This window comes from Diceros bicornis, chromosome X (genome assembly GCF_020826845.1).
Source record: "Diceros bicornis minor isolate mBicDic1 chromosome X, mDicBic1.mat.cur, whole genome shotgun sequence".
NCBI lineage: Eukaryota > Metazoa > Chordata > Mammalia > Perissodactyla > Rhinocerotidae > Diceros > Diceros bicornis.
In genome coordinates, this window is record NC_080781.1 from 68,313,474 (window position 1) to 68,378,260 (window position 64,787).

At 37.8% G+C, this 64,787-nt stretch overlaps 1 protein-coding gene across 2 annotated transcripts; it reads left to right on the forward strand.

Annotated features, from left to right (window-relative positions):
* Positions 1–2,035: 2,035 nt before the first annotated feature.
* UPRT (uracil phosphoribosyltransferase homolog) lies at positions 2,036–28,824 on the forward strand. 2 transcript variants are annotated; one of them, XM_058536209.1, is made up of 7 exons: positions 2,036–2,517; positions 18,949–18,991; positions 21,959–22,028; positions 23,097–23,159; positions 25,028–25,189; positions 25,882–25,980; positions 27,950–28,824. In XM_058536209.1, exons 1-7 carry the CDS (start codon positions 2,141–2,143, stop codon positions 28,054–28,056), a joined length of 921 nt encoding a protein of 306 aa, XP_058392192.1. In that variant the 5' UTR covers positions 2,036–2,140; the 3' UTR covers positions 28,057–28,824. The 2 variants fall into 2 exon arrangements, with proteins under 2 accessions (XP_058392192.1, XP_058392193.1); XM_058536210.1 differs by lacking the exon at positions 2,036–2,517 and adding an exon at positions 2,697–2,793.
* Positions 28,825–64,787: the final 35,963 nt, after the last annotated feature.

Consider the following 64,787-nt stretch of genomic DNA (forward strand, 5'->3'; position numbering starts at 1 on the left):
TGGGGTTCCTGCCTTGGCTCCACTCCTTTTTGGATGTGTGACCTTGGACAAGTCAGTTTAGGAAAAAGAATTACACAGATATCAGCTATAAACGGGGATTGGTAATCCTGAAGATTTTTTTGGAGAATTAAATGAGAGAAGGTATAGAAGCTCTTTGTAAATTATAAACCACCAAATTTAAGGTGCTATTACAATTAATCATTAGTGAATTTTGCTTTAATAGCATCTTAAATAATTAAACTGACTAGATAAATAGATTTGCTAATGATTATTGGTTAATATAGGTAAGTGTATGCATGGGTGTTTCCTATAAGAGTGGAAAATACAAGACACACTGACAGTTGTACTGTTCTAATTCATATTCTGTGGCTTTGAGAACAAGGCCATTTGCCTGATGAGACACTAGACAAAAATAACTACATTACAGTTTTGGTCCTGGGATGTCTCACAATACCATTTTAAATTCATTACTGCATTTAAATTACTGATAATGAAACAATACTGTATTTCAGTGTTTTCCTTAAGTATTAGCCACTTAATTGCTCCTGCCCACTTCAAGTTAGCAGAGTCAGCTTTTAAACCCAGAGACCCTTTGAATCACATTCTGTGCTAGGTGAAAAGATGCACAGGCATTCAAAAGTGAGTGGGATTACAATTCTAGGCTGCAATTCTTATCATCCAATCAAATTTAAACTCTCTATAATTATAGCTAATAGTGTACTGACCTAGAGGGTCAGGCACAAAGCAGAGAAAATGGGAGAGACAAAGGGGGAGAAAAATACCATTAATAGCAATACCAAAACAACAAACAAACAAAAAATGGAAAACAGAGAGCCAGATTAAGGCTCAAGTCCCACCAAAGGCCTGAATATTCCTAACTTTATCTGTTACTCATATTTCTCTGAATCTCTGCATGTGTTTGTTATGTTTCTGTGTGGAACAAGGAATTTTAAGAATTGGCTTTTTGGAAGGCAAAATAGAATTATAGAATGAAATTGGAAGAACATTTAGGGATCAAATAGTTAATGCATCTCACTTAATAGATGGGGAGAGTCAATCCCGGAGAGGGGAAGGGACTTAAGTGCTGTTCAACAATATTTTAGCAGAATTACCGGGTTTCTGACTTTCAGGTTGTAGCTCCTTAAAAAGGGAGCCTGTAAGCCACTGTTTCTCAAAGAGTACCATTTAAAAAAAATCAGAATTGCTGGGTTACCTGTCAAGAATAAAGATTCTTGGGTCGCATATCAGATCTACTGAATCAGAATCTCAAAGGTAGGCCATAAGAACTTGCATTTTAATAAGCTCTATAATTGTTCTAATACACACTGATGTTGAAAAATATTGCCCTAGACATTCTTACCTCAAGTCTTTATACTGAGTCCACACACTAAAAAAAGGTGTCTTTTCAAGTATTTAAAAGAAACAGAATGGTAGTGTATCTGAAATGCTGTCAGTGTCCCCATGGTAACTGTACAGTTAGAGCTCAATCAATAAAGATAAGGGAAGCTCTAGCGGTCAAGCACACTTTGGAAGCTGCAGCTTGTAGGAGAGTCTAGTAGAGAGAAGGCTTTTCAGCAGCCTGCTAGGCAGTTTTTACTTACTCTCTTGGCTATACAGACAAGCTAACTGAAGATGCAGCTACTGAAGTATAAGCTCTCTGCCAAGACACAAAGTCTGAAAACATGGGCCTTATGTGTGTAATAATTTTATCACTCTCCATCCCTAGTTCCCCTGGCTCTACCACTCACTCTAAGTTCTGCACGCAGAATCCCTAGGGGCTCCCGGAAGACCCCGCAATCAAGCATCCTTGGCCTCACCCCGTCTGCCTGGCTAGGTGTGGGAACCCACGAAACCGGATTGACTCAAAAGGGTTAACAAGCAGAGCGCTGCAGAGTGGCAGGGAGAGAAGCCAGTAGAGTGTCTAGGCAGGCGGTTCGTCTGGCGTGGGCGGGGCTAAGCGAGGAAAGAAAGCGGCGGAGGCCTAAAGGTGAGAGGGCGAACGGGGTTAGAGGTTCGGGAGAGGCGGAAGAGGCGGAAGAGGCGGGGGCGACCTGCCGAGCACGTGAGCATTGGCCCCTTCTCCCGGCTCTCGTTTATCCTTAGGGGTCGGTAGCTGCGGGGACAGCCCGGGGCCAGGTGTATGGCCACGGAGTTACGGTGTCCGGACTCTATGCCCTGTCACAACCAGCAAGTAAACTCTGCCTGTAGCCCAAGCCTCGGGCCGCCGCGACCTGGCGACCTGATCCCAGACCATGCCGGGGGAAACAGCGCCTCCATGGCCAAGCTGACTGTCCTCACCGGGCACGCCCATTCTAGCGTACCCGCCGAGAGGGACCCTCAGGCCTGCGGCGGCGCCAGCCTCAACTCAGAGAGCAACGGTGGCAGTGGCAACTATGACGCACCAGCCGGCGACTCCTTCCTAGGGGACTCCGAACTCGCCGGGCAGATCGGGGCACAGCTTAAGCTGCTGCCTATGAATGATCAGATCCGGGAGCTGCAGACCATCATCCGGGACAAGTGAGCCAAGAGCGGAAGGGGAAAGGGAGGTGGAGGGTCTTTCAGGAGGTGGGCGGGGATTGGAAGTAAAAGGGCTAAGGGGTAATGTTCTTGGCCTTGGCAAAGTGTTCTGTGGAGACAGGGGCAGGCTCTTTTCTTTGAGGGAGGGTGTCACGTGACTCACACCTCCCGCCTTCTAGTTCCTGTGCTGAGCATTGCTTTGTGTGGGGGAGGAAGTGTGTTTGGTAGCCTCTGGCTTGTCTCTTCTGAGCGATGACGAATCCTCAGCCGTTCCAGGTAGGTAAACGCGCCTGCGGTATCTGCCCGGTGCATGTCCACGTGGTAAATCTATAACCCAGAAGGGGTTACTCTCCAAGGTTGTGCTCTACCTCCAATCACCCCAGGGTCACAAATAGAAATAAAGCAATTTCAAGGAAATTCTGTTGTGCTCGACAGGACCTTTGACCCTTTAGTGTTTGCTACTGCAAATATGTCATTTTGTCTAAGGTCTTTTATAGTCTTGGAGTTTAGGTTTACTTGGTCACGTGAAAGCTTGTCATCCAACTTTTATCAGGATTGTTTTACTGTAAACTTTTTTTGTTGTTAGTGCTATGGAGTGGATTCTAACTCCTAGCGACCCTTTGTACATCAGAGCAGAACCCTTCCCAGTCTTTTTGCGCCTTGCAGCGCTATATGAGACAATGCTCTGCTGCTGTCATAGGGTTTTCATGGCCAGTTTTTTTTCCGGAAGTGGGTGGCCAGGTACTTAGTCTGGAAGCTCCGTTGAAACCTGTCCACCATGGGTGACCCTGCTGTTATTTGAAATACCGGTGGCATAGCTTTCAGCATCATAGCAACAGGCAGCCACCACAGTAGGACAACTGGGTGGTGTGGTTCCCTGACTGGGAAACAAACCTGGACCCTGGCAGTGAGAGCACCAAATCTTAACCGCTAGACCATCAGGGCTGAGTACTGTAAATCTATAGAACATCAAATGTTTGGTGTATAGTTAATGGAGCAGAGGGAGCCTAAAGGAGCCTTTGGCACCCTTCCTAATCCCACAAACTAAGATAGCCGAAATTTCATGTTAAAATGCTATTTTGAGGGGATCTCAAAACTCACGTTGTAGATGGGGGTTTTTCAAGGGAAATATGTCCCATGATGAACTACAGCTGGTTTCTAAATTGGCAGCACTTTAAATGAGTAGCTACTGTCTGTCAAAACACTCGTTTTTCAGTGGGTGCCTTGATCTTTTAAAATGGCTGCTGAGTCAGCTTGCCACTCCCTGAATCAGACTCTAATAACTTTTTCTTCATACTATTGTAGTAGGCTTCCAATTTGTTTCCGTGCACCAGTTTTTCTCTCTTCCACATGCACCTACGCATTACTGAACAATCAATAGTCTTAATATACCACTTTGATTAGGTAACTTCCCTACTCAGCAGCCTTCTTTGGCTTCTCAGAGCCTACCAAATAAAGTCCAGGATCCTTAACTTGACATTAAGGCTTCTCTTCATGGTTCCTAGAGACTGTTCTGAAACATCCCTGCTTCTGCTCTCATCTGGAATTCTCTTTACTCCTCTGAGTGTTCAAATCCTACCTATTCTTCAAGGTCAAACCCAGCATTAAATGTCTACGTCTGCCAAGAAGCTTTCCTTTAATCATTCTTCCTCGCTGATTTTCCCTGGCCTTTTTAAGGCAAGATTCACTTTCTATTTTGTATATTGTTCTTTGTGTGTTGATCTTATCTCACCCATTAGATTTTATGCTCCTTGAGAGCAGAAGTTAAATATTTTACATTTTTGAATTCTAGCCATGCCTTGCAAATAATAGATGCTTCGTTACTAAAGGTTTTTTCTAGCTCTTAAAATTATATTTATGAAACTATACTATTTGTTTTTAATGAATCAATATTGAAAACTACTGTGGTCATATGATCTAATAGATGAAGTAATGATATTAAAAAGTAGGAGGCGTAGGCTTGATAGTAGTGGGGGAAACTGAAATAAAACTTATCTGTAAAACAAAGAAAATAGAATGATTATTCTTGTTTCTATAGAGCAAGAGTTACTAACTTTGAGTCTTAGGCCCCACTGCACCTGTGCATGGGCTTCAGGGATTTAGCAAACCCTCAGAAATTATGTGGGAAATGTTATTTGTATATACATTTTTAATGGTTGTTTTTAAAATAACATCTTTATTGAGATATAGTTGACATACCATACAATACACTGTTTAAAGTGTACATTTCAATGGTTTTTAAGTATATTTGTGGCTGTGCAACCATCACCACAATCAATTTTAGAACATTTTCATCACCCAAACAAGAAACCCCATACCCATCAGCAGTTATTCCCCATTTCCTCCCAACCCACCCAAAGCCCTAGACAACCACTAATCTGTCCCTATTGATTTGCCTATTCTGGACATTCTATATAAATGGGATCATACAACATGTGGTCTTTTGTGACTGGTTCCTTTCATTTAGCATGATGTTTTCAAGCTTCATCCTTATTGTATCAGTACACCATTCATTTTTCACCTGAATGGTATTCCATTGTATGGATATGCCGCATTTTGTTTATCCATTCATCAGGCGGGACTTTTGGGTGGTTTCCACTCTTTGGCTATTATGAATAATGCTACTATGAACATTTGTGTATGTGCCTTTTTATGGGGTGATGAGTCTTTAACTTTCATTACATTTCACAAATAGGTCTTCATGACAATGTAAAGGTGAACCATTGCTGTAGAACTTGGAGAGGGCATGACGTTCAGCATTTGTATATGACAATGTCAGTGTCTGATTTTACTGCATTACTTAGAAAATCCTGGGTTGTATAGTAAACCTGGGTGTAAGTGAACATTTTTTTTCTGAGTTTGGAAAGAGACAGCAGGATCCGGAGTGATCTTAGGCAAGATGTTTGGCATCTCTGTACTTCAACTTTATCATTTTGAAAATAAGGATGTTGGTAATATCTCATGGAGGTCCTGAGGCTAAAACGAGATACTGTCTATGAACATTTGTTATAAACAGTGAGGAGCTGTGCACATTTAAGGCATTTCAAGCCTTTGTGTTTGGATTTGTGCATGGTTCTGATTGCTTCCATAAGTGCTGGTTTCTTGAGCTTTCAGGAAACAGTAAAAGGAATTTAACTGTACATAGAATTCACATTCTTGTTTTAAGAAGCAACACTGAGAGATCCTAGATAATTTTTATCTTGCTATGTTATAGTGTAGATAGACTCACTATAATTTTTGATAACTAACTGATGCTTAGTTATTTAGGCTGGAGACAGTGTTTTAAGTTTTGTTCTTGTTAATCAAATCTGTTAACAGAGGCCTCTGTTCCTTTATCTTCAAAAATTGGCATCTCCTCACATGAAGAAGACCTGTTTCATCTCCTCTAGGGGGCTGATGTAGGGTGCCTCTGGTAAGAGAAGCTGTATTTATGTAGGTCTAAGTTATGGAAGGTGCCATCAATTATCATATCCTGTCTTCCTTGGGGCTTATGCTCCTTTCTATTTTGATGTGACGTCATACGTGTGCACTATGGAGCTGTCTGATAATAGAGGCCATTGGAGTACTTGTTATTCCTTTTCTTATTCCTGGTCCTTAGTATCTGTCTAGTGAAGGGATTGCTTTTTGAATTGACTTTGGCATGGGGAAATGGGGGTTGAGCCAGCAGGACTGCATGTTAATGTAAATATATAAAGCAGGCAAGATTGAAGACATTGGACTGATTTGAAACGTCTTTTCATTTTTTTGAAATGTGCAGCATTTGCAATGTAATATATTGGTTGTATTATTGAATTTCAGGGGAATTGTTTTCTCTCTTTGAGAGTGCAGTAATCTAGACGTCAAATGATCAGATAATTTACTCAGTCACACATGGATCTCTTGTAAAGTTGGGAAGAGAAATGATTCATTCCTTTCCAGTTTTTGTTGTTGTTGCAATGGATTACACCACACTTCCTTCCTTTCCAGCTTCCTTTGTATACTAAACCCAGAAAAATCTGAGTGTAATGCACTTTTTCTTGAACATAGTTCATGACCTTATGTATAAGGCAATGCAGTATATTTAAAAGATCATCTCTCCTCCCCAGTTTTGTTTCCTTTTGTCTCCTGAGACATTAAAGGAAAGCTGTTTCATGAGCTACTGAATGTTTTCTGTATACTTGTCCTTGGAGGGGCTTTGCCATGGCCTCAGCAGGCAGCTTGGATGAAAATTGAGCAATCTTAGACGAATTTAGTCTGTGAAATTGCACTAAAGGAGCGCATTCAGCCTTGTGACTTTTTTTTTTAATCACCTGGAAGGGAGACAGTTAACCTCAGGATGGAGGAACATTCTGTGTAGCCCTAATGTGAGTGTAGCTTAATGTGATTTGAGTCTTCTGACTAGGTAATGTAATGATCTTTTTTTGTGTGTGTGAGGAAGATCAGCCCTGAACTAACATCCGATGCCAATCCTCCTCATTTTTGCTGAGGAAGATTGGCCCTGGGCTAACACCTGTGCCTATCTTCCTTTATATGGGACGCCGCCACAGCATGGCTTGACAAGTGGTACGTTGGTGCGCACCTGGGATCCGGGCCTGCGAACCCCGGGCCACCAAAGCAGAGCACACTCTCTTAACTGCTGTGCCACCGGGCCGGCCCCAGTAATGTAATGTTCTTAACCAAAGCTGTGCATCTGAATGGCCTGAGGAGTCTCTTTTTTTTTTTTTCAAATACAACTTTTTGGAACCCATCCTTAGAGTAGTCTTGGGTGGAACTTGAGCACCTGTAGCTTTACAGACACCTCGGGTGATTATGCTGTGCTTAGGCTGGGCCACTGCCCCTGGGAGAATGGCCATTCTTCCTTGCCTGGTGATTTGCCTAGCTTTGGATTCAGAGTATAAGCTGAACCAGGGATTCCACACACTAAACAGAACCAGCCTAGAGGGCCTGGCCCGGTATCATTCTGAGACTGGAGGAATCTCAAAACATTTGCTTGCAACTTGTACAAAACCAAAATGTCCACCACAGAAAAAACTGTGACCTACAAGTTGTTTAAATCATGGACATGTTTTTGGTTTTCCATGTGAATTTTCTAACTGGCTTTTAGGCCAGGAGGGAGGAAGTCACCTCTTTAAACTATACATACCCCTGTTATAATATTTATTGGGCATGTCCTAGGAATGTCTTCCCAACTAGTCTGGACTTCGGCGGGGGGTGGGGGCAGAAAGAAGGTCTGGCCTGACACAGTACCTGACACATAGGGGAATTAATGTTGCAATCATTATAAAAAAATAAACTTCTGAATGACTGAATCCTGGATTCTAAGGGAAAATGATAGTTTCTTTTCTTTTTCTACTTGATTTTGAATGTTTATGTTGAACTTTGAGGTGCAAGTAAATAACTAATGACACTCTATTTTATGAGCTTTTTAAGAAGGTGCTAAAGAGCTATGACCTTGATGACTTGCACCTGGCAGGTAGTAAAAGCTGTTCTTGGGTTCTTTTTTGTTGTTTTTTTAACTTTTCAGATCAGATTAGGTTTGCTCCAAGTATTTCACTGGGGGTTTGTTTTTATGAGGGTAAAGGAAGGAGGAGGAAAATCATTTATAAATCATCTACATAGCATGAGAAAACTTGGAGCTATTCTTTATTTTAGTGATCACATAACAAAGTAGCTATGGAGGTAGGGCTTATGTTTTCAGAGCTTTCACTATACTATACATTAACTCTAAATGAAACATTTCTTTGCTTTAAACCTGCCAGAAAAGCTTTTATGTTCCACTTCTCTTTAACCTATTGCTTAAAAAACAAAAACGAAGAAAAACATATTAGAGCTGAATTTGAGTCCATTTAGTTCTTCCTACTTAGGTTGCCAGTAAAAAAAAAAATACGGGACACCCAGTTAAATTTGAATTCAGATAAACAATGAATTCAGATAAACAAAAAAACTTTTTTTGTATAAGTGTATCCTAAACATTGCATGGGATATACTTTTGAAATACAAATTTAACTGAGTGTCCCGTATTTTTTTTTTAATATTTATTTATTTATTTTTCCCCCAAAGCCCCAGTAGATAGTTGTATGTCATAGCTGCACATCCTTCTAGTTGCTGTATGTGGGATGCGGCCTCAGCATGGCCGGAGAAGCAGTGCGTCGCTGCGCGCCTGGGATCCGAACCCGGGCCGCCAGTAGCGGAGTGAACGCACTTAACCGCTAAGCCATGGGGCTGGCCTGGGTGTCCTGTACTTTTATTTGCTAAATCTGGCAACCCTATGCCTTACCATAACTTCTCCCACCCCAAATGCTGAAAACAATCCTTGTGTTTAATCCTCACTTTTGAAATGACACCGAATTCAGTGCTACTGGGATTTGATTTAAATTAAATTGTTTTAGGGCCGGCACTGTGGCTTAGCAGTTAAGTGCGCGTGGGCCGCTGCTGGCGGCCCGGGTTCGTATCCCGGGCGCACACCGACGCACCGCTTCTCCGGCCATGCTGAGGCCGCGTCCCACATACAGCAACTAGAAGGATGTGCAGCTATGACATAGAACTATCTGCTGAGGCTTTGGGGGAAAAAATAAATATAAAAAAAAAAGAATTGACAGTAAATGTACAGCATTAAGACTTGAAAGTTTATTCCTACAAGACTCTGTATAAAAAAAATTAAAATGTTTTAAGTTATGAGTCAGAGGTTTTGATTTAATCATTTTTGGAAAGGGTGTATCCCTGTATGCATTAATCTTAGTACATACTCTTTACAAGCCATATTATAATAGCAGCTTCTCCCTCTTCAGGGGGAACATTTTTTTTATTGCTATTTTTTTATTGATGTTTTAATAGTTTTTAACATTGTGAAATTTTGGGTTGTGCATTTTTGTTTGTCCATCACCATATATATGGCTCCCTTCACCCCTTGTGCCCACCCCCCACCCCCATTGCCCCTGGTAACCACAATACAGTTTTCTCTGTCCGTGTGTTGGTTTATATACCACATATGAGTGAGATCATACAGTGTTTGTCTTTCTCCTTCTGGCTTACTTCACTTAACATAATACCCTCCAGGCCCATCCATGTTGTTGCAAATGGGACGATTTTGTCGTTTTTTATGGTTGAGTAGTATTCCATGGTATGTATATACCACATTTTCTTAATCCAGTCGTCAGTCGAGGGACACTTAGGTTGCTTCCACTTCTTGGCTATAGTGAATAATGCTGCAGTGAACATAGGGGTGCATAAGCCTCTTTGGATTGTTTTCAGGTTCGTTGGATAGATTCCCAGTAGTGGGATGGCTGGGTCATAGGGGATCTCTATTTTTAATTCTTGGAGGAATCTCCATACCATTTTCCATAGAGGCTGCACCAATTTACATTCCCACCAGCTGTGTATGAGGGTTCCTGTTTATCCACATCCTCTCCAACACTTGTTGTTTTTTGTCTTGGTGATTATAGCCATTCTAACGGGCGTGAGGTGATATCTTAGTGTTGTTTTGATTTGCATTTCCCTGATGATTAGTGATGTTGAACATCTTTTCATGTGCCTATTGGCCATCTGTATATCTTCTTTGGAGAAGTGTCTGTTCATTTCCTCTGCCCATTTTTTGATCAGGTTGTTTGTTTTTTTGTTGTTCAGTTGTGTGAGTTCTTTATATATTATGGAGATCAGCCCCTTGTCAGATGTATGTTTTGCAACTATTCTCTCCCAGCTGGTGGGTTGTCTGTTCATCTTGATTCTGGTTTCGTTTGTCTTATAGAAGCTCTTTTATCTGATAAAGTCCCACTTGTTTATTTTTTCTTTAGTTTCCCTAGTCTGGGTAGGCATGTCATCCAAAAAGATTCCTTTATGACCAATGTCAAATAGTGTGTTGCCTATATTTTCTTCTATGAGTTTTATAGTTTCAGGTCTCACCTTCAAGTCTTTGATCCATTTTGAGTTAATTTTTGTGAATGGCGATAGCACATGGTCCACTTTCATTCTTTTGCATGTGGCTGCCCAGTTTTCCCAACACCGTTTATTGAAGAGACTGTCCTTTCTCCATTGTATGTTCTTAGCTCCTTTGTCGAAAATTAGCTGTCCGTATATGTGTGGTTTTATTTCTGGGCTTTCAATTCTATTCCATTGATCTGTGTGTCTGTTTTTGTACCAGTACCACGCTGTTTTGATTACTATTGCTTTGTAGTATGTTTTGAAGTCAGGGATTGTGATGCCTCCTGCTTTGTTCTTTCTTCTTAGGATTGCTTTAGCTATTCGGGGTCTTTTGTTGCCCTATATAAGTTTTAGTATTCTTTTTTCTATTTCTGTGAAGAATGTCATTGGGATTCTGATTGGGATTGCATTGAATCTGTAGATTGCTTTAGGTAATATAGACATTTTAACTATGTTTATTCTTCCAATCCACGTGCATGGGATATCTTTCCATTTCTTTATGTCATCATGGATTTCTTTTAATAATGTCTTGTAGTTCTCATTGTATAGGTCCTTCACCTCCTTGGTAAGATTTATTCCTAGGTATTTTATTCTTTTTGATGCAATTGTAAATGGTATTATCTTTTTGAGCTCTCTTTCTGTTAGTTCATTATTAGCATACAGAAATGCAACTGATTTTTGTAGATTGATTTTGTACCCTGCAACTTTGCTGTAGTTGTTGATTGTTTCTAATAGTTTTCCAATGGATTCTTTAGGGTTTTCTATATATACAATCATGTCATCTGCAAATAGTGAGAGTTTCACTTCTTCGTTACCTATTTGGATTCCTTATATTCCTTTTTCTTGCCTAATTGCTCTGGCCAAAACCTCCTTTACTATGTTGAACAGGAGTGGTGAGAGTGGGCAGCCCTGCCTCATTCCTGTTAACAGAGGAATGGCTTTCAGTCTTTCCCCATTGAGTATGATGTTGGCTGTGGGTTTGTCATAAATAGCCTTTATTATGTTGAGGTACTTTCCTTCTATTCCCATTTTGTTGAGAGTTTTTGTCATAAATGGATGTTGTATCTTGTCAAATGCCTTCTCTGCGTCTATTGAGATGACCAGGTGGTTTTTATTCTTTGTTTTGTTGATGTGATATATCATGTTGATTAATTTGCGGATGTTGAACCATCCCTGAGTACCTGGTATAAATCCCACTTGATCATGGTGTATGATCTTTTTAATGTATTGCTGTGTTCGGTTTGCCAATATTTTGTTGAGGATTTTTGCATCTATGTTCATCAGCAATATTGGCTTGTAATTTTCTTTCTTTGTATTGTCTTTGTCTGGCTTTCGTATCAGGGTGATGTTGGCCTCGTAGAATGATTTAGGAAGTGTCCCATCTTCCTCTATTTTTTGGAATAGTTTGAGAAGGATGGGTATTAAATCTTCTTTGAATGTTTGGGAAAATTCACCGGAGAAGCCATCTGGTCCTGGACTTTTATTTTTTGGGAGGTTTTTTGATTGCTATTTCAATCTCTTTACTTGTGATTGGTCTATTCAGAGTCTCCATTTCTTCTTGGTTCAGTTTTGGGAGGTTGTATGAGTCTAAGAATTTATCCATTTCTTCTAGCTTCTCCAATTTGTTGGCATATAATTTCTCATAGTATTCTCTTGTAATCCTCTGTATTTCCGTGGTATCTGTTGTAATTTCTCCTCTTTCATTTCTAATTTTATTTGCTTGAGTCTTTTCTCTTTTTTTCTTAGTAAGCCTGGTTAAGGGTTTGTCGATTTTGTTTATCTTCTCAAAGAACCAACTCTTTGTGTCATTAATCCTTTCTACTGTTTTTTTGGTCTCCATTTCATTTATTTCTGCTCTGATTTTCATTATTTCTCTCCTTCTGCTGACTTTGGGCTTTGTTTTTCTTTTTCTAGTTCTGTTAGGTGTAATTTAAGGTTCCTTATTTGGGCTTTTTCTTGTTTGTTAAGGTGGGCTTGTATCGCTATGAGTTTCCGTCTCAGGACCGCTTTTGCCGCATCCCATATGAGTTGGTATGGCATATTTTCATTTTTGTTTGTTTCCAGATAGTTTTTGATTTCTCCTTTAATTTCATCAATGATCCATTGGTTGTTCAGTAGCATGTTGTTTAATCTCCACATTTTTGTCCCTTTCCCAGTTTTTTTTTCATGGTTCATTTCCAGTTTCATAGCATTATGGTCTGAAAAGATGCTTGTTATGATTTCAATCTTCTTATATTTATTGAGGCTTGCTTTGTTTCCCAACATATGGTCTATCCTTGAGAATGTTCCGTGCGTGCTTGAGAAGAATGTGTAGTCAGCTGCTTTTGTATGGAGTGCTCTGTATATGTCTACTAGGTCCATTTCTTTCAGTTTTTCATTTAAGTCTACTATTTCTTTATTGACTTTTTGTCTGGATGATCTATCCGTTGATGTAAGTGGGGTATTAAGATCCCCTACTATTATTGTGTTGTTGTTAATGTCTCCTTTTAGGTTTGTTAATAGTTGCTGTATGTACATTGGTGCTCCTATGTTGGGTGCATATATATTTATAAGCGATATGTCTTCTTGGTGGAGTGGCCCTTTTATCATTATATATTTCCCTTCTTTGTCTCTCTTAACCTGTTTTATCTTGAAGTCTACTTTGTCTGATATGAGTATGGCAACACCTGCTTTCTTTTCTTTGCCATTAGCTTGGAGTATTGTCTTCCATCCTTTCACTCTGAGCCTCTGCTTGTCTTTAGTGCTGAGATGTGTTTCCTGGAGTCCGCATATTGTTGGGTCTTGCTTTTTAATCCATCCTGCCACTCTGTATCTTTTGATTGGAGAGCTCTATCCATTTACATTTAGGGTAATTATTGATATATGAGGGCTCAATGTTGCTGTTTTGTCACTTATTTTCCGGTTCTTTTGCGTTTCCTTTGTTTCTTGTCCCATTGTTTCGGACTGCCAATTCAGTTTGGTTGTTCTGTCTTATGACTCTTTTAGTTTTCTCTTTGTTTATAATATGTGATTTTGTTTTGATTATTTGTTTATTGGTTACCTTGAGGTTAGTGTAAAAAATCTTGTGTATGAGATATTCCATTATCTAATGGCCTCCTATTTCCTTATACTAAGTCAATTCAATCACTTTGCTCTTCCCCTTCTAAGTCGTTCTTGTTATACGTTATTCTATCTTGTGTCGTGGCTGTGTGTTTACAGTGATGAGGTTAAATTTATTTTTGGTGAATTCCTTCCTTTGCTCTTTGATTTTAGTATGTAAGTGGTTACTAACCTATTCCGGTAAAGATCTACTATTTTTCTGAGTTTATCTACCTATTTTTCTCCTTGCTCCAAGCTTTGTATTCCCTTTCTCTTCTTTTTTTCATGCCTGAGGGTCTTCTTGAGTATTTCTTGTAGTGGGGGTCTCGTGGCCATGAACTCCCTTAGCTTTTGTTTACCTGGGAGAGTTACTACTTTTCCATCATATTTGAAGGATATTTTTGCTGGATAGAGTATTCTTGGCTGAAAGATTGTTTCTGTCAGTATTTTGAATATATCATTCCAGTCTCTCCTAGCCTGTAAAGTTTCTGTTCAGAAATCTGCTGAGAGCCTGATGGGAGTTCCTTTGTACATTATTTTTTGTTTTTGTCTAGCTGCCCTTAATATTGTTTCTTTGTCATTGACTCTGGCTAGCCTTACTACTAGGTGTCCTGGAGAGGGCCTTTGCCTGTTGATATATTTAGGTGACCTGTTGGCTTCGCTTACTGGTATTTCCTGCTCCTTCCCCAGTTTTGGGAAATTCTCAGTTATTATTTCCTTGAATAGGCTCTCTGTTCCTCTTTCCCTCTCTTCTCCCTCAGGAATACCTATAATTCTTATGTTACATTTCCTAATAGTGTCAGATATTTCTCGGAGACTTTCTTCATTTCTTTTTAGTCTTAGTTCTTTCTCCTCTTCCATCTGGAGCATATCTGTATTCCTATCCTCTAAAATGCTAATTCTTTCCTCCATATTGTCAGCTCTGTTCTTTAAAGATTCCAGATTCTCCTTTATCTCCTCCATTGTGTTCTTCATCTCCATCAGGACTGATTGGTTTTTCTTTATGATTTCAATCTCTTGTGAAGAAACTCCTAATGTCATTGAATTGTTTGTCTGTGTTGTCTCGTATTTCGTTGAGTGTTTTTATGATAGCTATTTTGAAATCTCTGTCATTTACATTATGGATTTCTGTGTCTTCAGGGTTGGTTGCTGGGTACTTGTCATTTTCCTTCTGGTCTGGTGATTTCATGTATCTTTGCATTATGGTTCCTGTGTTGGCTTTGTTTTTCCTCATCCTGGAAATCTCTGGTTGCAATTTCCACCCGCTGCCACTGTGTGGTGGTAAAGGGCTGTGTAATCTAAGCCCCCTGTGCTCTGCCGGGGTTTTTCCTCTGCGATCTGTGGGTGGTATCGCTTGGTCTGGTCTCCTTGGCTGAGCTGCAGTGTCCGGTTTGCAGGATGGGTGGCTCTCTCTTTTGCCCTCTGGGTCCCTGGTGTGGGGGGCTTCTCGTTTGCCCCTCGTTATTCACTCTCTGGGGTGCTCAGATGTTGATGGTGGCCCTGTAGCTCTTCTGAGTCCTCTGTGTGGGAGTTTCCCACTGGCTGAGAGAGCCCAAAGAGCTACGGTTTCCCCGCAGAGGGCTGCCCCTCCCCCCTCTCTGGGAGCCACACGGACAGGGATCGCTGATCTGATGGGGAGGGAGAGGAGTTCTCCTTACCTCTCCCCACTTGCTCTGGGGGCCCAGCATGTTCCGCTCTCAGATGTGTGGCAGTGTGGATCTTTCCACTCTAGCTTTTCACTGTCTGGGATTCCGTTGTTGGTCTGCGACTGTTTCTTTTGTTGTATCTTATCAGGGGAAGAGTTCACGGGAAAGCTCACTCCGCCATGACGCTAGAGAAGGAACATTTTAATGATGTTTTATTTGCCTGCCAGACTCTCTGTTTCATTGTTTGCATTGTATGTACATGCCAGTCTGATTCACAGGGAGAGAAATATTAAAATACATCCAAAAACTGGTTACCTTGTAGTAAACATTCCCTTATTAGAGCAAAATGTAAATAATGGCTTTACTCAGGAGCTTGGAATCAGAGAGCTTCAGGCTGGAAAGAACCTTGAAATACTTTACCTCTTTAAACCTCACTATTGTCATCACTAAAGTGGTAGTAATAATAGAATCTACCTCTTAAGGTTGTGTGAGGATTAGATCAGATAATGCACCAAAAGTGCTTTAATACTTGGCACCAAGGAATCTTTTAATAAATGGTGACCCGTGGGAAAGAAGGGAGTAATATACGTATGATATTAGAGACCTGATGTAACTTTCGGACCTTTATAGAAAAGCTTTATAAATAAATCTTTATATACTTGGTGTGTGTGTATGTGATAATTATAACTATAATACATATATATACACACATTATATATATAAACTATATATTTACACAATAATATATATACACACAATTGTTAAAATGATTTTCGTAAAAAAAAAAAAGGAGGGGCTGTCAAGTTTATTCTGAATAGAGAGAAGTAGCAGAGAGTGATCAAATGGCGATTTCTGCTGTAGAAATTGAAGTTGTAATTGTCCCAGGAGCGGATGTCTTCCAACACACTGGAGAATCCGTCTCATAGTTGTAGTAGTAGTAGTAGTTGTAGTAATAGTAGTAGTATTGAGGCCTAGTAAGAAGAGGGGCAAGGATCTCCACTTGGAGTCTTAATTTTTTAATATTATAAAAACATTCCTCTCTCATAGGTCTATATCTTGTGGATGATAAGTTAATACCTATTAGTCTTTTGCAAGAAAGGTCAGTGAGCTTGAGGAGGTTTCATCTTGATTTGGGTTTGCTATGAGACGTACGTATTTTTAAATATATACAATTGCTGCAGCCTCTCTGGAAATTTTAAAGTGCTTTATAGACAGTCTTAAGTAGGGAAGAGTCAGTTTACCAAATCCACATTAAAATGAGGATTTGGCTTCCGGTATGATTTTGTTGTTTCAATGTGAAGATCATTTTTTAAAATGGCTGCCTTTAGTTTTCATTTTGTTGCTACAGATGTGTGACACATTTGTTGGAGGGAATGTCAAGAAAAGTATATTCTCAGATATGGTTAGGTCTGCACTGTTAATCATGTTTGGGGTTTGTACAATTTAAAAGATGGTCAGCTTAACATTAATTAGATTTCCTTGCTCTGAATTTTGAGTCCTTGAATATCACTGTTTAAATATTTGATCTTTAATCGTTTGGATATATTTTAGAGTATTCCAGGGATGTGTGTCAGTGTGTTTGTTGCTTTGTGATAATTTCACATTAAGTTTTATTTGGGACTGTTAATCAGATAGAAGATAATTAAAATGTCTTTCAAAGCTTTGTTTCCAGTATGAGAGATTTTTAAAAAAATGGTTTTGAGACAAAAGTGAATAGTGATGATTTGAAGCAAAGTGGGTGGAGTGAATAAGACCTGGGGTCTAATTTACATTAAAACATCTTAATTAACAAATACTTTAGTCCAGTGTTGATCCTAAAGTAGGGAGGGGCTCAGAGAATATGTGCGTGCAACTTGATTGATCCGACAAGTAAATATCTGCTTTGTGAAACTCCAGTGTTAACAATGTTAAGGATTTAGATGTGGATATTGAAGACTACTGTGAATTTTAAAACATGCAATCAACTTATTGTATTCTAGCTGTACTTTAATTTCTAAATTGATTTAAAGTAAGCAGTATGGGTCTGAAGTCTGTCTGAAACAGCAGGAGATAGGAAAGTAATTACTGTTTGTAGTGGGGTGACTTGAAGCAGTAAATGCTTTAATTGGAAGTCAAATAGCTATCAAGAGATGACAGTTCATATTAGGTTCTCATAGTATGTACCTTTTTTGGAATGTAGAGAAAGTGCTTATTATGCAAAAGTTATCAGCTGAGGCTGATATTTTTGGAGAGAGAGAAAGGAGTTAAAATGTCTGATTCCAATGTAAAATAACGGATTTGGGCAACTCTGATCACTTAATATAACTTTTCTATGTAATACATTTGTGTGTGTAACTGTTCAGAAATTAAAGGCAAATGTTTTAGATCCTAAGATATATTACTGGATATTTCTTTAGGACAAATCCAGACTTTTCTGCCCTATTGAAAAACTGTGTTGTGGCCACCTAGACAAGTTCGTATAGTTCTAGCAAACAGGGCAGTAGACTTAAGTATTTTTTTTGTAGTTCAATGACTTTTACTTCCTTGACAAGCAAGTTATGAAGATTAATTATAGAAATGAAGGGTGTTAGTGTAATAGTATAGTTTCATTTGAAAACCACAGTACATAAAATAGAGCCTGTTTTAAATGGGCTCTCTGTGTGTATAGGTGTGTGTGGGTAGAGTTTTCTGAGTTTAGGAAATATTTATATATAAAGAATACAGACCTATATTCTTATTATTGCTCAATTATGGTCCATATCTTAGACAGTTAATATCTATAATATGATAGAACTGTAGTTACTCTAAGAGACCTAATGACATTTGTGTCAGGGATATTTAATTGCTTTTCCCTGTCAGAGAAAGTAAATGCAGCTTGAAAAAAAAGAGTTGTGATTATTGGTACACTGAGATAATATATGCTTGCATATGCCATTTTGATGCTGTGTTGGGGAATATTTTAGGTATGCTGTGGATAGGCAGATTGGGATTTTTAAGTACATAAAATGTAAATCAGACTGTTCAGTCAGATCATTTAACTTATATGGGAGAAGGAGGAGGAACCATACTAGATTTTTACATACAGAAAAAATGTCAGCCTTTTAACATTCTCTTTTTGGCTAGTTAACAGCTTATGGGTAGGTGCAACCCTGGATTATTATTACTTGGGTGCCTCAGGATGTGAAAGTATTGACCGGAAGGAAATGTACCGGAAAGGCAGAAAGATGTAGGGAATAAAGTATTTGATTGAAAAACAGGCAAAAGGAACAAATTATCAATAATTTGAGAAAGAGGTCTTGGAAATGAGCTTATGCATTCTTGAAAGCAGTGGCAAAAGTAGAGGATTTGTTTGTACCATTCTCATTCCGAAAAGGATTAGAAACAAAGTAGTTGGGTTACTTATCTTGGTACTAAGCGTTTTAGATCAAGGTGAGTGAAGGGGAGAATGGGGAGAACCTGGTTTTCTTACTGCAAAGTTTTTCTCTTAACTTCAGCTGTGGGCTTGCTGCCATCTTCCAGGGGGAGCTTCGTTCGTTTCCTGTTAGAATAGTATATACTTGGGCAGCTCAGTGGGAAACTGCATGATCTTTTCAATTCCTGTCTCTAAAGTTGGTATCAAGTAAGCATTTTGAATAATATTTATCAAGTCATTCCATTCAGGTTTCTATAGCCTAATGAAAAATATCTTGCCTCAATAATAGTCTGTACCTATAAGCTTTTTAAGCTTTTAGTATGTAATAGGTCTTAATATCAGTGTTAACTATGTGTATTAAGTAATATTTTACCTTAAAGCTCTAATCTAGACTAAAATTTATACTACTTTTTTTTTTAGGACAGCCAGTAGAGGGGACTTCATGTTTTCTGCGGATCGTTTGGTAGGTGGAGGCTTTCCATTCTCATTTCATTGTTTCTAGTGATATAATCATAGAAGACCAAGGGGCTTTTTTGTTCGAGAGCATTCTGGGGGTGAGAGAGATTGTGCCAAGTAACCATCATCTTACCAGATTTCTGAAGTATTGTTTCTACTGTTGCATTAAAGCTTTGCCTCAATCCCTTTCACCTCAAAGCATTGACTGTGAACTCATTCTCTGAAGTTCTGAGGTAGTACTACCTCTCAAGTGGATCTTGGTAACTTGATCCTGAGCAACCCTTAAATGCCTCCTCATCTTAGGGCAGTGAACTGAAGTACATTAAAAGAAATGAAACCTGTAAGAAGACCTAGTAGTTACCCTTGTGGTATCCATCTAATGCACAAAAACTAATACCTCTCTTGTAGTTTACATGGTGGGGGGTGGGTATTTATTTTGCCTCTTCTTTTCTATAGTATCCTTACATGTGAAATACTAAGTTGGACTCTCTATGCTTTCCTCAGGGACTTTCTGTTAAGGATTGACCAAGCCCAATTCTGTTTAGCTAGTGTGATCTGAGAGAATATCAGGCCAAATGGGGTTGTCTTCAGGATAAGCACTATGTTTCCTTCTTGTGTTTATATCTAAGTGTACTCAGTGCTTGGAATGAGATTGACACATTTTCTGCTGTGGTTATTACTATTCATTCATTCATGAAATATATATTGAACTTATGTGAGTCAGGTACTGTTCTAGGCTGTGTTGCAGTGGGGAGGAGATAACAGTGGTAAAGAATACAGACATGATCCCTGATCTCATGGAGTTTGCACTCTAAATACTCTTATCAGTATTTAGTTTGGGAAAGAAAGAAAAATGGCTTATTAACCTCATGGGTATAATCAGATAGTCAAAGATAGATTATTAAAAAGAATGTGAGGGGGGAAAAAAAGGCATGAAATTTTTCATTTAGATATTCCCTCGGGAAAATCTTTATTCCAGAAGAGTGTGGACAACTCTTGTTCTACTTTTGGCTTTGAGTATTCTTCATTCAGAGGCCACTTTTATTTACAATTATTTGAGCTTCCAGGGGCAGTAATAACCCTTGGATTGCATCAAGATAAATGTAGTTGACATTCCTGGAGTGATAGGTCATTCTCTCTTTATGCTTTTACCAAACCAAAGGAACAGATTCAAGGAGGAAGGAACTTGTGTTAATGGCTGCTGTGGGGAAAACAGAGATCTTGGTGTTCCCTGGTAGAAAATGGTTCCTCTTTCTTTCTTTTGCTTTCCTTGTGCCCTTTTTCTATAGAAAGTAGGAGTTGAGTTCATGGTTATTGTAAAATGCTTGCCTGAAAGGGTAGGCATTATATCTTAGTCAAGTGAGATAATAAGGTTCCAGGGCATAATTCACCTGAGAGGATGGTAATTTGGACCTCTCTGTTCTCTGTAGTTGGCTTTGAGGGTCCTGATATTGGAGGAAAGGTATTTGTGGAGGGTCTGTTGTGGTTGTGGTAGGGATTGAAGTTGTTTAGGTTTCTTTTTTTTTTTTTTTTTTTTTGTGAGGAGATCAGCCCTGTGCTAACATCTGCCAATCCTCCTCTTTTTGCTGAGGAAGACTGGCCCTGGGCTAACATCCGTGCCCATCTTCCTCCACTTTATATGGGATGCCGCCACAGCATGGCTTGCCAAGCAGTGCATCTGTGCCCGCCTGGGATCCGAACCAGCGAATCCCGGGCCACCGCAGCAAAGCGCGCGCACTTAACTGCTTGCGCCACCGGGCTGGCCCCCTGTTTAGGTTTCTAGTGTTGAGGATTTCTAGTATACTCTCTCTTCTAGCACAAAGGTCCTAGTATAGTTGACATTAATTCTATCCTGAATTTGTCAGGATTGGCTTTCCTTGTACTCAGATCTTGAGTTTTTTTATATTTTAGTCACCTTTCTTCTGGTTTTATTTTCTCCTATAAGATTTGGACATGTTAATTTCTGTCCCACGGTTGCAGGAGATGGGAGGAGGTAAGACTCTTTAGAGGAGTGTTACCAGGAGGAGATCTAGGCTCTTCAAAGCAAAAGATCCTCTTCTTCCCTTGCAATTTACTCATAAGAAACATTCACTTCCACAGGAGGTGGTGGCTAGATGTGAGTGTGCACACACATATAGTATTTGAGATTCCTGGACCCTCTGGTGCTGCAGGCTGACAAAGTGCTGGCCCATTTAGCATTGATCATTTTAATGGCAGCAGGGTGTTATGTTGTGGTAACAAAGCATGGGGCCTGACATTTCTCCCTGCTATTCCTGCTTCTCAATCAATAATGTGATATTCATTAGAGAAAATGTGCACTGCAGACTAGGGATTGCCTTTATTGTAGTAGGCTCTGGGTGCTTATAAGAATATCATATCTGGGTTTTGGAGGCTGTTTCTAGTTCTTCTGACAGATTCTTTCCTCTGTACCACACATTAAGATAGTTAGGAGCCGTTCCTTTTTTTTTTAGCTAGGAAGCCCCAATGCATTCAACTAGATCCTACTTCAAGCTCAGTAAATTGGTTCAGCCCTATCCACTCATTTAGTTTCTCCTAAGAAGTTCCAGGCTTTATTTGCATTATGGTGGGCCTTTGTTAAAAAGAATCCAACTTAACAACTTCAAAGTACTGAACAAGGCAGAGAAGTTCCCAGTGGGTACTATTTCCAGAGTAACCAGAAGTATATTATTTCCAAGGGTGCCTACCATGACTCTTGTCACTTACTGTAGTTTTGCATCTCTCATAATATAGCCTGGACTGACTAAGAAGCAGAAGGCATACTTGAGCTTTTTGGTGGCAATCATGTGCCTAACTGAGGTTGGATACCTAGCAGCAAGCAGCCCGATATTTCCTACCTCCATAAGCTAAATCCTAGTGTGTTACTGACTTTTTGCCTAGTGTTCAGCTCCTAAGGCTAACAGCTAAAAGGAGATTCTTAGCAGGTTCTTAACTTATTCTTCCTTTGACTCTCTAGATCAGACTTGTTGTGGAAGAGGGATTGAATCAGCTGCCATATAAAGAATGCATGGTGACCACTCCAACAGGTAACCAGGACTGTTAAACTCTCATATTCTCCTCATAAAAATTCTGAGATAGAATTGGGGGAAAATGGAAAGAAAGCAGTCTGAGTAAATCAGTATGCAAAATGAGGAGTCTAGGTGGAGCTGTTCTTTTATACAACTTAATAAACTTGGAGACATTTAGTAAAGAAATTTATCTGGATGACTTTTTGTTAATGGCTTGCTTGTCAATTCAAGTTAAAGGTTAGTAAATATTCTTCACGCAGGTGTTGCCTTTGATGATGGCCCACTGGGACCAGAGTTAAGAATTGTTGGCAGCTTATCTTCCACCTCTGTGGGGAAGCTGCTGGTGTTAACAAATGGGTGGGCTGGTTTGGCATTGAAACTCCAGGTAAAAGGATGAGAAGTAAAAAAGAAAAAACTAAAAAGGATGAGAATTAGAGAAGGTGCTTTGTTCTACTCTAATAGAAAGCAGCCAAAGATTCCTATTTCATGGTTTTGCAATTCTGATTTGGTTCTTTAGTAAATAATGGAAGCTGTTCTGTTCAAACGTTGACTTTATGAAAATTGGGAGCTGAGCTTGCTGCATCATAATTGATACAAATTAAGGATGAGACCAAGAATTGAACAAGTCTTGGTTAACTACTTCAGCCTCTCCTGCTTTTTTAAAGCAGAATAGAGGCTGAAAAAAAGGGATGGAATGGGGAGGCTCTCTGCTTTGGTTCACAGTGGGGTCCCAGTTTGAATTGATGGTGTTTATAGCATTCTTGGAGTACAATGATTCTCCTCTAAATTCAATTTGAGCAACATGTATGTGAATATTATGCTATCATAAGTCCTATTTCCACTTGATGAAGTCCACCTCTCCCCATTATTGCCACAGGTTTCTTATGAAGAATTAAGAAATAACTGAAAAATCATGACTTCTCATTATTTTCACAGGGAACCTAAGGAGTTATTAGTGTGTCTAACCTGTGTGTGTCTAGACAAGGGTTGTTGTGTACCCATCTGGTTTGAACCATAGGCATTTTATAAAATAACTAGGTTGCTCCAATGATGAAAGATAAATTCTTTGGTTTTATTCCCCAACAGGGTACAAGTATGAAGGAGTCAAATTTGAGAAGGGAAATTGTGGGGTCAGCATAATGAGAAGCGGTAGGTTTGCATATGTGTGATTTTGTCTCTTTGCATGCATAGAAACAGTTGCCCTTTTCCAGGAGAGAGCTGGGCTTGTCTGTCATAATTGCAGCCTGCCTTAGCTTAAATCTCACCACCTGTGTTGTCTATCTTCATGGTGCCTCATAATTGTGGCCTGTACATTGCTGAGCTTGGCTAGTTTTAACTGCAATGCATCTTCCCTAGTGGCCTGCCCCCATGGGCAAGCCAGCTTTCAAAGAGATTCAAGGGAGGGTGGGAGGATAGGAGGATGAGGTGATGCTATCTTGGAGAGAACAGGGCAGCTTGAAGACTGACGGAATATGGCACAAATTGAGGCCTGCAGAACTTTAAATACCTGACTAGAGAAAATATTTGTTCTGTTTATTTTTTTTGTAGGGAATAGTCCTACCTTGTCAGGGGCTGGACTGAATGACTTGTTCAGTATTTTAGTTTTACATTTGATAAGTATGTGACCATGTAGGCAAAAGCACTTAGCTGTGAACTCTAGGTATTTCCAATTGCTGGTCTTATAAGTGTTGTATTTGTGTTTGAGTCTAACTGATTACCCTTCTAAACCAACCTTTGTGCAGCAAAATCACGTAGGGATGCTTATTTCCATTTAGCAACTTAATGAATGAACTAATTATTTTTTACATAAGATCCAAGATACGGTGGAAGCCCCACTTGCTTGTACTGCAAACAAATGGACTACTTTTTTTTTAATGTATAAACATTCCCCTTTCTCTTCTGGCTATGAAGTTCTGTTTGTGAACAATTGAATACCTCAAGTAAAATAGGAGCTTTAAGCTCCCTTTTTTATAGATGGTAACTCTTACGCAATGATAGGATTTTCAGGACAATGTTGTTCAGCCTTTTAAAACTGGTGAGCACAATAGAGATGAGCCTTTAAGGCACAATTTCTTCTGTTCCAGTCCAGCTCCTGCCCTAAAGGCATCAGCCTGGTCCTTGAACCCCTCATGTGTACCAGATGACCTTGGGGAGATGCATAGACAGGGTTGTTTTTAACCTTAATAGCTATTGGTTGATTTTCATATATATTAGAAAGAAACCATTTTTATGTTTATGCTAGTGATATAAAGTTTCCTCTTAAAACAAATGTAAATGAAAAGTTAATTTAAAGAAAAATAACAGTACAAGTAGAATTCTGATGTGGCCTACAATCTTGAAGATGGTGTGAGAATGATTGACTTTTGGCAAACACTTCCATAAAGGAATTCACACTCAAAAATAGCTTTGTATTCAGAAACCAACGGTGGGGGGGTAGTGGTGTTAGTTGTGGTTCTATTAGAGTGGAGGGAACAATATACTACTTTTTCATTGTTTGCCAGCAAAACATCTGCCATTGAAGTCATTGCTGGGGCTAAGTGATGTCTCCTGATGCTACCTTGATCTAAAAGGAGATGCTTTGGTCTGTAGCCCCCATTCTTCCATAAATCTTTTCTGTTTATTCAGATGAAATTAATAGGTTTAGGTGGTTTAAAGGCTTCCTTAAAATAATAGGAGTAAAATGTTCCTGATATGGGAAAAGCTCAAGGAGCAGCTTAACAAAACACTTTATTTCCTATAATCATGGAAGCATGACAGCTCTAAAACTTGCAAGTCAGTGATAAAACTAAGCTTATCCTAGTTTCATTGACCAGCCGTTAACCTAGTTTCATTGACCTGCACTAAGTATAAAATATGAGCATATCAGAAGTAAAAGCCATTAGCTTAAGAATTGCTTCCGTCTTGACAAGTCCTTTTTGTATTAAGAACAGTTACAAACTGTGCTTTGGCCTATTCTTGGACTTTCACTCTACCTCCCCTTAACCCTTTTATCCTTCTTTTTTATTTCCTTCTTCAAGGTGAGGCAATGGAACAAGGTTTACGAGACTGCTGTCGATCCATACGAATTGGAAAGATCCTGATTCAGAGTGATGAGGAGACACAAAGAGCCAAAGTATATTATGCCAAGTTCCCACCAGACATTTACAGGAGAAAAGTCCTTCTGATGTATCCAATTCTCAGTGAGTGGCTTGAGTTTAATTTTCAACCTTTGGTTAGGGTTTAAATTCAACTTTAGTGCCTGCCATCTAGGTACCCTTATAGAAAGGCAAAAACCGTTTCTAAGTGTGTTTTTCTCCCTTGGATTTGGAATTGCGCTGGGCAGTTCACAGGAGAATTTTTATTGTGTAATAAGAGAATATACATTAGTCAAACTTTGTTAGCTCCAGAGAGCTTCTGTCTTAAAATGAACACATTGAAGCAAAGAATCTAATGAGGCAAAATATATAGAACACAGAAAATACATTGAAATATGTCCTGTCTCTAACCCAATGAGTACAGCAATGATTTTTTCAAGGATTTATCCTCTCTGGAGGTAATATTTTTTTCTCCTATTCTATTCTGTTTCCTAACCTTACTCAGATCACACATGGCATGGTCTCCCTTGGTTGGGGGTAGAGGGTGGGTGTTAAATTTGAAATCTCAAATAGTGAATGAATTTAAGGCTTATTGTGCATTTCAAAACTGAAACGTGTATCTGTCGTATCCATTATTGAAAATCACGTCATTGATAAAGAACAGGCACCTTCAAATGAAGCTTTGCCTAGTGGTGTCTTATGTTAGATCACTAAACTGCCTTTACTTCAAAGAGACTTCAAAGATGTTTTGAGATAAATGTTAGTTTCTAATGCATTTGGTTCTCATTTGGTTTCAGGCACTGGAAATACTGTAATTGAAGCTGTAAAGGTTCTTATAGAACATGGAGTTCAACCCAGTGTTATCATCCTACTCAGTCTGTTTTCCACTCCTCATGGTGAGTTCAGCATGAGACAGTAACTGGGGCTCCAGATGGTATTGGGGTAGGTATGTGTGCATCTGTCCAGCCTCTCATCCTAAGGAAAAGTTCATTTACTTCAACATTAAATCTAAATCTAATTTTGGTAGTTATAACTTGTGTTCATCATATCTAAGCTCAGTGATAATATTTTACACCATTCTAATGTTGTTCAAATTCAAGTAGGAAAGTATGAACTAGCCCCATTGCAATTGTTTTCCTGGGCCCTGTTTGGGTAGAGCCTGCAAATGGCTAAAAGGTCCCTGTTTCTCCTAACTGCCCACCCGAGCCTGAGAACTGCTACTAAACAGCAAGAAACTTGAGATTCTAGCTAGCCCAGTGATCTTAGTGAAGTAAGCTTTGCAGTGTGAAGCAAAGAGCAGAAGTTTTTTAAGTTAGACTTCTGCTCAAAGGGCTTGGTGAGAGAACTGTGTGTTCTCCATTTCCCGAGAAAGGTAAGCCTAATTTAAGACACTAGTTTTTTGCCTTACAATCTAGGACAATTGTGAAAGTACCCTAAGAAAATAATCATAGATATATGTAGAAATTTAGCTTTTAGGGTATTCATTGTAGAGTTACATTTAGTGTAAGAAAAAGTTTGAAACTATATAAATAGACTTACAATAAGAAAATGGTTAAATAACTATATATTCAAAGGATTTAATATTATGTAACTGTTAAATCATGTTTTTGAAAAATATTTAATGACATCAAAAAATCTATGTGGTAAATGTAAAAGAGCAGGATAAAAAATAACATTAGAATAGTGTAAAATGTTAAAAACAAGATTAGAGATGACTAATACAAATTGTGACTATTATGACTATCAAAATCAGGCTTGGATTTAACATGGAACCTAATAAATCTTTCCTTAGGATAAGAGGCTACACAGATGCAGAATACTATTTTAATCTTCATTTTAAAATACACACACAGTATTAATCGGGATTATCCTAGGATGGTGGGATTCTAAGTGATTGATTTTATTTTTTAAGCTTTTCTTTTTTGCATTTTCCAAATGTTGTACAATGAATTTGTATTTGTTTCATAACTGAAAAGAAAGAGAAATATGTAACTTCTAGTTAGAGCATTTCCTCATTTCCAAAAGTTCCAAGTCTCAGCCAACCCTGAAGAGGCTAGAGTACCCAGTTGGGAGGGCTGCATTCAGTAGGCCATTGATTATTTTGCTGTTTGATAATAACAAATTACCTGTAGTTCAAATGTTGATGATGACAGACTGATTTGCTTGGTCATCCATTTATATATACCAGAGGTGGCATTGTGGTCATTGAGATAACCAAATAATTATTGGATTTTCTGCCTTTGGGAGTAGAAAAGTAACTGCATTGGATCTAGCATCTAATAGTATATATTAAAATAGTATACTATTCTTTGGCATTATAGATGAAAAAATCTTATCCTATGGGACCCTTGCTATGGCTTTTTAGTTTGACTGGGGTCCTAGCTAGTCCCTTTCCCTGCACCCCCCAAAGCTAGAGTCGTAACTTCTAAAAAGCTAGCTTGCTCTGACATACCAAAGAAGTCTTTGCACTTGTTTCACAGTGTTCCAGTTGAGAAATCATGATCTTATATATGATTCTGTTTCCAGAAAGGACTGTATTCTCTCTATTTCAACTGCTTTTAGAATACTCTTCAAGGGGAAAGTTGCTATAACTGAATATATTTTTCAAATCTTAGATATAAAACAGTTTTATTCTAAGAATTTATAAGTGAGGGGGAAGGGGCATAGTCTGACTACTATCAGAGCTTTTCAGATATCAGACATTATATAAACTAAGAGATTAACCAAGTCTGACTAGGTATCCAAAGGTCATTGCTTGCTGTCCTCTGTCAATATTAGACCTAGTGCCTGACTGTAAAATTTCTGAATTTCAACCAATATTACCAAAATATCCTGCCATAACATTTTTCCTTTTATTTTTTGAAGGTGCCAGATCAATCATTCAAGAGTTTCCAGAGATCACAATTTTAACTACTGAAGTTCATCCTGTTGCACCTACACACTTTGGACAGAAATACTTTGGAACAGACTAAATTATTGAAGGAAAATTATCTTGTGTAATGTTACAGTTATGTTTTGAGTTTCTACCTGTTTTACTAATTCACTTGAGGAATGGCAGAGAAAATTATGTTAAAGATGCTTTGTAATTTTTGGAAATGGGTATAGTAAAAAGGAAATATTTCAGGTTTATTTATTTTATTTGGTTATTTCTTGACTGTTGGCACAAAATTCAACAATGAAGCACAATTCTTAGAAAATATTTTAATAATATTGTTCTGCAAGTTTCTGATCCCTCAGTGCATTAAAACTGTTCCTTAATTTATGAACCTCTCAGTTTGGAGGTTGCTTGTGGCCACAAATAAAACCCAAACAGGAGTCAGTTCTTTGGCCCACTATAGTTTGCATTTAGTTCTAGGGAGATTTCATGTATGTGGCTATTGCCACCTTCCTCTACTCTTTACATCCCAGTACTGTACATGCTGGTAACTTGGAGAGGATAGAAAAAGAATGCCTCCTGGAATTTTACATTTCCATTAATATCCTCACTCAATTGGCAAACCCAGGATATATGGTTAGTTCTTCAGTCAAGCCATTATGTTCTTCATGACTCATTTCCTACCCTGTGCATTGTTGGTAGGTGCCTTGCCAAGTGTAATGCAGTGAAGAAAATGGTGGGACATTTCCAGCAACTGGAACTGTAACGTTAATTTACATAGATAGACAAGGTTGTCTGGATGTTGACAAGGGAGGGCTAAGTGCTGTTAATGCCATCAGAGCCCTAGAAAGGAATTGGTGGTGGTTTTTTTGAAGTGTGGGGGAAAGGACAATTTTTTGCTGGGTTTTATGGCCAATGAGTAAATTAAAATGCTTTTTTAATTTGGATGTTTCTACTAGATGCCTTTGGTTTGGAAATTTGTTATTTTGCATGTTTGTCAACTGTAGATGTATTAAAATAGGACAAAATACCATATTTTTAAAAATCCCTAAGATATATATGTGTTCGTATTTAGGCTTCTGAAAAGAAGATAAACCATTTTAGAAATCAATGTTTATGTTCTAAAACTTGCTTGTAAAACCCTGATCTCATTTTACATTGATAATAAAACATTTTAACAGTGGTTGCTGGCTGATAACTTGATTAATTATACTCTCATAGCCCTATAGGCAGCTATTGTGGGCCTCTGTTCAAAAAAACAAACAAACAAAAAAAAACAGAGAAAAGCAGAAGGCAGTGTCTTAGAAAGAACCAAAGCTAATAAAAATCAGCAAAGATTGGGGAAAGTAAGGAAAGCTGGTGTAGAATGGACTGCATTTTCCCTTTGGAGCCTAGGAATACTAGAAGGACTTCACTATATTTTTCCCTTTATTTTTGAAGACTGTCATAATAAACTGAGATTAATTGATAGATTACCCATATTACAGTTCTTCCATGGCAAATGTTGCTCTCATGTTCTTATTAAAATTATCATCTATACTTGTCACTTAAGTATTTTGATACAGTGTGGATTTTGTTTATTCCTTATTAGCAGAAGCTGTAACTGAAGCCCATCAAAACCAAAGTCTTTATCTCCCTGTCCCAGGAAAGTTGTGAGCCAGCAAATTTAGATAGAGACTGGCTCTGCTTTAGATTGATGCATTAAATTAGTTGGAAAGATGATGGCTACCACTATAGAGTCAGTGCTACTGAATTAGTGCTTATGTGAGGGCTTCAATATTTTGTTTGCAGTGACTTTCTAGAACATCAGACAAGTTAATATTCAAGTGTAGGTATAAAACTATATTTCAAGCAAATTATCAGCCACTTAGATTTAACGTGTCTCGGTTCCTTTTCATCGCTGAACATGATTGGGAGTTGACTACATTTGGTTCCCACATGGAGGAAACAGAATTATTCAATGTAAACAGTAGGAATTATTCAATGAGGTCAGATTCCCCACTGGTATTTGTCCTCTACCCTCCTACAGATTTCGGGATAAATTGTAACTTTATCTTCTGAAATTTGGGTCTTTTTGCAAATGAGGCATTATTTGTAGGGTTTATCACTTGCGGGACTCTTGGGACCCAGGGAATTTTCTAAAACACACAAAATTAACAGACTATTCAAAACAAGATTGTTTTTAATGACATGAACTTCAGATGAGTATAAACTGTGTAGATTCCTTGTTGAAGAAAGAAACCTAACACAATAAAATGACATTCAAATAGTATACAGCAGTTTCTCCAAAGGTGAATGTGCATCAGCATCACCTGGAGGGCCACAGGTGGCTGGGCCTCACCCCTAGGGTTTCTGATTGGTTAACTCTGGAGGAAGGCCCAAGGACTTACATGTCTAAGTTCACAGGTGATGCTGATGTTGCTGGTCTGGAGGCCACACTTTGATATCAGACATTTCTACTTTTATGATATAAGGATTTAATGACATAAATTTCCCTATAAATACTGATTTAGCTGTTAGACCACAAATTTTGATATGTTGTGTTTTCATTTTCATTTGGGTCAAAGTAATTCCTCATTTCCCCTTTGATTTCTTCTTTGATATAGGGTTATTTAGAATTTTTTTTTTAAGTTGGGTATTTTTATTTATTTATTTTTCTTGGTGAGGAAGATTGTCCCTGGGCTAACATCTGTGCCAATCTTCCTCTACTTTTTGTATATGGGATGCCACCACAGCATGGCTTGATGAGCGATATGTAGGTCCGTGCCCAGGATCTGAACCCGCAAACCCTGGGTCGCTGAAGTGGAGCACGCGAAATTAACCACTATGCTACTGGGCTGGCTCCTAGAGTGTGTTTTTTAATTTCCTAATATTTATAGAATTTTCTAGATTCCTTTTTGGTACTGATTCCTAATTTAATTCAGAGGATATACTTATCATTTGAATCACTTTAAATTTATTGAACTTTGTTTTATGGCCCAAAATATAGTCTCTCTTGGTAGATCTTCCTTGTGTGCTTGAAAAGTATGTGTATCTTACTCTTGTTGGGTGTTGTGTTCTATAAATATCAGTTAGGTTTAGTTGGTTGATAGTGTTGTTTGTTTTCTATTTCTTTATAGATTTTCTGTCTATTCTATCAATTATCGAGAGGTGTTGAAATCTCTGGCTAAAATTTTGGATTTGTCTGTTTTTCCTTTCAATTCTATCAGTTTTTGCCTCATGTATTTTGAAGCTCTGTTGTTGAGTTCCCAAACTTTTAGGATTGTTATGTCCTCTTGATGGATTAACACTTAATCATTATGAAATGTCTCCTTTTATCCCCGGTAATAGTCTTGTTCCGAAATCTACTTTGGCTGATATTAATATAAACATTCCAGCTGTCTTTTTTTTTTTTTTTTTTTTTTTTTTTTTTTGTGAGGAGATCAGCCCTGAGCTAACATCCGCCAATCCTCCTCTTTTTTTGCTGAGGAAGACGGCCCTGGGCTAACATCGGTGCCCATCTTCCTCCACTTCACATGGGACACCGCCACAGCATGGCTTACCAAGCAGTACTTCGGTGCGCGCCCGGGATCCGAACCAGCGAACCCCGGGCCGCCGCAGCGGAGCGCGCGCACTTAACCGCTTGCGCCACCGGGCCGGCCCCCTCCAGCTGTCTTTTGATAGTGTTAGTATGATATATCTTTTCCCATCCTTTTACTTTTAGCCTATTTATGTTTTTATATTTAATATGGGTTTCTTGTAGGCAGCCTGGAGTTGGGCCTTGCTTTTTTATTCAATTAGACAGTCTCTGCTTTTTAATTGGGATGTTTAGACCATTTTCATTTAATGTGATTATTGATATGATTGGTTTTAAATCTACCATCTTGCTATTTGCCTTCTATTAGTCCCCCATTTGTTCTTTATTCGCTTTTTCATCTTTTTCTACCTTCTTTTGGATTAATCATTATTTATGATTCCATTTTATCTCTTTTAATGGCTTATTAGGTATAATGCTTTATTTTTTTAGTGGTTCCTTTAGGGCTTATAGTGTACACCTTTAACTTATCACAGTCCATTTCATGTATAATATAACTTAAACAATATACTTCCATTCTCCCCTTCCCAGTCTTTGTGCTATTATTGTCATACATTTTACCTCTACACGTTAAATCCTATAATACATTGTTATTATTTTGTGCTTTCAACAGTTATCTTTTAAAAAGATGTACAAAGAAATAAGGAAAAAAGTCGTTTTTATTTGTCCATTTTTAGTGCTTTCCATTTCTTTGTATAGATCCAGATTTCCATCAGGTATTATTTTCCTTCTACCCAAAGGACTTCCTTTAACATTTCTTACAGTGCAGGTCTCCTAGTAATGGATTCTTTCAGCTTTAGTGTGTCTGAAAAAGTCTTTATTTCACCTCTGCTTTTGAAAGATATTTCACTGGTATAGGATTCTAGGTTGGCAGCTTTTTTTCTTTCAGTACTATAAAGACGTTTCTTCACTGTCTTTATTGCATGTTTTTGATAAGTCTGCTGTTATTCTTCTATTTACATTTAATGTTATTACTGATAAAGTAGGATTTATGTCTGCCATTTTACTACTTGTTTTCTATGCATCTTATATATTTATTTTGTTCCTCTATTCCTCCACTGCTGCTTTTTTATGTTAATTAGATATTTTCTAGTGTGCCTATGTTGTGGATCCCCAAGACCACTCCCAGGGCTCAACAGGACTCAAAATTCATTATGTTCGTGGGTATGATTTATTATAGAAAAAGAATGCAAAGCAAAATCAGGAAAGGGAATAGACGCATGGGGCAAACTCTGGAGGAAACCAGGCACAAGCTTCCACGAGTCCTCTTCCAGTGGAACTGCACAGGATGTACTTAATTCCTCTATCTACAAATTGTAGCAACATGTGTGAACTGTAGTCTACCAGGGAAGTTTACTTGAGCCTAAGATTCTAGAGTTTTTATTGAAGTTTGGTCATATAGGCACACAGTGCCTGCGTGATTGATCACAGTTACCGAAACAGACCACCTTAAGGAAAGCAAGTATTCACCATAAGTCACATTATTTACACAGACTACCTAGACATAGTGGTATAGTGTGGTCCAAAGTTCCAAGTGTGCAAAAACACTTTTATGACTTAAAATATTCCAAGAGCTCAATTCCCAGTAGTTGGACGAGGGGCATTCATGAAAACAGACTTCTGAGAATGTGCAGGGTTTGAACAACTTGAGTTGACCAGCTAAGTCAACTCTTTCCTACACAATTTTCCCTCCTGGCCTTTGGCTCAGGCTCTTACAGGAAAACAATCATATTTTTCTGAGCACCTACATTTAGTACAGTATTTATATAAAAGATATAGTAATAATATGAACACGAGTATGTCCCGCATTTGGAGGAGCCAGTATGGGATAGGGGTAGACATAGAGAAACAACTAATCCATCCTATAAAGCCATTATATAGATCTCCACATTTTTTTTTGTATTAATTTGTCGTTGGTCTATGGTTATTTGTACTTTATGATAAACTTGTGAAGAACTATTTAGCATATTAATTAACTGATGTTAACTAGATCTAGTTCTTCCTAAAACCAACCATTTTCCATTGATATCACATCCTGAGGAGGCTTTAATTCAATTTCTCAATACATATAATTATCAATATCTATATTATATGACACTTATATAAGGTAATTGAAGCTTATCAGCAATGCCAATATTATACCGTATCAAACTATGGTTATAATACAGTTCTGTTTCATTCCACAAGTCAGTAAGAATTAGAGAAGTATTTATTACACCTTCCCAACATAATAGGTCTTTGCCCATATACCAGATATTATTATGGACAGGTAGTATCACAATTGGCCAAGATTTGGTTGTTTCCAGGTTCCAGATCACGTGGTGTATAGTTTGCTAGGGCTGTCATAGCAAAATACCACAGACTGAGTGGCTTAAACAACAGAAATTTATTTTCTTGCAGTTCTGGAGGCTAAAAGTCCAAGATCAAGATGTTGGCAGGTTTGATTTCTTCTGAACACTCTCTCCTTGTCTTGCAGATGGCCATCTTCTTGCTGTGTTCTCACATGCTCTTTCCTCCGTGTGCAGACATCCCTGGGGTCCCCTTGTGTGTCCAACTTTCCTCTTCTTATAAGGATACCTGTCAGATTAGATTAGGGCACAGCCTAATAGCCTCATTTTAACTTAATCACCTCTTTAAAGGCCCTATCTCCAATGCAGTCACATTCTGAGGTGCTTGGGGTTAGGGCTTCAACATATAAATTTTTGGGGTACACAGTTCAATCCATAACATGGGAACAAAGCTAGTCATCTAGTCTCAGTTCACATGGTTTTACTGAGACTGTTTCCCTTGTGTGCTGTTACGCAGCAGGGCACATCTCTTTCCTGTGGCAAGTACAAGAGTGTAATTCAGAATGGTTCCTATTCCTGCTAACTGCTCTACAGTGTATGTCTTATTATGATCCATTCTTGGGATAAGGGCAGGCAGAGTGCATCAGTATAAATTACTCTTTGTGTGTGTGTGTGTGTGTGTGTGTGTGTGTGAGCAAGATCAGCCCTGAACTAACATCCATGCCAATCCTCCTCTTTTTTTGCTGAGGAAGACTGGCCCTGAGCTAACATCCATGCCGATCTTCCTCCACTTTATGTGGGACGCCGCCACAGCATGGCCTGACAAGTGGTGCATCGGTGCGCGCCTGGGATCCGAACCCGGGCCGCCAGCAGCAGAGTGTGCGCACTTAACCGCTACATCACTGGGCTGGCAGTATAAATTACTCTTGCCCCAAGAGAACTTCTATAAGTTTGGAGGTCCATAAGGTTTCCAGAAGTGTGCCATAGGATGAACAGTCATTGTTCTATTTCTACTTCGGGCTCAAATCTATTTTAAAATAGTCAAGAGACCCTGTTGGATCAGGGTACAAGCACTTTCCCAACATTGAGCCCTAGCATTGTCCGGCATTATTCATTGAATCTGCCTGAGCCAGTTCACTAAAGCCTCATCATCTTTCTAGGCTGATTCCTATCCTTTTTTTTTCTTCTGGATGAGTATCCCTTCTAATTGATCTTTTACTTCTGAATGCCACTCATTAGAAGTGAATTCAATTCGTCCTTTGATGCTTAACCTGACACCTAACTTGCCTACAACTCTCTTCTATCTCATGGACCAATGTTTAATCCACCAGGCATGTCGTTGCCATTGTGTACTAATTGCCTGAGTGCAATTAGGATACATGTTTTGTACCCCAAAATGTTAGGTCTCCCATACTAAAGTTATATGGGTAGTAGTCACACCTAGATGTAATTTACTCTGAGTATTACATAAAGGCCTCCCCTAGCCTTCCATGTCTCAAGGGGGTCATTTCCTGTGGGGTTTCAAGCCCACCATATGATACCTACTACCTTATTTCTGTCAGAGACCCATTATTTCTATTTTATTTAATAGCTTTACACCCACAGAAACAAGGGTGATAAGTATTTATACACAGCACACTTTGGCATCATAGGCATGCAGCTGCTATATTCTGTCCATAATAGGCAGGAACATTTCTAAGAATTTGGTCAGTTTTTCTAAGTATTTGATCAAAAAGTTTATAGTTACATAGTGATCAGTCTGCCAGGAGTTGTATACTACATGGTTTAATGGTTCAGTAGGGAGTAATTCCTGGAAGTTTATTCCCAAGTGATATCTTTTATAGTAGATATAACCTGAAATTTAAGAATCAGAAGATACTGGCACATTACTAGCATTCCATTTAGTCATCAACAGTTGAGCCTATTCATCATCATAGCACATGACCAGAATGTCTCCCAGAGTAATAGCACTCAGGTTTGCAGGCTTCCATTAGAATTTGTCAAGTCCCAAAAGTGGGGGTGGTCTGGGCAAATGTACAGCTTCACTCTCTTGGACACCTAGTATAATTAATGCTAAGAGACAGTATTTTTCTCTTTCTCTGAGCCTTTCTTGAGGAACCAGTGTAATGTTGTATGTCCCTCATTGCATAAGCCATTTTTCATTCTTTTACCTTCAGCTACTGTTTTTCTTTATTTGTATTTGTCATTGATTTTAACCCAAACCTTTCCACCTTGGGAAGGAATGTAAGATTCAGTGATGGTGCTGGTTCAGATCGCTGGCAATAGCAATGAGTCTAGCAAGTGCTTTCCTTTCAGACCATTTCCGTTCATATAGAGTAGGGTTACACAGAGAAGTAGTGGGATATCTTGGCCACCAGACAGTAGAGCTGCAGCTATGGTCAGTCTCAATTTTGCAAGATGGGGTGAAAATATAATCCATCCCAAAAGGCCCTTAGAAATTCCGGCGTAAAAGTTTAAAGGTATAATTACAGTTTCTTGCTCAGGGATCATCCCTGGTTCTGGCAGGCACTTTGTAGTCCTGAAACTACTGCATCATGTGGGAAAAAGGAAAGTTGAGGTTATGTGAGGAAGGATTGTATAGTTGTACAGTATCCTCCCTGCCCTTACTTCCCTAGATCCCTTACAAAACTAGAGGAGTCTATCTACTTGAGACCATTCTTTGGTTGCCCTCATGTTGAATGAGAGCGCACATTCATAAAGGTATGTAAGCTTTCATGCCTTTGTCTCTCACCAATTTTTTATTGAGACATAATTCACATAACATAAAATAACCCTTCAAAAATGTTCAATTCAGAGCCAGCCCTGATGGCCTAGTGGTTAAAGTTCAGCGTGCTCCACTTCAGCAGCCCGGGTTCAGTTCCTGGGCATGGAACCACACCAGTCATCGGTCAGAAGCCATGCTGTGGCAGCAGCTCACATCGAAGAACCAGAAGAACTTACAAGTATACACAACTATGTACTGGGGCTTTAGAGTGGGGAGGGGGAAGGAAGAAAAAGGGAGGAAGATTGGCAACAGATGTTAGCTTAGGGTGAATCTTCCTCTGCAAAAAACAAAAAAAAGAAAGGGAAGCTGAAGAGTTCTAACTTAAAAAAAACACAAAAATCATTCAATTCAATGCGTTTTAGTATATTCACAAAATTGAGCAACCACTACAATCTAATGGCAGAATATTTTCATCAACTCAATAAGAAACCCAGTTAGTAGTCACTCTCCATTCTTCCCCCAGTCCCTGGCAACCACTAATCTACTTTCTGTCTCTATGGGTTTGTCTATTCTGAACATTTGATATAAATGTAATCATACAATATGTGATTTATTTTCAGTTGATGTTCATGTATGGTGTAAGGACGGAGTTCAACTTTATTCTTTTGCACGTGATTATCCACTTGTCCTAGCACCATTTGTTAAAAAGACTATTCATTCCCCATTGAATTATCTTGGTACCCTTGTCAATAATCAATTGACCATAAATGTAAGAGTACACTTCTAGACTCTCGATTCTTTTTCATTGTTGTATATATCTATCCTTATGCCAGTTTTGATTACTGTAGCTTTGTAGTAAGTTTTGATATCAGGAAGTATGAGTTCTTATACTTCGTTCTTTTTCAGGACTGATTTGGCTGCTTGGGATCCTTTGCAATTCCTTATGAGTTTTAGGATAAGCTTTTCCATTTCTGCAAAATGGGCCACTGGGATTTTGACAGGGATTGCATTGAATCTGCAGGTCACTTTGAGTAATATTGATATCTTAATATTGTCTTCCAATCTGTAAATATGGGATATCTTTCCATTTATTTGTGTCTAATTTGTATCAGCAATGTTTTGTAGATTTCAGTGTACAAGTCTTGTACCTCCTTGGTTAAATTTATCCCTAAGTGTTTTATTCTTTTTGATGCTATTGAAAATGGAATTGTTTTCTTAATTTCCTTTCAGATTGTTCATTGCTACTGTATAGGTATACTAGTGATTTTCTGTGTTGATCTTATAACCTGCAACTATGCTCAATTTATTAGCTCTGAAAGTTTTTTTTGTGTGTCTTCTTTAGGATTTCCTATATATAAGATCATGTTATATGTATATAGAGATAGTTTTACTTCCTCCTTTCCAATATGAATGCCTTTTATTTTCTTTTTGCCTAATTGCTGTGGATAGAACTTACATTATAATGTTGGATAAAAGTGGTGAAAGAGGGCATCTTTGTTTTGTTCCTGATCTTAAGGGAAATGATTTCAGAATTTCACCATTGAGTATCTATAAAATGTATACCTCTTCATCTCTTTTACCATGTTTTGTCCAAAGTCTACTTTGGCTGATGAGAGTATAGTCACTCAGTTTTCTTATGGTTGCTCTTTGCATGATATATCTTTATTTATTAATTTATTTATTTTTAGCTCTTAGTATTTTTTTATTGAGTTCACGTTGGTTTATAACATTATGTAAATTTCAGGTATATATCATTATATTTCGACTTCTGTATAGACAGGATTGTGTTCACCACCAAAAGTCTAGTTGCCCTCCATTACCATACACATGTGCTCCTTTACTCCTTTTGTCCTCCCCCAACCCCTTCCCCTCTGGTAACCACCAGTCTGTTCTCTGTATTTATGCGTTTGTTTGTTTATTTTCCACATATTAGTGAAGTCATATGATAATTGTCTTTCTCTGTCTGACTCATTTCACTTAGCCTAATACCCTCAAGGTCTATCCAAGTTGTTGCAAATGGCAAAATTTCATCTTTTTTATGACTGAGTAGTATTCCATTATATGTGTGTGTGTGTGTGTATATATATATACATACATCACATCTTCTTTAACCATTCATCCACTGGTGGGAACTTATGTGGCCTCCAAGTCTTGACTACTGTGAATAATGCTACAGTGAACATAAGAGTGCATATTTCTTTCTGAAATATTTAGTGTTTTTGTATTCTTTGGATAAATACCCAGAAGTGGAATAGCTGAATCATATGGTATTTCTATTTTTAATTTTTTGAGGAATCTCCATACTGTTTTCCATAGTGGCTGCACGAATTTACATTCCCACCAGCAGTGTATGAGTGTTTCTTTTTCTCCATAGCCTCTCCAACATTTGTTCTTTCTTGTCTTTTTAGTAATAGCCATTCAGTCAGGCATGAGGTGATATCTCATTGTGGTTTAGATTTGCATTTCCCTAATAATTGTTGATTGAACATCTTTTCATATATATCTTCTTTGAAATTTTTGTTATCTCTGTTCATCAGTGATATTGGCCTGTAATTTTCCTTTTTTTGCGTTGTGTCCTTGTCTGGTTTTGGTATCAGGGTAATGTTGGCCTCATAAAATGAGTTAGGAAAAGTCCCATCCTCTTCAATTTTTTGGAAGAGTTTGAGAAGGATAGATATTAAATCTTTGAATGTTTGGTAGACTTCACCAGAGAAGCTATCTGGCCCTGGACTTTTGTTTTTTGGGAGGTTTATGTGGACTGTTTCAAACTCTTTACTTGTAATTGGTCTATTCAGAGTCTCTATTTCTTCTTGATTCAGTTTTGGGAGGTTGTATGATTCTAAGAATTTATCCATTTCTTATAGGTTATCCAACATGTTGACATATAGCTTTTCACAGTATTCTCTTATAATCCTTTGTATTTATGTGGTATCTGTTGTAATTTCTCCTCTTTCATATCTGATGTTATTCATTTGAGATTTCTCTCTTTGTTTCTTAGTGGGTCTAGCTAAGGATTTGTCAATTTTGTTTATTTTTACAAAGAACCAGTTCTTAGTTTCATTGTTCTCTTCTATTGTCATTTTAGTCTCTATTTCATTTATGTCTACTCTGATTTTTATTATTTCCTTCTTTCCTCTGACTTTGGGCTTCATTTGTTCTTCTTTTTCTAGTTCTTCTAGGTGTAGTGTTAGATTGTTTATTTGAGATTTTTCTCATTTCTTTAAGTAGGCCTGAATTGCTGTAAACTTCCCTCTTAGTACCAATTTGCTGCATCCCATAGGTTTTGGTATGTAGTATTTTCATTTTCATTTGCCTCCAGGTATATTTTTATTTCTCCTTTGAGTTCTTCATTGATCCAATAGTTGTTCAGTAGCATGTTGTTTAGTCTCCACATATTTGTTATTTTTCCAACTTTATTCTTAATAGTTGATTTCTAGTTTGATACCATTGTGGTTGGAAAAGATGCTTGATATGATTTCAATCTTCTTAAATTTATTGAGACTTGTTTTGTTTCCAAACATATGGTCTATCTTTGAGAATGTTCCATGTGCACTTGAGAATAAGGTGTATTCTGCTGCTTTTGGATGGAATGTTCTGTATATATATATATATATATATATATATATTTAAGTTCATATGATCTAGTGTTTCATTTAAGGGTAATGTTTTCTTGTTGACTTTCTCTCTGAATGATCTATCCATTGATGTAAGTGAGGTATTCAGGTCCCCTACTATTATTGTGTTGCTGTTAATTTCCCCCTTGAGGTCTGTTAATAGTTGCTTTATATACTTTGGTGCTATGTTAGGTGCATGTATACTAATAAATGTTATACCTTCTTGGTGGATTGTCCACTTTATCATTATATAATATCCAATTTTGTCTCTTGTTATCTTTTTTGGCTTGAAGCCTATTTTGCCTGATGTAAGAATGGATACACCCGCTTTCTTTTGGTTGCCATTTGCTTGGAATATCATCTTCTGTCCCTTCATTCTGAGCCTATGTTTGTCTTTAGAACTGAGATTGGTCTCTTGGAGGCAGCATATTGTTAGGTCTTGTTTTTTAATCCATGTTGCCACTCTGTGTCTTTTGAATTGTGAATACAATCCATTTACATTTAGAGTGATTATTGACATGAGGGTTTAATACTGCCATTTTATCTTTTGTTTTCTGGTTGTTCTATATTTCTGTTGTTTCTTTTCTCTTTTCTTTCTGTCTGCCATTTCAGTTTGGTGGTTTTCTGTGATGTGTTTCTCAGTTTCCTTTTTATTTATGTTTTGTGACTGTGCTCTGAGTTTTTGTTTTGTGATTACCATGAGGTTGGTATAAAAGATCACATAGGTGAGATAGTCCTTTTTCTGCTGATAGCATCTTATCTTCATTTGCCTATGCAGGTTCTATCCTTTTCCTCTTCTCCTTTTATGTTTTTGTTGTCATAAATTATCCTTTTTTGTACTGTGACTTTGTGACCAAATTGAAGTGGTTATAGTTATTTTTGATGCTTTTTTTCCATTTAGCCTTTATGTTATAATTAAGTGTTGACTAACCTATTCTAATATACAGTTACAATTTTCTGATTCTATCTGTCCATTTATCACCTTGCTCAAAGCTTTGTATATCTTTGCCTTTTTGTTTCAGGTAGGAGGCTCCTTTCAACATTTCTTGTAAGGTAGGTCTAATGGTGATGAACTCCCTTAGCTTTTGTTTGTTTTGGAAAGCCTTTATTTCTCTTTCATATCTGGAGGATAACTTTGCTGGATAGAGTCTTCTTGGCTGATACTTTTTTTCACTCAATATTTTGAATATATCGTTCTACTCTCTCCTGGCCTATAGAGTCTCTGCTGAGAAATCTGCTGATAGCCTAATAGAGGTTCCTTTCAAATTTATAATTTTCTTCTTTTTGGCCTCACTTACTATTTTTTCTTTGTTATTGACTTTTGACGGTTTTCATATAATGTGCCTTAGAGAAGGTCTTTTTACATTGAGATAATTAGGAGTTCTATTAGCTTCATGTACTTGTATATCCAGTTCCTACCTCAAGTTTGGGAAGTTCTCAGCCACTATTTCTCTAAATAAGCTCTCTGCTCCTTTCTCTTTCTCTTCTTCTGAGATACATATTATCCTTATGTTCCTTTTCCTAATTAAGTCAGATATTTCTGGTAGAATTTCTCCATTTTTTGAAAAAATTTTAATTCTCTCTCCTCTTCTATCTGAATCATTTCTACATTTTTATCTTTGAGCTCAGTAATTCTCTCTCCCATATGGTCTGCTCTATTTACATTGCCTTCTACTTTATTCTTCATCTCATTTATTATGTTATTCAGCTCCAGAATTTCTATTTGGTTCATTTTTAGAGGTTAAATTTTGTGAAGTATTCCTTATGTTCATTAATTTTATTCTTGAGCTTATTGAATTGTCTTTCTGAGTTTTCTTATAACTCATTGAGTTTCTTCATGACAGCTGTTTTTAATTCTCTGTCAGATTGCAATCTTCCATGACTTCAGTTTGGTTTCTGGAGAGTTCTCATTTTCTTTCTGTGATAACTTGTTGCTGTAGTTCCTCATGATGCTTGATGCCTTGTTCCTCTGCTGGCACATTTGTGGTAGTAAGCACCTTTCTTAATTGGGTAAGGCTTTGTTTACTTTGATTCTGAGCTTCTCTGGTTGTATTTGAGAGCCTGAACCTTCCACCCTCCACTGCCTCTTCAAGAGTCACCATCAGTGCCCTCATTGTGCTGCTTGTGCTTCCAAGGTTGCTGGTGCCTTGCTACTTACAACGTTGCTGTAGTCACAGGTGTTGCCGTCAGGGTCACTGGGGTAGTGAGGACCTCTGCTGCTTCCAGGATCACCTGGGTCATGGGTTCCTCCACTGCAGCAGGGGGGAGGGGTTGAGTGGAGTGGGAGCTAGGGTCATGGGCACATCTGCCATGTCTGGATTTGTTAGGTTTTCAGGTGCTGCTGCTATGTTGGGGAGGCTGTGGCTGTGGCTGTGGGTGCCCCTACAGCTCAGGGAGGACTGGAGTTGTGGCTAATGATGTTGCCGTTACCTGGCTCTCTGTGGGCTCTACATGGGCTTGGGCACTGCTGCTGTATGCACTGCTGCTCCCATGTTATCCAGCAGTGCTGGCAACACAACTGCATGTGGTGCTGAGTTTGTATCACTGCTGCTGCCAGGTGGGTTGGGATGGGTGACACTGCCACCACCATGGGGGACGGGGTACCTGAGTTGTGAGCATTGCGGGGTTCCTGAAGCCTCTGGTCTCCGATGCCTACACAGTTCCTGGAACTTCTGGTTACAGGCACTGCCCCTACTGCTAGGGGCCTAGGGTCTTATATGCAGCCCCCACTGCTGGCAGGGCTGGTGTCATAGGCACTGCCATTGTGGCCTTGGTTGTGGGAACTGCTTCAGTTCCTGAAGCCTAAGGTCACTGGTGAAACTCCTGGGGTAGGGATAGGGTCTGAGCCATGAGTGCAGCTGCAGTGCCTACAGCCTCTGGTCTTTGACACCAGCATGATTTCTGGAACCTCAGATCACAGGCACCACCATTGCTTCTGGGTGTATCAGGGTCTTGGATGCAGCCTTCATGCTGAAAGGGCCAGTGTTGGAGGTGCTGCTGCTGAGGGAGTGGGAGGGGGCTGGTTCATGGACACCACTACAATTCCTGAAGCCTCAGGATATGAGTGCAACCCAACACTGCTGGGGGAGGTGGAGGGGCTGAGCAACAAGTGCCACTGTGCTTCCTGTAGCCTCTGGTCTCTGGTACCAGCACAATTCCTGGAACCTCAGGTCATGGGTATGGCTGCCACTGCCAGGGGTATCAGGGTCTTTGATGTAGCCCCCACTGCTAGGAGGGCTGGGGTAAAAGCCATTGCCACTGAGAGAGGGGGAAGGAGCTGGGTCCCACAGATCATTGTGGTTCTTGCAGGCTCCAGTTGTCGGTCCTGTAGTGATTCTTGGTGTGTGGGCCTCAGGAGTGTGGGATGTCTTGATTCCTGGGGCCTCCATTCATGGGCATTACTTCAGTTCCTGGGGCCTCTGGTCTCAGAAGCTGCTGCCAGCTTCTCCCCTGGTTCCACCACCTCCAGGAGGTCCAGTCCACCCACCTTCAGATGTATAGATGTATGGGTCGCTCAGGCATTCTGGTGCACTGTGCAGAGGGCCCTTTGTTGGTATATGGGATGTCCTACTAGTTGTAACTTATAGGGGAGATACAAAGGGAACAAGTCACTCTGCCATGATGCTGATGTCACTGATATATCTTTATTTTCAACCTACTTCTATCTTTGAATCTAAACTGTCTCTCTTATATACAACATGTAGTTGGATATTATTTTATCCATTATGACAATCTCTGTCTTTTGATTGTATTGATTAATTCATTCACATTTCATATTATTATTAATATACTTGGATTTATGTTTGCCATTTTACTTTTTCTTTTCTGTATGTCTTATGTCTTTCCTGTTCCTCTGTTCTCCATTCCCTACTTTCTTTTGTATTAAGTATTTTATAATACTACACTTTAATTATTGTTCACTATATTTTTGAGTCATTTTCTTTTTGGTCACTCCAGACTCCAGGGCTTACCATGTAGGTCTCAACTTACCAGAATCTACTTTAGATTTGCACTAAATTAATGCCAATAACATATAGAAATGTTACTCCCATATAGCTCTATTCCCTCTTCCCTCTCTTTGAGCTATTACTGTTATGCATATTACATCTATATATTATAAACCCAACCATCCATTGTTACAATTATTACTTTACAGTCATGTACCACATAACAATGTTTTGGTCAATGATGGACTGCATATATGACAGTGGTCCCATAAGATTAGAACCATATAGCCTAGGTGTGTAGTAGGCTATGCCATCTAGGTTTATGTAAGTAATAGTAGGGGAGAAAGAAATTCTCCCCTACCCTTCTAGGTTCTTCTGGCTGGTCTATGAATTACATTGGAATGAGACAGATTAACAGGAGAAACACAAAAGTTTAATAACACGTATACATGAGAGAAATCCAAGAAAACTGAGTAACTCATGAAAACGGCCGAAGCTCTCACCTTAAATAGCATCCTTAGCTAAGGACAAAAGAAGATGTTGGGGGTGGGGAGATTCAAGGACTTCAAAGGGAAAGAAGGCAATTCACAGGTAGGTGAAAGGAGCAAACATTTTGAAAACAAGTGTTTGTTTGGTCATACATAAACAGAAGAACACAGAGAGGAACACAACAGGCTTTTCGAGGTTCCTCCCTGTCTACCACCTAGTTTATATTATGCTAAGGTGATAGCTCACTTCCTGAGACAGATTTTTTTTATCTGAATTGTTTTAGGCAGTTAAGGGGGAGGTAACAAGGAAATTTTTCTGAGTCTTTTCTTAAAAATAAGCAGCCTAAAATAATCCTCATGTTAAAGAAACACATGTTGGGGTGGCAAATTTTGTTCCACTTCAATACACTCTATGATATTCACACAGCAATGAAATCACCTAATGATGCATTTCTCAGAATGTATCCTCATTGTTAAGCAACACGTGACCATATATAATTTTATGTCTTTTAAAGAAACTAATAAAAGAAAGAACAAGTCTATATTCACAGAGTTTGTTATATTAACCTTCTTATTTTTCATTTGTGTTTTTTTTTCATTGTTTCATGTAGATTTGACTTACTATCTGGTATCAGTTCCTTCCTCAGATATGGCTTTGCTTCCTCCTGTCTCCTTTGTGCTGCTATTGCCAAATATATTGTATTTCTATATGTTAGAGGCCCAACAGTACATTATATACATATTGTTTTGTACAATCACTTGTTAAATCAGTTAAGAGAAGAAAGGAAATAAATATGCATTTATACATTCAGTTATAATTACATTATAGAGGGCGGAAGTCAACATGGCAGCGTAAGCAGACTCTGTACTCACCTCCTCCCGTGGACAAAGCCAATTTACAACTACTCGTGGAAAAATTACCCCTGAGAGAGAACTGAAAACTGGAGAAGAGGAACTCTTGCAACAAAGGACAACCCTAATTGAGGTGGAAGAGGCAGAAACTCCCTTCGGGAGAGAAAAAAACGCCACCTTCACAAGCCGCCAGCTGCACGGCTGCCCGGGAGCAGCCCACAGGTATGCAGCCCTCCCTGGAGGAGTGGGGCCCTGAGCCGGGGAGCACCCCTGCCGTGGGCATTTTTTGGACCCAGCACAATCAAGACGAGTGGCAGGATAACTGACTTTGCCTGCTACTAAAACATTGGGGAGTATCCCCAGAAAAGCTGGTTCACAAAGAAATTAAAACTGGCTCTTAAAGCGCCCAAGGGCAAACTCATTTCAGAAAGCAACCGAAAATCACCAGAAAGAAAGGTTCATAGTGCTTTGGTGAAAAGAGACTCACCTGATAGGCCCTGAGTGCATCTCGGTGAGAGGTGAGAACTCTCCAGGGACTGGGACATTGACGGTGGCCATTGTTGTGTCCCGGTGTGGGTGTGCTGACACAGATGCCATTGGAGTTCTCCCTGGGGCCTGCTAGCCCAGGTCTGCCCCACACACTACAGCACCGATTTAATCCAGCTCTGCCAGGGCAGGGAGCCCACCCTAGAGATTGACCCCACCTAACAACAAGCACTCAGGCAACTTGTGGGCCTGCATAGATTGGTTAGTGGATTCTCTTCAGACTGGCAACTGAGCCAACTTCAGTGGGGCAGGGCGTACACAAGGAGCTGGTGGAGAGTGTGGGGCGGTGGTGAAGTGTGTGGGGCTCCCGTAGTGGAGAGACCGGGTCCACCTCAGGAGGTTGGGGTGCACACATGGGGCAGGACTGTGTTGACTGTGTGTGTGGGCCTATGGGTGGCAGGGCTTGTCAGCTGCAGAAGACTTGTGCTTCTCAAAGACCCACATGGGGGTTTGACCCACCTTCCAAAGCCTGAAAAAATGGGGTGATCCTGTGTCTGAGGCCAGCCCCACCCAGCTGCAATCCTCAGAGAGCTGACAAGAGACCTAAAGGCTGGAGGCTTACAGCAATTGTAAGCCCCTGAGCCTAACAACCTGTCACGCTGGGGGCCTACTCACTTAAAAGAAATACTGCAACACAAATGTGGTATTAGAACTTGTGGCCAACTGTGCTGGGGCTCCCCACACCTGATAAAGAGACTGAAGGGCCCACAACAACTACAAGCAGCTGAGCATTACCACAGCTGACCAGGAGCATAACTCAGCCTACCTGGGTGCATACAGGTAGAGCAGACAGGCCACAACAGAAGGACACATGTAACCCACATAGGGGTCACCCCTGGAACATTGAGAACTGAGGGAAGCACACTGCAGACCTCCTAAGGCATCACTTGTATAAGGCCACCTATCCAAGAGCAGGAGACGTAGCTGAGCTACCTAATACGTAGACACAAGCACAGGGAAAGAGGCAAAATGAGGAGGCAAAGGAATACATTCCAAGTAAGGGAACAGGACAAAACTCCAGAAAAGGAACTAAGTGAAACAGAAATGAGCAACCTACCCGACAGAGAGTTCAAACTAAGAGTATTAAGGATGCTCACTGATGTGGGGAGAAGAATAGATGAACTCAGTGAGAATGTCAACAAAGAAATGGAAGATATAAAAAAGAACGAAGAATGAAGAATACGATACTGGAAATGAAAAATTCACTAGAGGGACTCAAAAGCAGAGGAGAGGATACAGAAGAACAGATCTGCTAGTTGGATGAAAGACTAGAAGAAATTACCCAAGCTGAACAGGTAAAAGAGAAAAGAATTAAAAGAGTGAGGACAGTCTAAGTGACCTCTGGGACAACATCAAGTGCACTAATGTCCGTGTTATAGGTGTCCCAGAAGGAGAAGAGCGAGAAAAAGGGGCAGAGAATCTATTTCAAGAAATAATAGATGAAAACTTCCCTAACCTAAGGAAGGAAACAGACATCCATGTGTAGGAAGCACAGAGAGCCCCAAACAGGATAAACCAAAAGAAGCCCACACCAAGACACATCATAATCAAAATGTTCAGAATTAAAGATAAAGAGAGAATCTTAAAAGCCACAAGAGAAAGACAAGTTACATAAAAAGGAATCCCCATAAGGCTATCAGCTGACTTCTCAGCAGAAACCTCACAGGCTAGAAGAGAGTGGCACGATATATTTAATGTGCTAAAAGGAAAAAACTTACAGCCAAGAATACTCTATGCAGCAAGGTTATCATTCAAAATGGAAGGAGAGATCAACAATTTCCGAGAGAAGCAAAAATAAAAGGAGTTTGTCACCAAGAACCAGTGCCACAAGAAATGTTAAAGGGACTGATTTAAGGGGAAAAGAGAAGACCACAAATAGGAAAAATTATCTATTTCCATGATAAGAGGGTAACGGATACAAATGCACAAAAAAATGGGTGGATATGATATCAAAAACATAAAAAGAGGGAGGAGGAGAGTTAAAGAGTAGAGCTTTCAGACAGAGGTCAAACTAAAGAGACCATTAATTCTGTATAGAAGGAGAAAGGAACAGAGAAGGACTACTAATACGCTGAGAAAAAAAAGGTTAAAAAATGGCAGTAAGTACATACTTATCAATAGCTACTTTAAACGTCAATGGACTAAATGCTCCAATTAAAAGGAATAGGGTTGCTAATTGGATAAAACAACAAGACCCATATATATGCTGCATACAAGAGACACACTTCAGACCTAAATAAACTCGCAAACTGAAAGTGAAGGGGTGGAAAAAGATACTCCACGGAAATGGCAATGAAAAGAAAGCTCGGGTAGCAGTACTCATATCAGACAAAATAGACATTACAACAAAAACTGTAAAATGAGACAAAGAAGGGCATTACATAATGACAAGGGAACAATCCAACAACAGGATATAACACTTGTAAATATCTACACACCGAATGTAGGTGCACTTAAATATATAAAGCAATTATTAACAGACATAAAAAGAGAAATAGTAACACAATAATAGTAGGGGACTTGAACACTCCACTTACACCAATGGATAGATCATCCAAACAGAAGCTCAATAAGGAAACATTGGCCTTAAACGACAAACTAGAACAGATGGACCTACTAGATATATACAGAGCATTCCATCCAAAAACTGAAAAATACACGTTCTTTTCAAATGCACATGGAACATTCTCCAGGATTGATCACATATTAGGCCACAAAACAAGTCTCCATACGTTTAAGAAGATTGAAATAATACGAAGCATCTTTTCTGACCACAACAGCATGAAACTAGAAATCAACTATAGGAAGAAAATCAGAAAAGCCACAAATACGTAGAGATTAAACAAAATGCTACTGAACAACGACTGGGTCAACGAAGAAATCAAAGAAGGAATCAAAAAATACCTGGAGACAAATGAATATGAAAATACAACTTGCCAGAATTTATGGGATACAGTGAAAGCGGTTCTGAGAGGGAAGTTTATAGCAATACAGGCCTATCTCAACAAACAAGAAAAATCTCAAATAGACAATCTAACAATGCACCTAAAGGAACTGGAAAAAGAAGAACAAACAAAGCCTAAAATAAGTCAAAGAAGGCAAATAATAAAAATCGGAGCAGAAATAAATGAAATAGAGACCAAAAAAAAAAAAAAACAAATAGAAAAAATTAATAAAACCAAGAGCTGGTTCTTTGAAAAGATAAACAAAATTGACAAACCTTTAGCTAGACTCACCAAGAAAAAAAGATAGAAGGCACAAATAAGTAAAATCAGAAATGAAAGAGGAGAAGTTACAACAGACACTTCAGAAATATGAAAGATTATAAGAGAATACTATGAAAAACTATATGCCAACCAATTCGACACTCTGGAAGAAATGGATAAATTCTTAGAATCATACAACCTTCCAAGACTGCATCAAGAAGAAGTAGAGAATTTGAATAGACCAATCACTAGCAAGGAGATCGAAAGAGTAATCAAAAACCTGCCCAAAAATAAAAGTCCAGGACCAGACGGCTTCCCTGGTGAATTCTATGAAACATTCAAAGAAGACTTAATACCTATCCTTCTCAAACTCTTCCAAAAAATTGAGGAGGGGGGGGAAGCTCCCTAACTCATTCTACAAAGCCAACATTACCCTGATACCAAAACCAGACAATGACAACACAAAAAAAGAAAATTAGAGGCCAATATCACTGATGAACATCGATGCAAAAATCCTCAACAAAATACTAGCAAATCGCATACAACAATACCTTAAAAAGATTATACACCACGATCAAGTGGGATTTATTCCAGGTATCCAGGGATGGTTCAACATTCACAAATCAATCAACATAATATACCACATTAATAAAATGAAGAATAAAAATCACATGATCATCTCAATAGATGCAGAGAAAGCATTTGACAAGATACAGCATCCATTTATGATAAAAATTCTGAATGAAATGGGTATAGAAGGAAAGTACCTCAACATAATAAAGGCCATATATGACAAACCCACAGCTAATATCATCCTCAATGGTGAAAAACTGAAACCCATCCCTCTAAGAACAGGAACCAGACAGAAATGCCCACTGTCACCACTCCTATTTAACATAGTATTGGACGTCCTAGCCAGACCAATCAGGCAAGAGAAAGATAGAAAATGGATCCAAATTGGAAAGGAAGAAGTGAAACTGTCACTATTTGCAGATGACATGATTTTATATATAGAAAACCCTAAAGAATCATCCAAAAAAATTTTAGAAGTAATAAACGAATACGGTAAATTTGCAGGATAAAAAATCAACAAACAAAAATCAGTTGCATTTCTATACACTAACAACGAACTAGCAGAAAGTGAAATTAAGAATACAACCCCATTTACAATTGCAACAAAAAGAATAAAATACCTAGGAATAAACTTAACCAAAGAAGTGAAAGAGCTCTACACAGAAAACTATAAAACATTGCTGAAAGAAATTGAGGAAGACACAAAGAAATGGAAAGATATTCCATCTCTTGGATTGGATGAATTAACATAGTTAAGATGTCCATACTTCCTAAAGCGATCTATAGATTCAATGCAGTCCCTATCAAAGTTCCAACAACATTTTTCACAGAAATAGAACAAAGAATCCTAAAATTTATATGGAACAACAAAAGACCCCGAATAGATAAGGAATCCTGAGAAAAAAGAACAAAGCTGGAGGTATCACACTCCCTGATTTCAAAATATACTACAAAGCTATAGTAACCAAAACAGCATGGTACTGACACAAAAACAGACACACAGATCCATGGAATAGAATCGAAAGCCCAGAAATAAACCCACACATCTGTGGACAGCTAATCTTTGACAAAGGAGCCAAGAACATACAATGGAGAAAGAAAGTCTCTTCAACAAATGGTGTTGGGAAAACTGGATAGCCACATGCAAAAAAATGAAAGTAGACCCTTACCTTACACCATACACAAAAATTAACTCCAAATGGGTTAAAGACTTGAATGTAAGACCTGAAACTGTGAAACTTCTAGAACAAAACATAGGCAGTAAGCTCTTCGACATCGGTCTTAGCAACATATTTTCAAGCACCATGTCTGACCGGGCAAGAGAAACAATAGAAAAAATAAACAAATGGGACTACATCAAACTAAAAAGCTTCTGCACAACAAAGGAAACCATCAACAAGATGAAAAGACAATGTAACAACTGGGAGAAGATATTTGCAAACCATACATCTGATAAGGGCTTAATCTCCAAAATATATAAAGAACTGATGCACCTCAACAACAAAAAAACTAACAACCCAATTAAAAATTGGGCAAAAGATCTGAAGAGACATTTCTCCAAAGAAGATATACAGATGGCCAACAGACACATGAAAAGATGTTCAAAATCATTAACTATCAGGGAAATGCTAATCAAAACTAGGATGAGATATCACCTCACACTTGTCAGAATGACTATAATTAGCAGGACAGGAAACAACATGTGTTGGAGAGGATGTGGAGAGAAGGGAACTCTCATACACTGCTGGTCGGAGTGCTAACTGGTGCAGCCACTATTGAAAACATTATGGAGATGCCTCAAAAAATCAAGGATAGAACTACCTTATGATCCAGCTATTCCACCGCTGGGTATTTATCCAAAGAACTTGAAAACACCAATGCTTAAAGATACATGCACCCCTGTGGTCATTGCAGCTCTTTCACAATAGCCAAGACTTGGAAGCAACCTAAGTGCCCATCAAGGGACGAATGGATAAAGAAGATGTGGTATATATACACAATTAAATACTACTCAGCCATAAGAAACAATGAAATCCAGCCATTTGTGACAACATGGATGGACATTGGGGGTATTATGCAAAGTGAAATATGTCAGAGGGAGAAGGTCAAATACCGTATGATTTCCTTCATTAAGTAGTAGATAATAACAATAATAAGCAAACACATAGAGACATAGATTGGATTGGTGGTTACCGGAGTGGACGGGGGTAGGGAAGAGGGTGAAATGGATAATTCGGCACATGTGTGTGGTGATGGGTTGTAATTGGTATTTGAGTGGTGAACATGATGTAATCTATGCAGAAATAGAAGTATAACAATGTACACCTGAAATTTCTACAATGTTATAAAGCAATGTTACTGCAATAAACAAAAATTAAAAAAAATACATTATAAATTATAATTGTAATTGTATATATTTATGTTATGTATAATTATAATTACCTTTACTGGTGCACTTCGTGTTTTGTGTGTGTGTGGTTATGAATTACTGTCTGAGGTCACTTATTTTCATACCTGAGAACTTACTTTTATATTTCTTATTAGGGCTGCTAGCAACATATTCTCTCATATCTTGTTTGTATAGGAATGTATTTCGTTCTATTTTTATTATTATGGTAAAATATATACAATGTAAAATTTGTCATTTTAAATCATGTTTAAGTGTACATTTCATTGGCATTATATTTATAATGTTATGCAACCATCACCACTATTAATTTCATCTTTTATTATCCTAAACAAAAACCTTGTAACCATTAAGCAATCATTTTCCATTCTCCCTTCCCTCCAGACCGTGATAACCTCATATCTTCTTTCTGTCTCTATAAATTTGCCTAGTCTGGATATTTCATGTAAGTGGAATCGTACAACCTATGTCCCTTTGTGTCTGATTTATTTCTCATGGCATAATTTTTCAAGGTTCATCCATATTTTAGCAAGTTTCAGAACTTCATTCCTCTATGGCTGAATGATATTCCATTGTATGTATATACTACTATATTTTGTCCATTTATCTGTTGATAGACAGTTGGGTTGTTTTCACCTTTTGGCTATTGTGATAAGGCTTCAATGTGCATTAATGTACAAGTATCTGAGTCCCTGTTTTAAATTCTTTTGGATATATATGTAGAGTGGAATTTCTGGGTCATGTGGTAATTCTATGTTTAGCTTTTTGAGGAATTGGCAAACTTTTTCACAGCAGCTGTACCATTTTACATTTTCAATAATGTGTTCCAATTTCTCCATGACTTCTCTAATGCTTGTAATTTTATGATATGTATATAATAGCTATCCTAGTGGATGTGAAGTGATATCTCATTGTAGTTTTAATTTGCGTTTTCCTGATGACTAATGATTTTGGTCACCTCATGTGCTCCTTGTCCATTTGTATATCTTCTTTGCAGAAATGTCTATTCCATTCCTTTGGCCATTTTTTAAATTAGGTTGTTTGCTGTTCCATTGTAGGAGATCTTTATATACTCTGAATATTAAACTCTTAACACATATGATTTGCAAATAATTTCTCCTATTCTGTAGGTAATATTTTCACTTTTTGGTAATATCCATTTATGCACAAAAGCTTTTAAATTTGATGAAGTTCAATTTATGTATTTTTTGTTGTTGTTGCATGTACTTTGAGTGTCATATCTAGGAATCCGTTGTGAATCCAAAGTCATATTTCCCTCTATGTTTTCTTCTCAGAGTTTTATGATTGTAGTTTTATGTTTAGGTCTTTGATCCATTTTGAGTTAGGTTTTGTATATGGTGTGAGGCAGGGATCCACCTTCATTCTTTTGCATGTATATATTCAGTTGTCCCAGCACCCCTAACCATTGTGATATTATTCTTTCCTCCTTTGAATGGACTTGGTGCATTTGTGAAAAATCAACTGGCCATAGATGTATGGGCTTATTTCTGGACTCTCATTTCTATTGCACTGTCTATATGTCAGTATTTATCCCAACAGCACACTGTTTTGAATGCTGTAGCTTAGTAGTAAATTTTGATATCAAGAATTGTGAGTTTTCTTACTTTGTTCTGCTTTTTCATGATTATTTTGGCTATTTGGGGCCCCTTGCAATTCCATATGAATTTGAGGCTCAGCTTTTCCATATCTTCCAAAAAGGCTGTTGGAATATTGATAGAAATTGCATTAAATCTGTAGATTGCTTTGAGTAGTATGAATATGTTAACATTATTAAATATTTTATCAATAAACACGTGAATCTCTCCATTTATTTAGGTTTTCCTTAATTTCTATCAGCAATGTGTTGTGGTTTTTAGTGTAAAAGTCTTTTACCTCCTTGGTTAAATTTATTTTAGGTATTTTACTCTTTTGGGTGCTATTATAAATGGAATTGCTCTCTTAACTTCCTTTTCAGATAGTTAATTTATGATTTATAGAAACAAAACTGATTTTTGTGTATTGACTTTGTACCCTACAACTTTGTTAAAATCACTTATTAGCTCTAGTAGCTTTCTTGTGGATTCTTTGGGGTTTTACTTATTACTTTCCAATTTGGATGCCTTTTATTTCGTTTTCTTGTCTAATTGCTTTGGCTAGAATTTCCAATGTGATTTTTTTTAAACAATGGGTTTTATTTATTTATTTTTTTTGTGAGGAAGTCTAGCCCTGAGCTAACATCTGATGCCAGTCCTCCTCTTTTTGCTGAGGAAGATTGGCCGTGGGATAACATCTGTGCCCATCTTCCTCTACTTTATATGGGATGCCATCACAGCATGGCTTGACAAGCAGTGCATTGGTGTGCGCCCGGGATCTGAACCTGCGAGCCTCAGGCTGTGGAAGTGGAGCGCGTGCACTTAACTGCTGCACCACCTGGCCAGCCCCTCCAATACAATGTTGAATAGCAGTGGTGAAAGTGGGACTAGTTGACCCTGATCTTAGGCAGAAGGCTTTTAGTCTTTTGCCATTGAGGATGTTAGTTGTGGGTTTTCATAAATGTCCTTTATCATGTTAAGGAAGTTCCTTTCTATTCTAATGTTTTGAGCGCTTTTATTACAAAAGTGTTTGATTTTATCAAATGCCTTTCTTTATCAATTGAGATGATCATGTGGGTTTTTTTCTTCATTCTATTAATGTAAGGTATTATTGATTGATTTTCTTATATTAAACTACCCTTGCATTCCTGGGATAAAGCCCACTTGGTCATAGTGTATAATCCTTTTAATATGCTGCTTGATTCAGTTTGCTAATATTTCGTGGAGGATATTTACATCTATATTCATAAGGGATAATAGCATGTAATTTTCTTTCCTAGTGATGTTTTTATTTGACTTTGATATGATACTAATACTTGCCTCATACAATGAAATAGGAATTATCCCATCCTCTTCAATGTTTTGGAAGAGTTTGAGAAGGATTGTGTTAATTCTTCTGTAAATGTTTGATAGAATTCACCATTGAAGCCATCTGGTTTAGGGCTTTTCACTGTTATAAGATTTGATTCAGTCTCTTTACTTGTTGCAGTTGTCCAGATTTTCTATTTCTTCTTGACTCAGTGTAGGTAATTTGTGCTTCTAGAAATGTGTCCATTTCATCTAGGTTATCTAATTAGTTGGTGTGCAGTTGTTCATCGTAGTCTCTTATAATCCTTTTAGTTTCATAAGGTTGGTAGTAATGCCTCCCTTTAATTTCTTATTTTATTTTATTTTTTTCCAGTTTTATTGAGAAATAGTTGACATACCTCACTGTGTAAGTTCAAGGCATACAGCATGATGGTTTGATTTGCATATATTGTGAAATGATTACCATAATAGGTTTAGATAATATCTATCATCTCATATAGATACAATAAAAAGAAAAGAAGAAAAATTTTCCTTATGATGAGAATTCTTAAGATCTACGCTCTTAACAACTTTCCCATATATCATACAGCGGTGTTAACTATAGTCATCATGTTGTACATTATATCCCTAGTACTTATTTATCTTATAACTAGAAGTTTGTATCTTTTGACTACCTTCTTACAATCCCCCCTCCCCTCAGCCCTTGCCCCTGGTAACCACAACTCGGAACTCTTTTTCTATGAGTTTGTCGGGGTTATGTCTGATTTATTTCACTTAGCATAATGCCCTCAAGGTACATCCATGTTGTTGCAAATGGCAAGATTTCATCCTTTTCTTATGGCTGAAAGTATTCCATCATATATATATAGCATCGTTTCTTTATCCATTCGTCCATTCATGGACACTTAGGTTGTTTCCATGTCTTGACTATTGTAAATAATGCTGCAATGAACGTGAGGGTGCATATATATTTTCGAGTTAGTGTTTTCATTTTCTTTGGCTAAATACCCAGAAGTGGAATTGCTGGAGCATCTGGGTGTACTATTTTTAATTTTTTGAGGAACCTCCATACTGTTTCCCATAGTGGCTGCACAAATATACATTCCCACCAAAAGTGCACAATGGTTCCCTTTTCTCCACATCCTCTCCAACAATTGTTATTTTTAGTCTTTTTTTTGTTTTTTTGCTTGAGGAAGATTAGCCCTGTGCTAACATCTATGCCAATATTCCTCTATTTTGTATGTGGGTCACCACCATGCATGGCTGATGAGTGACACAGGTCCACACCTGGTATCTGAATCTGTGAACCCAGGCCACTGAAGCAGAGCACACCAAACTTAACCACTACATCATGGGGCCAGACCCTCTAGTCTTTTTGATAATAGCCATTCTAATAGATATGAGGTGATCTCTCATTGTGGTTTTGATTTGCATTTACCTGATGATTAATGATGTAGAGCATGTTTTCTTGTACCTGTTGGCCATCTGTATGTCTTCTTTGGAAAAATATATATTCAGATCTTGTGCCCATTTTTAATCAGTTTTTTTTTTGCTATTGAGTCATATGGGTTTTTATATATTTTGGATATTATAAAATATCATTATATTATAAAATATCCAAAATATATAAAAACCCATATAGATACTAGCTCCTTATCAAATATATGATTTGCAACTATTTTCTCCCATTCGGTAGGTTGCCTTTTCATTTTGTTGATGGTTTCCTTTGCTGTACAGAAACTTTTTAGTTTAATGTAGTGCCACTTGTTTCTGTTTGCTTTTGTTGTGTTTACTTTTGGTGTAAAATTCAAAAAATCATTGCCAAGACCAACTTACTGCCTATGTTTTCTTCCAGGCGAGTTTTATGGTTTCAAATCTTATGTTCAAGTATTTAATCTATTTTGAGTTAATTTTTCTGTCTGGCATAAGAGTGGTCCAGTTTCATTCTTTTGCACATGGCTATCCAATTTTCCCAATACAGTTTATTGAAGAGACTGTCCTTTCCCTATTGTATATTTTTGGCTCCTTTGTCATAAATTAATTGATGTATATGCATGGATTTATTTCTTGGCTCTCTATTCTGTTCCATTGATCTATGTGTGTTTTTATGCCAATACCATACTGTTTTAATTACTATAGCTTTGTAATATAATTTGAAATAAGGGACCATGATGCCTACAGCTTTGTTCTTCTTTCTCAACTTTTCTCTGGCTATTTGAGATCTTTTGTGGTTCCATACAAATTTTAGGATTGTTTGTTCATCACCTGCAAATAGTGTCGGTTTCACTTCTTCCTTTCCAATTTGGATACATTTTATTTCTTTTTCTTGCCTGATTGCTCTAGCTACGACTTCCAGTACTATGTTGAATAGGAGTGGTGAAAGTGAGTACTCTTGTCTTGTTCCTGATATTAGAGGAAAAGCTTTAATCTGTTCGCCATTCAGTATGATTTTAGCTGTGGGCTTGTTATATATAGCCTTTGTTATGTTTCCTTTATGTCTAATTTGCTAAGTGTTTTTATCATGAATGAATATTTAATTTTGTTAAATGCTTTTTCTGCATTTATTGAGATGATCATGTGATTCTTTTCTTCCGTTCTATTAATGTGATGTATCACATTGATTGATTTGCATATGTTGAACCATCTGTGCATCCCAGGGATAAATCCTACTTGATCGTTGTGAATGATCCTTTTAATGTGCTGCTGAAATCAATTTGCTAGTATTTTGTTGAGAATTTTTGCTTCTACGTACATCAGGGATATTGGTCTGTAGCTTTCTTTTCTAGTAAGGTCCTTATCTGGCTGTGGTATTGGGACAATGCTGGCCTCATAAAATGAGTTTGGGAGTGTTCCCTCTTGATTTTTTGGAACAATTTGAGAAGGATTGGTGTTAATTCTTCTTTAAATATTTGGTAAAATTCACCAGTGAAGCCATCTGGTCTGGGGCTTTTCTTTGTTGGGAGATTTTTGATTACTGATTCAATCTCCTTACTAGTAATTGGTCTACTCAGGTTTTCTATTTCTCCCTGATTCAGTCTTGATAGATTGTATGTTTCTAAGACTTTTTCCATTTCTTCTAGGTTGTCCATATTGTTAGAATATATTTGTTCATGGTAGCCTCTTATGATCCTTTATATTTCTGTGGTAGCAATTATAACATCTCCTTTTTCACTTCTGATTTTGTTTATTTGGGTTCTCTCTCTTTTCCTTTGTTAGTCTAAGAGTTCATCAGTTTTATCACTTCAAAGAACCAACTCTTTGGTTAATTTTTTCCATTTTTCTGTGTTTTATTTCACTTATTTCTGCTCTAATCTTTATTATATCCTTCCTTCTGCTAACTTTGGGCTCAGTTTGTTCTTTTTCTAGTTCAGGCATAGAGTTAGTTGTTTATTTGGGATCTTTCTTGCTTCTTAATGTAGGTGTTTATTGCTATAAACTTCTCACATAAAACTGCTTTTGCTACATCCCATAAGTTCTGGTATTTTGTGTTTCCATTTTCATTTGTCTCAAGAAATTTTAATTTACCCTTTAATTTCTTCTTTGATCTGCTTGTTCAGGAGAGTGTTGTTTAATTTCCATATATTCATGAATTTTCCCATTTTCCTCTTGTTATTAATGTCTAGGTTCATGTCATTGTGGTCAGGGAAGATACTTGTTGTGATTTCAATCTTCATGAGTTTACTAGGACTTGTTTTGTGGACTAACATCTAGTCTATCCTAGAAAATGTTTCATGTATGTTTGAGGAGAATGTGTATTCTCCTGTTGCTGGATAGAATGTTCTGATATGTCTGTTAGGTCCATTTCATCTATAGCGTTGTTTAAATTCACTGTTTCCGTATTGATTCTCTGTCTGGATGATGTATCCATTGTTGAGAGTGAGGTATTCAAGTACCCAACTATTATTGTATTATTGTTTATTTCTCCTTTTAGCTCTTTTAGTTTTTGCTTTATATATTTAGGTACTCCAATGGCAGGTGCATAAATAATTACAATTTTAAATCTTCTTGATGTATTGACCCTTTATCATTATATAATGACATTCTATGTCTTTTTTTTTTTTTTTACCATTTTTAACATCTATTTTGTCTGATATAAGCACAGCTACTCCTGCTTTTTTTTGGTTAAAATTTGCTTGAAATGTCTTTTTCCATCCCACTCTCAGTCTGTGTGTGTCTTTAAGGCTAAAGTAAGTCTCTTGCAGGTAACATACCATCGAATCTTGTTTTTTTAATCCATTCAGCCATTCTATGTCTTTTGATTAGATATTTTAATCCATTTAAATTTAAAGTAATTATTGATAGGTAAGGACTTACTATTTCCATTCATTAATTGTAGGTGCATTGTTTCTCATTTTTTATCCTGCTGTCCTTTTTCATGTTTTGGCATCTTTTGGTATCAGTATTTGTTGACTTCTTTATCATATTCTTAAGTGAAATTGCTACAGGTTTTTCCCTTGTGGTTACCATAAGGCTTCATAAAATATCTTAAAATTATACACCCTATTTTAAGCTGATAACAACTTAACATCAATAGAATTGCTAAACTTTATACTTTTCCTTCTCTTCCCCCTCACATTTTAGGCTGTTGCTGTTACAATTTAACATATTTTTTATATTGTGTAACTAATAGATTATTGTAGTTATGATTATTTTTATTATATTCATTTTAAACTTTTAAACGAGTTGTAAGTGTATTATGCACCATCATAACCATATTATACACTTTAACTTTTTCTATATAGTTACCATTACCAGTGAGTTTTATGCTACTTTTTTATGGTTTTATGATGTTAATTAGCATACTTTTTACTTCCACTTAAAGAACTCCCTTTAGCATTTCTTATAAGGCAGTTCTAGTGGTAATGAAATCCCTCAGCTCTGTTTGTTTGGGAAAGTCTTTAGCCATCCTGAATCTCTGAAGGACAGCTCACTGGGTATAGAATTCTTGGTTGATGGTTTTTTCTTTCTGACTATGTCATCCCATTTTCTCCTGGCCTGAAAAGTTTCTGTTGAGAAATCTGTCTATGGTCTTATGTGGGTTCCCTTATATGTAACGTATTTCTTTTCTCTTGCTGCTTTTAAAATTCTTTATTTGTCTTTGAATTTTGATAATTTAAAAACAATGTGTCTTGGTGTAGCCCTATTCAGGTTAACCCTATCACAGATCCTTTGGGCTTCTTGGATCTGGATGTCCATTTCTCTTCCCAGGTTCAAAAAGTATTCAGACATTACTGCTTAAATATATTTTCTGTCCCTTTATTTTCTCTTCACCTGGAATTCTCATAATGTAGAATATTGTTTCTTTTCATTGTGTCCCATAAGGGCATTAGGCTTTCTTTGATATTTTTTTATTCTCTTTTCTTAATTTTATTGAGGTCATAATAGTTTATAACATTGTGAAATTCCAGTTGTACATTATTATTTGTCAGTCACCATATATGTGTGCCCCTTTACCCCTTATGCCCACACCTCATGCTCTTTCCCCTTTAGTAACCACTAATTTGTTCTCTCTGTCTATGTGTTTCTCTATCTTCCACATATGAGTGAAATCATGAGGTGTTTTTCTTTCTCTTTCTGGCTTATTTCGCTTAATATAATACCCTCCAGGTCCATCCATGTTGTTGCAAATGGCAGAGTTTTGTCTTTTTTTATGGCTGAGAAGTATTCCATCATATATGTATACCACATGTTCTTTATCCATTCATCAGTTGATGGGCACTTGGGTTGCTTCCACATCTTGGCTATTGTGAATAATGCTGCAATAAACATAGAGGTGCATAGTCTCTTTGAATTGTTGATTTTAAGTTCTTTGGATAAATACCCAGTAGTGGGATAGCTGAGCCATATGGTATCTCTATTTTTAATATTATGGGAAATCCGCATCCTGTTTTCCATAGTGGCTGCACCAGTTTTAATTCCCACCAGCAATGTATGAAGGATCTCTTTTCTCCACATTCTCGCCAATATTTGTTATTTTTTGTCTTGATAAGTATAGCCATTCTAATAGATGTAATGTTAGTGTAGTTTTGATTTTCCTTTCCCTAATGATTAATGATGTTGAACATCTTTTCATGTGCCTGTTGGCCATCAGTATATCTTCTTTGGAAAAATGTCTGTTCATATCCTCTGCCCATTTTGTGATCAGGTTGTCTGTTTTTTTGTTGTTGAGCTGTGTGAGTTCTTTATATATTTTGGAGATTAAACCCTTGTCATATAGATGATTTCCAAATATTTTCTCCCAGTTAGTGGGTTGTCTTTTCATTTTGTTCCTGGTTTCCTTTGCTTTGCAGAAGCTCTTTAGTCTGACAGAGTCCCATTAGTTTATTTTTTCCCTTGTTTCCCTTGACCGAGGAGACATGGTATTCAAAAATATGTTTCTAAAGCTGATGTCAAAGAGTGTACTGCCTATAGTTTCTTCTAAGAGTTTTATGGTTTCATAGCTTAGCTTAAAGTCTTTGATCAACTTTGAGTTAATTTTTGTGTATGGTGAAAGATAATGGTCTACTTTCATTCTTTTGCACGTGGCTGTCCAGTTTTCCCAACACCATTTATTGAAAAGAGCTTCCTTTCTCCATTGTATGTATGTTTTTGGCTCCTTTGTCAAAGATTAGCTATCCATAGATGCGTGGTTTTATTTCTGGGGTTTCAATTCTGTTCCATTGATCTGTGTGTCTGTTTTTGTACCAGTACCATGCTGTTTTGATTAATATAGCTTTGCTCATTTTTCTCAGGATTGCTTTAGCTATTCAGGGTCTTTTGTTGCCCCCTATGAATTTTAGGATTTCTTGGTCTATTTCCATGAAGAGTGTCATTGGGATTCTACTTGGGCTTGCATTGAATTTGCAGATTGCTTCAGGTACTATGGATATTTTAACTATGTTCATACTTGCAATCCATATGCATGGGATTTCTTTCCATTTCTTTATGTCATCATCGATTTCTTTCATTAATGTCTTATAGTTTTCATTGTGTAGGGCTTTTACCTCCTTGGTTATATTTATTCCTAGATATTTTATTCTTTTTGTTGTGATCGTAAATGGGATTGTATTCTTGAGTTCTCTTTCTGTTAGTTCATTATTAGATTATAGAAATGCAACTGATTTTTGTAAATTGATTTTGTATCCTGCAACTTTGCTGTAGTTGTTCATGGTTTCTAGTAGTTTTCCAATGGATTCTCTAGGGTTTTCTATATATAGAATCATGCCTAATTGCTCTGGCCCACACCTCCAGTAATATGTTGAATAAGAGTGGTGAGAGTGGGCACCCTTGGCTTGTACGTGTTCTCAGAGGGATTGCTTTCAGTTTTTCTCTGTTGATTATGATGTTGGCTGTGAGTTTGTCATATATGGCGTTTATTTTTTTGTTGAGGTGCTTTCCTTCTATACCCATTTTATTGAGAGTTTTTTATCATAAATGGCTGTTGGATCTTGTCAAATGCTTTCTCTGCATCCATTGAGATGATCATGTGGTTTTTCTTCCTCATTTTGTTAATGTGGTGTATCACATTGATTGATTTGTAGCTGTTGAACCATCCCTGTGTTCCTGCTATAAGTCCCACTTTATCATGGTGTATGATCCTTCTAATGTATTGCTATATTCAGTTTGCAAATATTTGTTGAGGATTTTTGTATCTATGTTCATCAGCAATATTAGCCTGTAGTTTTCCTTCTTTGTGTTGTTCTTGTCTGGCTTTGGTATCAGGGTGATGTTGGCCTCATAGAATGTGTTAGGAAGTGTTCCATATTCCTCAATTTTTTGGAATAGTTTGAAAAGTATAGGTATTAATTATTCTTTGAATGTTTGGTAGAACTCTCTTGAGAAGCTATCTGGCCCTGGACTTTTGTTTTATGGAAGGTTTTTGATTACTATTTCAATCTCTTTACTTGTGATTGGTCTATTCAGAGTCACTATTTCTTCTTGATTCAGTTTTGGGAGGTTGTATGAGTCTAAGAATTTATCGATTTCTTCTAGATTGTCCAATTTGTTGGCATATAGTTTTTCATAGTAGTCTCTTATAATCCTTTGTATTTCTGTGGTAACTGTTGTAATTTCTTCTCTTTCATTTCTAATTTTATTTACTTGAGCCTTCTCTCTTTTTTTCTTAGTGAGTCTGGCTAAGAGTTTGTCACTTTTGTTTATCTTCTCAAAGAACCAGCTCTTTGTTTCATCGATCTTTTCTACTGTTTTTAGGTTTCACTTTCATTTATGTCTGCTCTAATTTTTATTATTTCCCTCCTTCTGCTGACTTTGGGCTTCATTTGTTCTTTTTCTAGTTCTGTTAGGTGTAGTTTAAGAGTACTTAGTTGAGATTTTTCTTGTTCATTGAGGTGGCCCTGTATTGCTATGAATTTCTCTTTTAGGACCGCTTTTTTGCATCCCACATGAGTTGGTATGGTGTACTTTAACTTTCTTTTTTCTCCAGATATTTTTTGATTTATTCTTTAATATCTTCATTGGTCAATTTGTTGTTCAGTAGCACATTGTTAAGTCTCCATATTTGTCACTTTCCCAGCTTTTTTCTTGTAGTTTATTTCTGGTTTCATAACATTGTGATAGGAAAAGATGCTCAATGTGATTTCAATCTTCTTATATTTATTGAGACTTGCCTTGTTTCCCAACATATGATCTGTTTTTGAGAATGTTCCATGGCACTTGAGAAGAATGTGCATTCTGCTGATTTTGGATTGAGTATTATATATATATATATAAAGTCATTCTTGTCTAGTTTTCCATTTAAGTCCACTATTTCCTTGTTGACTTTCTGTCTGGAGGATATATCCATTGTTGTAAGTGGGGCGTCAAGGTCCCCTACTATTACTGTGTTGCTATGTTCTCCTTTTAGGTCTGTTAATAGTTGCTTTATGTATTTTGGTGCTCCTGTGTTGGGTGCATTTATATTTATAAGTGCTATGTCCTCTTGGTGGAGTGTCCCTTTTATCATTATACAGTGTCCCTTTTTGTCTCTCATCGCCTTTTTTATCTTGAAGTCTACTTTGTCTAAGTATGGCAACACTTGCTTTCTTTTGTTTGCCATTAGCTTGGAGTATCATCTTCCATCCCTTCACTCTGAGCCTGTGTTTGTCTTTAAAGCTGAGATGTGTTTCCTGGAGGCAGTATATTGTTGGGTCTTGTTTTTTAATCCATCCAGCCATTCTGTGTCTTTTGATTGGAGAATTCAATCCATTTACATTTAGACTGATCATTGATATATGAGGGCTTAATACTGCCATTTTATCACTTGTTTTACAGTTGTTCTGTATTTCCCTTGTTTCTCATCTTATGTATTTCCAACTGCCAGTTCAGTTTGGTGTTTCTCTATGATGGTTTTCTCAGTTTTCTCTTTATTTATCATTTGTGTCTCTGCTCTGATTTTTTTGTTTAGTGGTTATTGTGAGGTTTGTATAAAAGATCTCGTAGATGAGATAGTCAATTTTCTGATAGTCTCTTATTTCCCCAGTCTAAGCAGGTTCCATCCCTTTCCTCCTCCCCATTTAAGTTATTTTTGTCACAACTTTTTTCATTTTGTGTGGTTAGTTTGTGATTAAAATGAGGTGATTATAGTTATTTTTGATGCTTTCCTTCCCTTTATCTTTAATGTTTGCTAACTTGTTCTGATAGAGCGCTGCAGTTTTCTGATTTTTTTCTATTTCTCTCCTTGCTCATGGCTTTGTAAACTCTTCCTTTTTTTCAGCAGTGAGGGCCTTCTCG

Coding starts and splice junctions, on each gene's coding strand:
- UPRT (XM_058536209.1), top strand. CDS start 2,141: ATGGCCACGGAGTTACGGTGTCCGGACTCTATGCCCTGTCACAACCAG. Junction 2,518..18,948: donor CAGACCATCATCCGGGACAA/GTGAGCCAAGAG, acceptor TTTTTTTTTTAG/GACAGCCAGTAGAGGGGACT. Junction 18,992..21,958: donor TGTTTTCTGCGGATCGTTTG/GTAGGTGGAGGC, acceptor TTGACTCTCTAG/ATCAGACTTGTTGTGGAAGA.